Source organism: Peromyscus maniculatus, chromosome 20 (assembly GCF_049852395.1).
Source record: "Peromyscus maniculatus bairdii isolate BWxNUB_F1_BW_parent chromosome 20, HU_Pman_BW_mat_3.1, whole genome shotgun sequence".
Taxonomy (NCBI): Eukaryota; Metazoa; Chordata; class Mammalia; order Rodentia; family Cricetidae; genus Peromyscus; species Peromyscus maniculatus.
Genome location: NC_134871.1, coordinates 25,562,729 through 25,634,422, shown reverse-complemented (window position 1 = coordinate 25,634,422; position 71,694 = coordinate 25,562,729). Strand labels below are relative to the sequence as shown.

At 46.5% G+C, this 71,694-nt stretch overlaps 1 protein-coding gene and 1 long non-coding RNA gene across 5 annotated transcripts; both read right to left on the bottom strand.

Annotated features, from left to right (window-relative positions):
* Positions 1–14,921: 14,921 nt before the first annotated feature.
* On the bottom strand, positions 14,922–24,198 carry Znf706 (zinc finger protein 706). 4 transcript variants are annotated; one of them, XM_006982807.4, is made up of 4 exons: positions 24,056–24,198; positions 19,556–19,692; positions 15,931–16,035; positions 14,922–15,236 (listed from the first exon to the last, which is right to left on the bottom strand). In XM_006982807.4, the coding sequence occupies exons 2-3, from the start codon at positions 19,688–19,690 to the stop codon at positions 15,940–15,942; spliced, it is 231 nt and encodes a 76-aa protein (XP_006982869.1). In that variant the 5' UTR covers positions 19,691–19,692; positions 24,056–24,198; the 3' UTR covers positions 14,922–15,236; positions 15,931–15,939. The 4 variants fall into 4 exon arrangements, with proteins under 4 accessions (XP_006982869.1, XP_076411990.1, XP_076411989.1 ...); XM_076555875.1 differs by lacking the exon at positions 24,056–24,198 and adding an exon at positions 23,705–23,724; XM_076555874.1 differs by lacking the exon at positions 24,056–24,198 and adding an exon at positions 23,202–23,421.
* A 33,747-nt stretch (positions 24,199–57,945) lies between these two features.
* Positions 57,946–61,696, bottom strand: LOC143269738 (uncharacterized). The gene is made up of 2 exons (XR_013046379.1): positions 59,967–61,696; positions 57,946–59,002 (listed from the first exon to the last, which is right to left on the bottom strand). It is a non-coding gene; the product is annotated as an uncharacterized LOC143269738 (long non-coding RNA).
* Positions 61,697–71,694: the final 9,998 nt, after the last annotated feature.

Genomic DNA, 71,694 nt, shown 5'->3' with positions numbered 1-71,694 from the left:
GGTGTCCAAAAGGGAGTCTTGATCTCACAGTTTCCCTGTGGGACTCTGTCATCTTCTGTGGCTCTGCACAGAGCACCACTGTCCACCCACTGATCTGAGAAAGCTGGCAGCATCTTGTTATACTTTCTTTCCTCTACAGAAGCCAACAGCAGGTGGATCCGAAGGATCAATTTCCCACCAGGGTTTCTTTTGCTCGTGGTCATTGGATAGCTCTGAATCTACATCACGACCCTTCCAGTTGGCCCTCTGCGCTGCAGGCCGAGCATTCCTCACCACAGACACCACCTCACTCTCTGCTTAGGTGGTTCTTCTAGACACTTAATGTCTGAGCTCTGGCCCACCACCCCATCTCCACAGTGTCCCCATCCTGGCGCCCGGGTGCTCTCTCTGGCCTCAGAGCCTCTGTGGTGGCCATTCTGGAGGCATGCACAGCCTAGGCTATCTGGCACCAAGGAAGGGATGTGATGAGCAGCCCTGTACCCGGGCCTGCACAGCAGACCTCGATCTCATGGAGGGGTCCCAGGCCAGTGCCTGGGCAACCGGTTCCACCAGTGAGCTAGAGAGGGCCACAGCTGTTTCCGGCCACTCCTGACAGAGACTCAGCACAGCACTGCAGTGCTGGCCCCACGCTGCCCCGCACAGGGCTTCGCTCTCCAGCACCTTCTCCTTGGGGTTCCTCCAGAGCTGTGCTGGGGTCCCGAGGCCTGGAGGAATAGTCTGCCCAGTCTCCCTCCACAGGTGTGGGGAGCACCACACATGAGGGCCACCCCAATCTTCCTGTCCTCTCTCCCTCCACAGGTGTGGGGAGGGCACCACTGCTGGGGGATGGTCTGTATGGCAAATGTGTTGCTCTGACAGGTCAATAAATAAAACCTGACTGGCCAGTAGCCAGGCAGGAAGTATAGGCGGGACTAACAGAGAGGAGAATTGAGAGAACAGGAAGGCAGAGGGAGACACTGCCAGCCACTGCCAGGACAAGCAGCATGTGAAGATGCCAGTAAGCCATGAGCCACCATTTATAGAAATGGATTAATTTAAGATGTAAGAACTAGATAGCTAGAAGCCTGAGCCATTAGGCCAAGCAGTTTAAATAATATAAGCGTCTGTGTGTTTATTTTATAAGTGGGCTGTCAGACTGCCGGGACTTGGCGGGACCTGGAGAGAAAACTCTCCAGCTACACACCACAGCCTGAGGGCCGCCCCAATCTCTCCTGGCCTCTCTCCCTCTGCAGGTGTGGGGAGGGCACCACAGCCTGAGGGCCGCCCCAATCTCTCCTGGCCTCTCTCCCTCTGCAGGTGTGGGGAGGGCACCACAGCATGAGGGCCGCCCCACTCTTTCTGGTCTCTCTCCCTCCATCTTTCTCAGGGTTTCCCCATTACATATCAGTTTTGCTATCAGCTTCCCAGGAGCATTAGAAGCTTGCCTGTTTTTCCTGGGCCTAGAACCCAGGGCCTCAAAAATGCCAGGCAAGCTCTATGCCCTTGGAACTTAGAATACTGGCAATATAAACCACGGTCTGTAAATATATATAAAAAGTCATGTTTAGTTCTCACGCCATCCAGACAAGATCTTCCGCTGACTCGCAGAGAGGCACTTCCTTCCTAGTCAGCTCCAGTCAGAATGTGTTCATTCCTAGGCACATCGGCTCCACAGAGAACTGCTGTCTACATCCACTGCTGAACCCACAGAAGCCAGAGTACTGATCTGCTGATCCACTTATTCCACGGCTGGTGCCTCCCTCACAAGACCTCAAAACAGACCGAAGCCTCCAAACAGTGCTACTAGAACTGTACTAGAACTCAGAAAGACCCTGTGACTCCTCCAAGGTCACTTGGGAGACCCCAGATTCTCAAGGAGCATGCTGCCATGATCAGAAAACTAGGTTCCTTAATTCCAAATGACAAGAAATAATCACTCCCTCCTCCAATGCCTGGAACCCCAAACAGAGCTTCGCCTCCCACACCCAGTAAGAATGCAGCAGAATAAGACCGTAGCACTGATTCGTTTCACCTCCTTTTAAGAAAGGGCTCTTCATCTGCCAACACCTCTGCTGAGGACTGGGGGAACACACTTGAGAAAACAATGGGTAGTATCCCTGGTGCAGCAATGAGGCTAGAGAAGGGATGGCAGGGAGGGTGTCGGGTGGGAGTCAAGCGGACAGGCTTGGCGTCCTGGCACTCTACACCGGGCCTTTTAAATCCCACAACACACTCCTGCACTCGGCGTTAACTGGAGCAAATACCCATGTGTGCTCTGGGCTCCGCAGTGCTGTGCCGTATGGCTGCTGCTGCCCCACACAAGGGCCAACTCAAACTCGGTATTTAACAACCACCAGGCCGGGGTCAGTCAGGAGTCCTTGGTCTCTTCAGGTGTATCTCCAAGCCTTTAAGGACAGAATGATGGAGGCAGCTGGCATCACTTGAAATGGGCAAGGCAGTGTATTTCATGGTCACTGGCAGGGCCACACTAGTAGAGAGCACTAAAAATCAGCTCTGGACATAGAATTCCTGGGTACTCCTTCCAACCTCAGAAGGGCAAACGTTTACCAATGGGCTTTTTCTTTATATCAGATAAACTAATGAGGGACCAGCTCAGAGTGGAGGAGAAGCCTCTATATTTAGACCTAGGCTCAGCGTCACTGTGTTGATGAACTAACTGTTTCTAGTCCATCTTCTCCCTGGAGTCTGACGGACTCACAGCTGTCTCAACAGGTACACTAATGCTCCTCGTCTTCAGGTAGACTTTCAATACTCGGGACTCCGAGCAAAGCCCACTTTATGTAACTGTGTGAGCCAAAATCCCTTATGTAAATGGAGCTGGAGGGCCGACCGTGACATCAGGCAGCAGGGCCTCCCTCCCAGGGAGCTGCCGCGCTACCAGTGGGCCGTGGCATCTCCTTCAAGTGGCAGGCTCTATCTATTATTAGAGCCTTTCATAACACAGCTCAGTTAAACTCTGGCTCTCTCCTAAGCTGGTGAGTGCTGCACTCGGAGCTTTTTGGGTGCTTTAATCACAGGGGCCCAGCAGAGTTCAGCAGCAGCAGCTGCTGTGAGCAGCACGACCATGGTCGCAAGTCTGCCCTCAGAAAGGGACACAGGCTGGGGAAGAAACAGTGGCACTTTGCAACTGAAAATCAAAGCCGAAGCTAATCAACTCATCTATTACAAACACCCCAACTCAAGATGCATCAGACGTGGCAGCCCCCGAAGGCTGAGGTGGTAGGAAAAGCAGCTGTCATCCGCGGTCAGATGAGGTTACAAAGTGAGATGGGGGTCTCAAACCAAACCACACCAAAACTAAACAAGGCCAATGGTTTGGAGAGGGTATTTTTACCATCTGCCATGAAGCATATATTACATTCATAATTAAAGACTATTCTCAGCCAGGCCAGTCAAGAACCAGATACTACAAAGAAACAAACAAACAAAAAACAACCCAGACCACTTAAAAGCTAAACAGACACTGATATGAATTTAAACTATAAAACTCAAACATTTTCAACATTTATACCTAGCCCACCAGATAGCCTGGTCCAGCATCGTATTTTCACAGCCAGTATTCCCAGAGAGAGCTATCTTTACACCGATCCTAAAGTTTACCATGTGTAGTCTTACAGTTAAATGCTCACTCTCAACAAGAGGCATTGTCCTCGTTTCAGGGTTATGACAGTGTGACTCGGGCAACGTGAAGGTACACTTCCTACTCAAGGTCAGACTCTGTTTATTTAATTTTATGTATAAGTGCTCTGCATATATACCTGCACACCAGAAGAGGGTACTAGATCCCATTATAGATGGTTGTGAGCCACCATGTGGTTGCTGGGAATTGAACTCGGGACCTCTGAAAGAGCAGCTAGTGCTTTTAACCTCTGAGCCATCTCTCCTGGTCCCAAGGTCAGACTCTAAATGGCAGTGATGGCTTTGAAACTGAGAGCTGAGAAAGCCTTGGCTACTTCCAAAATATGCTGTGTTTAGCATATTTTCTTGGTCATTCCACATCCGTGTATGAGACAGAGAGATGTGTCTAGAATCAGACATCAAAATTAAATTTTCTTAAACACACACACACACACACACACACACACACACACACACACACACACACACACACACATGGGTGGAGGTCAGAGAATAACTCATGGGACTCTGTTCTTTCCTTCCAACATGCCTTTACCACTGAACCACCTTGCCAGCCGGACATCATATTTTAGACTTACTGGCTGTAACTGAGCCCTTTCTTTCTCTAGAAATTACCCTGAATTACTAGGAAGTAATATACTTAACAGGATAGCCTTCCATGCACTGATAAAATGATCACCAGCTAACAACTGGCTTTCCATTTGGAAGCCACACACCAGCACACAGCACACTACACACTGCCCTCGAGAACCCATGCATCCCTCTCAACAGGCTTCACACGTACAATTTCCTGGTCTGTTGGGTTGGTTGGTTTTTTTGAAACAAGTTTTCACTGTGTCGTCCTGGTCATCCCGGAACTCGCTCTGTAGACCAGAAAGGCCTCAAACTCAGATACCAGCCTGCCTTTGCCAGGATTAAAGGCCTGTGCTACCAGCAAATTTCCCATTCTAACCAAATTCCTCCTCCTGGTCCTGTGAGGTCAGAAAGCGATGGCTTCCCAGCCAAGAGCGAGGCTGAGACGGACGGCAGTCCTGCCAGCCGGAGCTGGCTTCCGAACTGGAACCTCACCACGTCCCCACGCACAACTGGCCAGAGACAGCCACCGTGAAAGCCCCATTTGTACTTTTTATCCAGGAATTTTACTTCCAGGAGCTTCTTCAAGAAAGTAGCTACTACTACTACATTTCTTGGCCCAAAATAAAACGAATTTGAGGGTTTAAACTACTGGTCAAAAAGAATATCACAGGCCAGCTGTATTTCCCCTGCCAAGATCCTGGTTTCTTGCTATCCATTAAAATCTAGTGTATTTTATATATGTGACAATATTTTATAATCAATAATGCATAAAAATGAAATCTATAGATATAATTTCATGTAATGAAAATTATTAAAATATGTATTCAATAAAATAAATAAGTATATAATACTTATAAGTATTATAAAATATTTAAATTTATAAAGTAAAATAAAATATAAGTATATAAAGCATATATAGAAAAGTAATCAAGCCTAAAACACTGAAGAACATAGGTTGAACTACCGTACTTACATACAGCATGACCATTTCTAAAAATTTTTAGTCAACATTTTAGATACAAACTAAGCTCACCACGCTTTAAAAAGTGAGCGGGACACAACACTTCTGCCGGGTTACAGTCAGGGATACAGCCCGCCGCCGAGGGAAGCCACGGTCACTGTCCCATGACTTGCTTCTGAAGCCAGGGGATTACCATCCGCCCTGCCTTGCTCTAGCTCCCATGGTTTTCCTTGAAACCCATCCCCTGACCTCAAAGGAACGCCTGGAGTCCCGAGTGCCGGTACCAAGCGTGGACCAGGAGTCCCGAGTGCCGGTACCAAGCGTGGACCAGGAGTCCCGAGTGCCGGTACCAAGCGTGGACCAGGAGTCTCGAGTGCCGGTACCAAGCATGGACGTTAACCTGCTCCCCTCGCTCTCGTCTGAGAACCCAGAAGGACTCTACTCGACCCTGTCCATCTGACTGCTCTTCTAGCACCTCCAGCTCCTTTTCTACCCCTCGGCCCCAAACAGGGCCTTTCCAAAATTGTTATCTTGGCTTGTTTGTTCTTTTAACAACATATTGCCTTAAAGACGTCATCTGTTTCTAAGATTTCATCTTTATGCATGTTCATGCAAATCTCACTTCAGTCCTGAATTTAAGCTCTAGTGTCATATTCCAAACTACGTGCTAAGTGCTCAGAGAATGCCACCTTGTCCCTCTACAAATGTACGTTTTCAGGGACATCCTGTGCCTTGGAGTTTGACACTGTTTGAGCATGTTTTATACACAACATGAACCCTTATCGTATTTAATTTGCTCCTATGAGTACGTAAAGACCTATGTGATGGTGAGTTGCTAACCACTCTTTAGATTGAAAACCAGATCCCAAGTTCTAGGACAAAGAGTGGCAGTCCCCAAAGCATGCTGTGTACTAAGTGGCACTAAGATGACCCACTGGGACATGTATGTATGTGCAGCACACAAGTGCCTGGTGTCCCTGGAACTGAAGTTCAACAGTAGTGACCAACCCCGGGAGTGCTGGGAACTGAACCCAGGTCCTCTGTAGGAGCAGCCAGTGCTTTTAACCACTGAGCCCTTTCTCCAGCCCTTAAAGAATTTGTGTTTGCTGATGGGAATTTTCAACTTAATTGTTAACTGACCTAGATAACAGTATCACCTATGTATGATATATTTACATTATTACGATACCATTTGCCAGATGATAAGCTTTTTTTCTCAAAAACCTAGTCAGAAGTGTATCTTGAGGTGCACACCTCTGTTGCCCGAGAGCACCTGCAGCCATGTCCGTGAACTGTAGTAATCACACAGGCTCACAGTTGCTCAAGATGCTAGAGTAAGCCAGGGGGTGTGGCTCACGCCTTTAATCCCAGCACTCAGGAGGCAGAGTGAGTTCGAGGCCAGTGTGGTCTGCAAAGGGACTGCCAGGGCTACACAGAGAAACTCTGTCTCTAAAAACAAAACAAGACCCTGAGAATAAATGGCCCAAGTGCTCAGGGAAAAGAGAGTAACAGTCAGGAGATAAGGAGAAGAGCATCCTACCTTCACAGTGCGGGGCGGCCACTGTAGGGGTGACTTCACAGCAAAGGGGGCCTGTCAACCATGGGTCAGGGAGGAGCTGGAGGAGCCCTGAGCCTGCTGGCTAAAGCAAGGCCAGTCGTTATTTTCAGTTACGCACCCAAGGGTGGACACTGACAGTCCTGGTTAAAATCTGTGGTGAAACCAGAGTCACGGGTGTGGGAAAGGGGCATGTAGGGAAAGCTGACAAGGACGGGAGTCAGAGCAACCAGAATGCATCATAAATACAGGTGTGACTGTCAAAAAATAAACTGAATAAAACAGGAACAAAGCATAGCTTAAGTCCAAGTGTGAGCAAGATACCTGGATTCTTAATCTGACTTAATATTCTTCCCATTTCAAAGTATAAGCACAGAAGGAGGAGGACACTAAGAACGAAGTGGTTCTCATTCAGACTAAGTCAGCAGAATAGTTCTCCCTGTGAATGAGAGCGGACTCTACCCGTGGGGCTTCCAGCACTGTGCACTGTCTGGGACCAGCAAAACGCCCAGGGAGGCGCCTGTTTACCTGCCTTTCAAACAAGTACGAAGCCTCGCCGTCTGCACTCTCAGGCAACACCAGGCGACGCTAAAACTCAAGAGAGCCAGGTGCAAGGCCACCACGGCTGGGATCAGGCCCCAGAACAAACGTAACAATGTCCCAAGGCCTCCCTTGTAAGCAGCTCGGTTCACCTTCCCAGACTCTTCCTCTGCTGTGCAAAATCCTGCCAAACAGTCCTTCACTTAAAACAGAGCCATCCAAAAGTAAGCATGGATTCCACAGGCTCGCTGGCCATCCACAGGAAGAATAAAGGTTTGTGTAACATGATTTCACTAACCCATGCTTGCAATTCTCCTTTAAAACAGAGAAGTCATGCTTGATCGCAATGAGCCTCTAAAAACTAACACTGGCTCCCCCAGGAAAGATGCCAAGACAGATTGCTGCCACATTTGGGGCTCATGAAATACAATTTTCTTAAGTCCTAAGTGGATTTACATTTATTTCATTTAACAAGTACTTACTGGTTTTATTTCAGTGTTTCAGCCTACAATCTTCTGACCTAGAATTTCCCTCCATACTTCCTTCCGATTGACCCCAGAAAAGCGGACTGAACTTTGCAACACTTACAAAGGGACTCCTCAAAAGCATGAGGAGGATTTGCTGCAGTTTAGGGATGCTACAGAGTTGCACCCTCACTCACTCACAGCACTCGGCACCAGAAGTAAGAGCACTTCCGTTCCTGGGGGCCTCGAGAGCCATGCACTCAACGAGAGATCAGTTTACTTGGAGCGGCTATGCAGGCTAGGGGACCCCAGTGGACTGAACAGACTAAAGAGGGGCTCATGGGAAAGGGGAGAGCAAAGTAGTCCACCTTGGCGAGAGCGTGGGATGAATGTCACAGAAGGGGCGGGAAGTCCTCACTGTGCTGGACGGAGGAAGGCCTGTCAGTCAGGACCAGGCTGGAATTGTGTCCCAGGAAAAATTGCTCCTTACAAGAAAAACATGGTAGGAAAAGATACAAAAAGTAAAACTACACATAAAAAAATCAAGGTTTATAGCAAAAATACCAAGAGCCAACTGATTCTACAGCCTCCACTACTTTCTGTTTAAAAAGCAACAACTTACATCTCTTTACTCTTCTGGATAGCTTCCTGCTGTTACTACTTTCCTGGGCAGGGGTAAAATTTCACACCACATTCTCTAACTCACACAGCCCTGAGCAGTAACCAACAAAGGCCCTGGGGAACCATGCCTCTCCTCAGGTTTCTTTCTCCTTTAAAGGTTGTATTTATCACAGGGTGGTGGGGGCACGCCTTTAATCCCAGCACTCAGGAGCCAGAGGCAGGGGGATCTCTGTGAGTTCGAAGCCAGCCTGGTCTACAGAGTGAGATCCAGGGCAGGCACCAAAACTACACAGAGAAACCCTGTCTCGAGAAACCAAACCAAACCTAACCAAACCCCACAAGGGAATTAGAAGGCCGAGGCAGCACACCAGCCCCCCTCGACATGGCTGCAGGCTCTTCTCAGCGCTGGGGGCTCTTAGTGCAGCGTCTGGCCTGCTGTGTCCCTGTCCCTAACCTGTACTTTTTAGAGAGCCTTACAGAGCAGGTACATTCCCCCCAGAAGAGCCTGGGCTGTGTGGAGAAGAGCAGTGCGATCCTAAGAAGCACAAGCAGGAACGGGCAGGGTGTGTGTGAATACACACCATGTACCAGCTTCAGCAGATGGGCGGCAGGAAGCTGGAGTTACTCAGCCAGAACTACTACATGTGTGCACACATTTCCTTTATTTGTTCAGACCTGACACATGTCAGTTTCTCCGTCTTCAAAGGTGACTAAAGACTCACTTTTCAATGCAAAGTTTAGGGCCTATGTAGTTACTGTGGAAATCACACACACACACACAGAAAGAGAGAGAGAGAGAGAGAGAGAGAGAGAGAGAGAGAGAGAGAGAGAGAGAGAGAGAGAGAGAGAGAGAGAGAGAGAGAGATAAAAGGCTCTAATAAAAAGCAGACCAGAATTGAGACCTAGGAACCGGAAAGGCTACTTTGTTACTATTACTTTTTTCCTCTTTCCAGCAGGAAGGTATCAACAAGTAAAAACCAACTTTTACTGATTTTGAATAAAATACATGTAAATACTAAATTTACACTCTAGCCATCAGGCAGGTAAGACCTGTAAGCCTAATACTTAGGCTGAGGCAAAAGGGTGCGCCTTGGAGGCCAGCAGGAGTCTACACCACATGACTACAATAAGATGTTATCTACAACCCTGGAGGGAGTCCAGAACACGCCCTGCAGGCGCTGCAGACACAGCCATCTTTTTGCAGGTTGTGGGGGTCACAACCCTTGTTATCTGATCTCCCGGCACCTTGCAGCTCTTCCCAGCTTGCTGTGCACAGCACCAGCGCACTCAGAAATGGACATAAACTATACCTGACCAGCAAATAAAATACAATGTTCTAAGCTTCACTAGACACCAAAGGACTACACCACATTTAAACACCTTGGTGTGACGAGCACTCAAAGGCCGTGCATCTGTCCAGAAAGTCTGCTGTCCAGAAAGCCTGCTGCACGTTACCTGCCCCGCTGGGCCGCTGCTCCCTCACTCGCTGCTTTAAGAAAGCTCTGTGTGTCCCGTCTCATCGTCCGCTTCCCAGTAAGAGCTCTCAGTTTTATGACATGCAATTCTGAATGTGGAAATAAAGCCGTAAGCACAAATGAAAGAAAACCTGAGACTCTACCAGAAAGGGAAATGCTTACCACAAATCTAGTGGATCGCCAACCACAGAACTCCTTACGCCAAGTTTATAACATGAAGCAAACTCATTTGCTATGCTAAACAGCAAAGTGCCATGATAGAAATGACTATAAACACGTGTTAACATATAAAATGTGTGCATGTGTGCCCAAGTGTGAAAGACTATTGTCTGGTTTTTACATTGCTTTAAAAATTCAGTTTTGCGGGCTGCAGAGATGGCTCAGTGGTTAAGAGCACTGACTGTTCTTTCAGAGGACTCAGGTTCAATTCCCAGCACCCACATGGCAGCTCACAATTGTCTGTAACTCCAAGATCTGACATCTGACACCTCACACAGATGTACATGCAGGTAAAATACCAATGTACATAAGATAAATTTTGAAAAACAAAATTCAGTTTTGCTGAATCTATATATAGATTACATAGCTACATATACATTAAAGTGTTTTTCAAATGTGTTTCTTTTTAATCAAATAGATGACAAACACCATGTACAGATCCACACATCTGGGATCTCTCGGTACAGAGGGAAACGGCAGCATCAGTGCACGAAGCAGAGCAAAATTCCTTCTGTGGAGCCCAGGCTGGCCTCGAACTCACAGATCCACCTGCCTGCCTCCCAAGTGCTGGGATCAAAGACGTACGCCACCACCGCCTGTAACAGGCACAGAGGGTATACAACGGTGGGGACGCAGTACTTCCCCAGTGACAGAATCTCCCTGGCGGCTACATCACGTCCCCACTGTCAAACAACGTCACAGTGCACACAGTGCACACCCTGGCCCCGTTGTAAGGGCCGCTCCCCACCCGCAACCATGGGCTCAAAGGCTCCCCTTCATCAACCGAAGCTCTGACTAGCCCACACTCGTCAGACACAGCATGCTTTGCTCACCCAGCCACCCCCACCCAGCTTGCCCTACTGGTTCCCATCCTCCCCAAAGCCCTGGCCAACTCCTGTCCCTCTAGGCATGACTGACCTCTTCAACTGACCTCTTCCTCTCTCCCAGAGGAGCCACTCAGAACACACTAAGCACTGATATCTACCTTAAATTTTTATCAGTTAAAATATGTCCTTTCTCTAGACTAAATTATAACTTGTAGAGAACAGAGGCTTTGTACACTTCTCTACATAATGCAGCTTTCCTGTGCTGCTTTCGAGCTAACACAGGAGTCTCCAAGTACATCAGCAGTTTAGGTTTGGCGCTGGAGAAGCAGCTCAGGGTCTGCCCAGCATGTGTAGGCCCTGGGTTCAGTCTCCCCTCAGAGAGGGCAGGGTGGGGGCATCAGCAGGAATATGAAGAAGAGCCAGCCAGAAAACTTGTCTCGCAAACATGTGGACAAGGGGATTCTTCCTCCCAAGAATGTTCACCATTTCCTAATTTTAAAAAAACAAAAAACAAAAAAAACCTTTCCCCCAAAACAACACCCAGCATACAGATCTAGATTTCTAATTATTCTCCCAAAGGAACCAGTGGAGAAATGCTCATTCTAGGAATATACAAAATAAGCCTGGGGCTTCTTAAAGTCTTACAAATAAGAAAATTCTCAAAAACCAAAACAAGATGGGGCATCGAATGGGATGTTGGAGTCAATCAGAAAGCCGCTGACAGCCAAAGCTAAAATGATTTCAACAAGACAGGTCATAGTCCTGGCACGAGAACCCATATGGATACACGTGACTGAACAGATGGGAAGAAACATAATCTCCGTAGACCTCCAGGGTAACATGCAGACCACCTCTCAGTGGCCAGACCTTAGAGGAAGCAGTAATAAAAGCAGGGTACTTGCAGTCCACAAGACGAAAACAATTAGAAATCGAGATGCAGAGCCAGGGATGGTGGTACATACCTGTAATCCAAGCACTTGAAGATGGAGGCAGGAGGGTCAGAGAACAGGCCGGACTATATGAGACAGTATCTCAAAAACAAAAACAAAAAACCCAGAAATAACTATGTAATGATGCTGCAAATATACAAATTTATATATATAAAAAAAATACAAGTATATGACTAACATCATCAACAGTGAAGATTATACCCACAAACAAAGAGCATGTGACTGAAGTCTACCTCTGTAGGAAACATTTCAAACTTGGATCTACACTATACAAAGAAAAGGTAAGGAACTACTGCAGAAGCTGAAACTCAGCTAATCAAAACAGCACTTAAATGTTGCACTTATCTTTTTAAAAAAATGTACACTGTAACTAAGGACAATGAATGTTGTTAATAAAACAGTCTTTCAGTCGAGCAGAGCTTTATTATACCTCTACACTGACAGCTCACCCCGTCTTTCTAAGTCACACATCAAATGAAGCTAGTCTAACTACTTCACTATGCACAGTGACAGCAAATATAACCCTGCCTGTTGACTGACCACGGCCATACACCCTAAACAAAACTCCCAGACTAGGAAACCAGGACAGATGAATTCATTCAGACTCAAGTTGTTTAAATAACGGTATTTTATAGTTTAGACAATGCTTGATCAATGTATTATAGAAAAAGCAAAGTCCCAGCAAGCGGGAGGCAGGGGCAGGCAGATCTCTCTGAGTTGGAGGCCAGCTTGGGTTCCACAAAGAAATCCTGTCTCAAAAAAAAAAAAAAAAAAAAAAACAATGCTACATTAGCCATGATTTAAAACAGGCAGCGTACTATATATGCAAATAATGAAGAAAAACAAAGGTTGCGGCTTTGGAGGGTAACTTAGTAACTATTACTTTAGGCTGTATCTCAAATTGGAATCATGCTGTCATATCTATGAAATATTTGTGACATAAATCCCAAAATCACTGTGGTGGCCCATGCCTTTAATCCCAGCACTTGGAAGGCAGAGGCAGGCAGATCTCTGAGTTCAAGGGGCTACAAAGACAAATTCTGTCTCAAAAAAGCAAAACAAGATAAAACAACAACAACAACAAAAAAAACCAAGTCTTATCTCAAGTCTTGGTGTCAATAAGGGCTGAACCATCCTAGTCCAGTAACTGGCCCAAGTATGTTTTGTTGTTTTAGCATTTTAACGTTAACTCGTTCCTTCTAGTATCTTGTATATTGCATAGAGCAAGATTTCAGAATGACAAACATTTTGTTCATTCATAGGAAATATTTTATGGTCAAATACAGGGAAAACAATGAAAAATGAAGGAATTTACTTGCCATTCTCTGAACTACCAAACTATACTGAAGAGAAAATTCTAAAATCAGAAAGGCAGGAAAGAGGCAATATGAAAACCTCTTAAAATGTACAAGAAATTAGACTGGTTTTGTTTTCTTTAACATCTTCTTTAATAAGACATTACAGCACACGGGAGGTCCCCAAGTGTGTCGGCTAACATGAGGATGAGGGCGGAAACACATGTAAAGTGAACCCCATTCCTTTTGACAGCTAACATAAATACAGCATACAAACAGATCAATTCCTTCTCGCTACTTTATATCACCTTTGAAGACACCGTAATGGTTTTTAAACAAAGCTATCTGTTAAAGAATCTCCAAATTAAGTTACAAAAAGGTTTAAGTTGTCATTTTCTCCTTACAGCAAATTTAACTGAAACACAAAAGAGGACCATGCTGACAATCCCCATGCTAAGAATGAAGATCCATCAACCATTCCCTATCACTGAGATACAGAGTGAAATATGGTGCCGTTAGCTGCTTACAAACAGTTAAATACAAGATCGAAAAGGTTTTATTCTGAATTACAGACATTGAAACAAATGGAAAGAATTAAACTGAAACTTGCCAACAGGCTCTGAATATTCAGTTTGTTACTGAAAAGAAACGTCCATCTGTAGAAAGCACTAAACCTGTCACTTAACTGCATTTCTGTGAGAGCTACAGGAATCAGGGAAAACTCTAACTCTAGTCAGCAATACTTTAGGACACAATGGACACCGAGTCTGAAAGGCAGGAAATTAACTGAGTAACACAATGACTGGACTTAGTGAGGCTGGGGACGGCACTGAGGCTCTTCCTAGAGATACCTTCCTTCAAACTCAGTGCCACAAGCCAGGTGGCCAGAGTGCTACGCTGCCACCAAATGCAATGGCTACAGCAGCATGAGAGGATTCATCTGTCAGCCACAGGTCACACAGCTCTCAGCAGCTGTCAGCACTTATCTTAATGTCCTTCCGATTACATCAGGTTTAAACTGAATTATTACAGCAGGTTTTCATGAACACCAGCCAACAGGAGAAAACTAGAACACCAGAGCTAGTCTTCCTTAAGCAGCCTAAACAAATGTGAACACTGGCCCATTTTTACATTTTGCTGCTTCAGGTAGAAGTCAAACCAGACAGTCTGACCTCAGGAGCCAGTGCTAAGTTCCTAAAATTATGTTTTACTTAAAAGACAAAGAAGGTTCTGGGAATTAACCTGGCACAAATCATTCCAGTCTTTCTGTTAAATGCAAAAATCCATTCATAAAATTAGCTAAATAACTTTTAAAATCTCTCTCAAAAATTATGGTTCATACTCAAATTAAAGAATTGTAACAATTTGCAAAATACCCATTATAAGACGTAAGTCCTTAACAGTTCATGCTTGTTCCATCATACTTTGTCCAAATAGGCCATTTCATTCTGGCATATACTTCGGGACACAATTATTCAGAAGGGCTCACTGGCGATCCGACCAATTTTATGAATTGAATCTGTTACACCCACAATGCACTCCTAGCTGGCAAGTGGAGCCACCTTCCAACAGGAAGTGATCAGAAGTGGGGTGACATGGAACCGCAAACACCCTGAAGCAGCAGCAGCAGCAGTCAGCCACTCTTTAACTGTGCACAGTGTCATGAATGCGGCTGCTCTAGTTTAACAAAGCTGCCACTGAGCTGCGGAAGGGAGAGGACTGCCTTGCAACACTAGCTCATCAATTCATTTTTATAATAAGGCAAATAATAAGGAGTTAGAACAGAATTTCTAGAACCATTTATCTTGTGATGTTGTAAAATCAAAGCACTACTTTATTAAATGAGTTATTTTACACAATATGAACATCAATATAATTACAATTGTAAAAAAATTTTATAACAAGAATGGACTGATTTTCCAGATTTCCAAATCCGAGTCAACTGTACATTTACACAGAATTGTCTTTGCATGAAGCCCAGAGGGAACAGCATAAACACGAGTGTTTCTGTAGCCCCTTTATTTTGCTGATCAACAGTTTGTTTAAAAAAGCAGCTGCAGGTTTGTTACCTAAGGTCTGAGACAGTAGAAGAGTCAACGGTGTCATGAATTCACCTGTGAGTCAAAAGGAAAAGCTTCCGTAAATATAACGATGGCAAGCATTTCAAGTATCTAAAAGGAAAAACTATCAAGATGTCAGAGTGGTGGATTTGTCAACTGGATAGTAAAGACAGAAATAACTCTCAACCACATGCATATGTACCACTACCTCGGAGGGCAAGAAACCCAACCACACATAAAGTGTAAACTGGTAACTTTAAAGGACTTTCTACAGAGTTTTTTACTCTATAATTTAACACAGAGATGCTCTGCCTAGCACTATAAATAAGTAAAAGAAACATAAAAACGTACTCAGTAAATTGTTCTGAACTTCTGGGAGAAGACCCTTGTGCCTTTGAAATGACTCTTTCTTTACAGCTGACAAGTCTTTCATTCCTGGCTCAAAGTTGGCAGAATCACTCATCCCCTCTGTCTCTGGCTAGAGCTGTAAAAACTTGAGTGTTTCAAAGGCATGAAAAAGAAAGGGTCCAGGGAAAAGGGCTTTTACCAATCGTAAAGTGTTTTACTAGAATACCTTACCATTTATACTAAATACGATTTTTAAGCTCTGGTACAAAAGTTAAACACTAAGAGTAAAGGCACATGTCTCTGCTAGAGGGAGAAATCCATTCCATACCTGAGGAGATGTAGTTTGGCTCCTAGAATTCTAAACCAAAACTGACACACCAGGAGGGAGATCAGCAGTTACCTGTAAACTTTACGCCTGAACATCAGCCAATTCTGGAGGAAGTGGAGTCTTAGGGTGTTTGCTCTCAAAGTGCTGCTTGAAGGTCTTGGGGTCTGGCATTTGTGTCTAAGTGGGAAAGTGTACAAAAGAGAAGAACCAGACTTTACGGAGGAAAGAAATACATGTGACCTGTTAAAACTCTGAACTTGCTGTGCTAGACAATGACTGCCAAATGCTTTTAAATTCCTACTTGTGACTGGCATATGAAAAAGTATCTTACAAAAAAGAAACTCCTAGAGGAACAGCACATAAAATAGAGTATTTTACGTCCTTAACAGCAAACAGAAGGCATTTGCTCATTGAGCACAGAATCTGAATTCCCACAAAACCTGGACAGTCAGCTTTAGCTTCCACTATGATGCTCATTTTACAGGCCAGAGAGACCAACACGGAGCAGACTGCCTGAGAGCTATGTTTCAACCCAGTTCTGGGTCTCCTAGTCTCCTGTAACGGAGAAGACAGTAAGGACTTCCCTTGGCAAGTACCTTTGTTTATTCATTATCCAAAATGCTCTACTACATAAATAAAGAGTTCGTTTTTAAGATTTTAAAGTGTGTTTTTTAGGGCTGGAGAGACGGTTCAGCACTTACAGTGCCTGCTACACAAGAGGATCTGGATTTGGTACCTATCTAATGGCCAGGCATGGCACACGTGTTATAACCCTTGAGCTGTTGGGACAGAAACAGGGCGATCCCCACAACTTGTGGATCAGCCAATCTAGCCAAATGGTGAGCTGTAGGTTCAGGGAGACCTCTATTTAAAATGGTCAAGTGGGGATCGACAGTACACCGGATGTGCCCACGTGTCTGCACACGTATGCACCTGCACATGACACTAGTTCACGCACACACACACACATCCGACAAAATATACCTTTATAGGTCCAGGTATGTCTTTCTTATTAACCTAATGAAACTTAATTTCACCTTGCCTCTGTCGAAAACAAATCAGAAGCCGTTCAATTTCATCACCGTTCTCAAGGTTCAACATGATCATGACACTGTCAGATTCCCCCTCTCAATGAGAAGCTTCATGTAGTTACGAACTTCTATTTGTAAAGACTCAACAGGTGATTAACTTCAGTCTAACAATCACGTCTTATCAAGATCCCTTCCCGTCTACACCACCCATCTTACTCAAGTACAGGCTTAAAAACACTGCGTCTGTACAGCAGACCCCGACTGTGTCGTTTCCCCGACATTTCATTAGCCCGAGGGCAGTGAACTCACAGACAGACAGGCTAGACTTTACAGCTAGACTGCCCAGACTCGGGTCCTCGCGCTTCTTACTCTGGATACCTGCACCAATTACGCAATTTGTGTGTGGATTAAATATATGAGTGTGCGGGTCAAACACCTGGCTCCACCCTTACACGTGGCGAGCACCCCACGATTTTTTAACCACGTTAACTCTCCTAAGAGCTTAACTGTGGAGCTGGGAGCTGGAGGGGAAGACAACTGTATCGCCGGCACTGCATGCACTAGCACCTTATGAAGTTTAGCCTCACCCACGTAAGATCGCAGTGGGGACTTTCTTACAACACCCAAAGTTCTGAGCTCTATAAGCTATAACAACGTTCTATTAGGCTATATGAATGCACCTTATCCACACAAGGGCAGAACTTTGTTTTATCCTGGCTAGCACTTAGAGAAACATGCATGGCCACAGAAACCACATAAAAAATGTGTCTTGAATGTGTGACTGCAGACGGATTACTGAAATCTCTGCAGTCTCTCAAATCTACTAGTTCAAATAAACCATCTGTTTTGTTGTGTGTGGGGGGGGAGGGGGATACTTAAGCTACACATATTTACAGGGTAAGAACTGCCTACAGGAAAGCACTGTCTGTGGGGTGTTCACCCTACAGACTGTGCAGGTGTGTATTGGGGAAGACAGTGTTGTCTGGGGTGCTCACCCTACAGACTGTGCAGGTGTGTATTGAGGAGGACAGTGTTGTCTGGGGTGCTCACCCTACAGACTGTGCAGGTGTGTATTGGGGAAGACAGTGTTGTCTGGGGTGCTCACCTACAGACTGTGCAGGTGTGTATTGGGGAGGACAGTGTTGTCTGTGGGGTGCTCATCCTACAGACTGTGCAGGTGTGTATTGAGGAGGACAGTGTTGTCTGTGGGGTGCTCACCCTACAGACTGTGCAGGTGTGTATTGAGGAGGACAGTGTTGTCTGTGGGGTGCTCACCCTACAGACTGTGCAGGTGTGTATTGAGGAGGACAGTGTTGTCTGTGGGGTGTTCACCCTACAGACTGTGCAGGTGTGTATTGAGGAGGACAGTGTTGTCTGGGGTGCTCACCCTACAGACTGCGCAGGTGTGTATTGGGGAGGACAGTGTTGTCTGGGGTGTTCACCCTACAGACTGTGCAGGTGTGTATTGAGGACAGTGTTGTCTGTGTGGTGCTCACCCTACAGACTGTGCAGGTGTGTATTGGGGAAGACAGTGTTGTCTGGGGTGCTCACCCTACAGACTGTGCAGGTGTGTATTGAGGAGGACAGTGTTGTCTGTGGGGTGCTCACCCTACAGACTGTGCAGGTGTGTATTGAGGAGGACAGTGTTGTCTGTGGGGTGCTCACCCTACAGACTGCGCAGGTGTGTATTGAGGAGGACAGTGTTGTCTGTGGTGTGTTCACCCTACAGACTGTGCAGGTGTGTATTGAGGAGGACAGTGTTGTCTGGGGTGCTCACCCTACAGACTGCGCAGGTGTGTATTGAGGAGGACAGTGTTGTCTGGGGTGCTCACCCTACAGACTGCGCAGGTGTGTATTGAGGACAGTGTTGTCTGTGGTGTGCTCACCCTACAGACTGCGCAGGTGTGTATTGAGGAGGACAGTGTTGTCTGTGGGGTGCTCACCCTACAGACTGCGCAGGTGTGTATTGAGGAGGACAGTGTTGTCTGTGGTGTGCTCACCCTACAGACTGTGCAGGTGTGTATTGAGGAGGACAGTGTTGTCTGGGGTGCTTACCCTACAGACTGTGCAGGTGTGTATTGAGGAGGACAGTGTTGTCTGTGGGGTGCTCACCCTAAAGACTGTGCAGGTGTGTATTGAGGAGGACAGTGTTGTCTGGGGTGTTCACCCTACAGACTGTGCAGGTGTGTATTGAGGAGGACAGTGTTGTCTGGGGTGTGCTCACCCTACAGACTGTGCAGGTGTGTATTGAGGACAGTGTTGTCTGGTGTGCTCACCCTACAGACTGCGCAGGTGTGTATTGAGGACAGTGTTGTCTGTGGTGTGCTCACCCTACAGACTGTGCAGGTGTGTATTGAGGAGGACAGTGTTGTCTGGGGTGCTTACCCTACAGACTGTGCAGGTGTGTATTGAGGAGGACAGTGTTGTCTGTGGGGTGCTCACCCTAAAGACTGTGCAGGTGTGTATTGAGGAGGACAGTGTTGTCTGGGGTGTTCACCCTACAGACTGTGCAGGTGTGTATTGAGGAGGACAGTGTTGTCTGTGGGGTGCTCACCCTACAGACTGTGCAGGTGTGTATTGGGGAGGACAGTGTTGTCTGTGGTGTGCTCACCCTACAGACTGTGCAGGTGTGTATTGAGGAGGACAGTGTTGTCTGGGGTGCTCACCCTACAGACTGTGCAGGTGTATATCAAGGCAGCTTTGGCAGCAGCCTTTTGGTCATGTCCTTGTTTCTTCTTTTGTCCAGCCTGCTTTTTGGCATTCTTCTGCTGAGACTGAATCTTCTGCTGTCCACGAGCCATATCTAAAAACAAAAGAGTAGGCATCAGATTGCTTTCTTCATTCTAACACAGAGCAATTCAAGCTTTTCCTAAGTTTCTAGTGGTTTTCTTTAAGTAATTTAGTAACAGTCTCAGAGTTGACTACTTAAATTTTGTTTTTTTTTAAAATAATTTATTTATTTTTATTTCCTGTACAATTGTGTTTTACCTGTATGTATGTCTGTGTGAAGGTGTCAGATCCCCTGAACCTGGAGTTACAGGCAATAATGAGCTGCCATGTGGGCGCTGGGAATTGAACCTGGGTCCTCTACAAGAGCAACCAGTGCTCTTAACTGCTGAGCCATCTCTCTAGTCCTGACTCCTGACACACGTTCAACAGAATCAAATGTATGTACACCAAGGTGTATACAAAGAAGTTCATAGTGCTTGCTCTAAAATGAGAGATGGTTCAAAAATCAATCAGTTGTAAAAATAGGTAGCACACAGAGGAATGCCAGGCACCATTCAGAAATAATCATTTCTAGCCAGGCGTGGTGGCACATGTATTTAATCCCAGCACTTGGGGCAGAAGCAGGCAGGAAGATCCCTTGTGAGTCTGGGGTTAGCCTGGTCTACATAGAGTTCCAGGCCAGCCAGGGCTACAAAATGAGGCCCTGTCTCAAAAAATAAACAGAAACTATTTCTATAAGTTTGTATCTCAATGTCAAGGAAAGAAGGCAGTTAGAAAGAAACCATGTACAAAGTTCAGAACAGGCCAAGTCAAAGTTAAAGAGGTCACTTTGCTATTTATGGAGTGATGACTGGGAGATGACAGGAGGCATTCAGAGGGCGCTGGAGTGCTCTGTACCTTAACCCAGGTAATGACGATCATAAGGTACGTGTATCTGTTTTTAAAAATTCCATGAACAGAGCTGGGAATGGAGCCCAAAGCCCCCCTCTCAGCAACTGGGAGGCAGAGGGAGGAAGGCCTCATGCTCTGGCCAACCTGACCTACAAAGCAAGACCACATCCCACCCCCCAACGACTCCTAAGTTTATTGAGCTGTATGCATTCCTAAATTTTTTTTTCACTTTACTGATGTAGTGCTCCAAAGTTTAGTCTTCCTTTATTATTATTTGATTATAAAGGTAATGGTAAAGGTACTCTCCCTCCTAGCATCCGCTACTGTGACTTACAATTGTACAACTTTTGTTAGTAAGTGCTGCCAGCTAATCCTCTAAAAGTCACAGGGACACAGCAACTGTTCCTTTCAGTACTTAGACCTATCACACTATCCCGAATTTTTTTTTTTTTTTTAAACAGAGCTGAGGACCAAACCCAGGGCCTCTAGCAAGCGCTCTACCACTGAGCTAAATCCCCAACCCCTATCCCGAATTTTTTAAAGAGTTCTTCTTTCCTGCATGGAAACACAAATAATTACACTTCTTTGTGTACATGTAGAAACACAGGGGCTGGCCTTGGATCATTTGTGGAGGTCAGTGGACAACTTCTGGAATCCATTCTATCCACTGTGTGGGTTCTGGAGATCCAATTCAGACCCTCAGGCTTGACAGCAAGCACCTTCATCTGCTCAGTCACTTTGCTGGCCCAGCCACATAAATTACAGAGATAAATGAGTCCCCTGGTACAAGGGCACCTTTTACAAAGCTGAAAATTTCTTTCTACTCTTTGCTACGTTAAAACAACTGTCACTTAAAAGAGTCCTGTTAAAAGCAGACTTCTGGCTAGACAGCACAAATTAAGCCTGTCCACACAGGATCTACAAGACTAGTGCTTCTGAGGCATATTAAAGTTAGATCCTGTGTCATTTTGAATAGCACTGTAATTACATTTTAAACTTTGAAATCACTAAAAGACATGAACATCCAAGGAACCTCACTAGAAGAGGGCTGGCCTTTTCTGACTGGAACCCTCATTAGCCACCGGATATAAGGTCAAACGTGTTACCGTCAAGTTCTTTCCTCCTACCTCCTACCCCAGTGGAAACTGAACAAATATACACTTAGTGGACACATTCCCACTGGTATTACACCATGAACTGAAAGTCTGACAAAGTGGGCAGGAGAATTAATGCTTCTCTATACAGCCTGTCCAGTCTTTCACCAACTACAAGAATGTTTAATACTAGCTTAATCTAAGAACTCCATTCCCACCCACGGCAAATATCAGCTGTTTGTCTTAAAGATTACACTTCATTATCAATTCTAAATCCAACGGCACAGTTGGGGAGGGGGGGTTGTTTTGGGTTTTTTTTTTTTTGAGACAGGGTCTCACTCTGTAGCTCCAGCAGTCCTGGAACTCTGTAGACCAGGCTGGCCTCGAACTCGATCTATCTGCCTCTTCCTCCTGAGTGCTAGGATTAAAGGAATGTGCCCTTACGCCCAATGGCATATTTAAAAGTACACTGTGATGGTGGGTCTTCAATCTATGTACACCAACACTGTGAAAGCATTCTTAATGTCTCTCTGTCTTAGTATCAGACCCTGGCTAAAATATTCTGGTTGTCTCATACTTCTTAACTTTTCCATACAATATGGTTACGTATGTGAAGACATTACTTTGGTGGACAGTCCTTAAGGATTTTATATTTGCTCTTTTAAGTTACAAAACTGCACATCATTAATTCCAGAACTTTCTGTGCAATCTAGAAGTTAAAACAGTTATTTTGATAACCTTTTCATGTACTGTACTCTAAAAACAATCTGTCACCAAATGAGTAAAAACCATTTTTAACTTTTGAATGTGGGGCTTCTCCTAAAACAAGACAGAACACCTAAGATTTAACCCAGTTTCATTATCACCTAACAACAGTAACGAAAATGGGCTTTAGTAAAAGGTGGCGACCGTTTCTTCTTTCGGAAGACACAACCTAACACTAGGCAGGAGATCTGCTCTAACAGGCTAGCTGCGTGCGGCAGGCCCTAACTTCTGACAGCAAACTGGCACGGATTTCCTTTCCGAAAGCAGAAGTAAGAGCGAACGCACCAACCACCTGCTTTCGGACAGCTCAACTTACGATCCGCTCTTGCCCAGCCCATCGAGTTTTCGACAAAATCTTATGTATAAACTGCCCCCTGATTAAGTGCGACCAATTGAAAGGCAATAAATCGTTTGCAAACAGTCACCCGCTGATTTTTAATGAAACTTTAGTTTTCCCTGGAGACTGCAAATGAGCTAAGAACCAGGAAGAATTCTTGGAAAACCGAGGCGCTTGAGGAGGAGGCAACAAGTAAAGCCCGGCCACGAGGGGCCTCTTAGAGCGAAACAACTTACTCTGAGGCTGGGTGGCCAGGAAATGGGCTCGTACTCTGCAACCAGCCAGAGGAAGAGGCCCAGGCCGGCTCCACAGCCCGACCCCGGCTTTGAACCCCCGATCGCGGGCAGGCTCCACCCCGCCGCTGCAGCCCGGCCCGCCCGAGGCCTCGGCGGCCCGCAGCCCCGCGCCTACTCCGCAGAGAGTCCGCCGCCCGCCCCGGCCGCCCGCCGCCGCGTGCCTCCCACCCCGGCTCCCGCGTCCTGCGGCGCCGCTCACCCGGGCCGGGCCGGTCTGGCGTCCGAGAGACTGCGCAGCACGAGAGGAGCTGGGCAGGACGAGCAGGGAAAGGAAGGGACGCGCCCCGCACCGCTTGGGGCCTCCGCCACCCGCCGAGGAGGGACCGAGCACAGCCGGGAGCACAACAGCCCGCGACCGCACACCCGCCGCAGCGCGCGCCCGCCGCGCCTGAGCCCGAGGCAGGCCCGTCGCTCGTGCCCGCGCACGCCGCGCCGCACTCCCAGTGGCCTCAGCGCCGCCTGCCCGCCCGCACGGCCCCGCCCCTCGGCTTCCTGCGGCGGCCCCGCCCCCGCCCCTCTCGCATGCCCGCGCCCTTCCGGTCATGCCGGCCAATGGCCGCGCTCCCCTGTTACATAAGCGCGGGGGGCGGGGCCTAAGGCGGGCCTTCGCGCCGCGTCCTTCCGCCGCCGTGCGTGACCTCGGGCCTGCGGGCCGCGGGCGGCCGGGTGGCGCGCCGGGGCCTCGCTCCGTCGCCTGCTCACCGGGCCTCGCGCCGCCGCCGCCGCCGCCGCCCTCGTGCTTCCCTGGCCGGCCGGGCGCCCGCTGAGGCGCTAGCGGGGCCGGCGTGGGGCACCCCGGGGGCTCAGCGAGGCCGCCGCTCGGCCGTGACCCCTTGGCGGGCTGGCGGCCATTGTTCTCTCACGGGTTCCGTGCTCAGGGCATTTTTGACCTACCCGGGGCTTGCGCTTAGTTGGAGACCTGATCATCTGGTTAAATACCACCGGGCCCGCTTGGCCCGTGCAGGCTGGCTGCTGGGTTGCTAATATTTGAGAAAAAAGGTCACCCCCCGCCCGTCATCACTTGATTTAGACGACGCAGTAAACGTTAGATACCTAATTAAGAGCGATTGCAGTTCTAACAACGAGACTGTTTACCGATGCTTCATCTGCATTCGCTATCCTCCTGCCTCCAACATGCTGGTTTCCAATTAGATCTCATTCGGTATACTGCGTTTACTGGACGATGTAGACTTAGATAGAACTCTGATCCTCCCGGCTTCGGGAGCTACATGGCTGTCACCACGCCCAGCCGAATCTCTCAGATTTGCCTGGCTGTGCCCAGGCAATATTAGTTAATGTGAGAACAGTGTCATTTACCCGGGCTATGATGGCTTTGTCCCAAGACTGTTAGCCAGAAAGAAGACAGCTTGCTCCGTCCTGCACATGGTGCAGTGCCACTGGGCAGTGATTGGCATGTGCCTACCTGTGATTCATTCGGCTTTACACTCACATGCCGTTGCTAAAATTTGGTTACGTGTTTAAGGCTTGTTACTATTGTTGATGGTAGGGTGTAAGCTCACGTTTATTACTGTTTGCCAGTGACTAACAGTGTGCTGAAAAAAACATTGAAAAAAATGTGTATTGAACAGAAAGTGCCTAAGGAGAATGGGGTTTGAAAGTGGCATATCATGAAGCTATAACGTTAATAGCTTAAAAGTTAATAGTTGTCACATTTATGATTACATTAATCTGCCTTATGGAATAAGATACTTGAAGGATCTAGAGATGGGAAATACAAAGAACTGTTTGTCTAGCCGTGAATGACAATGGGCAGTAAAAGGGACCATGGAATCTGTGGGACACAGATGGGGTGGGTCTGGCGACTTCTGTTATGAAAGTAGACTTGGCATGTTGCTCTCTTCCCCTGTGACCTAGGGGAAATATTCATAAAAGCCAGTGTTCCTTGAGTTTTCTACTCATACCTCGTTTGAGAATTTGATAAAAGCGGTAGATAGAGTACTCCATCTCAGACAGTGCTTTGTTAGTCAGGATGTGTCTGGGGAATTGCTAGGTGTTGAGTGACAGCCCTGCCTGATGCCATCAGTGCCCATTTTCAGTTGTGGTAACTAAGAATGTTTGAAGAAGCCGGGTGTAGTGGTCCACGCCTTTAATCCCAGCACTGGAGAAGCAGGCAGAGGCAGGCCAATCTCTGTGAGTTCCAGGCCAGCCTGGTCTACAAATCGAGTTCCAGGACAGCCAGGGCTGTAAGTTGGGGAGAAAAAAATGTTTGAAGATATTTACAGATGTTCCCTGCGGAATCAGAGTTTATGGCAGTAAACTTGGAAACGTTTCCTCTGCTGCCTCCTCTTTACCTGCACCATGTCTGCCTGAGGTTTTCTGAGACTGCCACCCAGGCCCTCTGGCCTCCTCTGTGCTTCTTATCCTTGACGGCGCCTCATTCACCCCCGTGTTTAAGCACCATTGCCTAGAGAATGTGGAATCATGGTAACTGTGATGACTAGGACATTTGAAATACAAAGGAGAAAGGCTGACGGCGGAGTGGAGAAGACTGAGCATGTGTAGGACAGTTGGTGAGAGGCGGTGTCTTCGCTGTGCTACCAGCTGGTGTCTTGCTTCTGTTACAGCAATGTGACAGCAAACGAGATGTGAACTCCTTAGGATTTCTGCACATTCCTAGTTTTAATTTTAAAAACTACAGTGCTTCTGGTAATATTCTTCTTTTTCTGCTTATAGACAATTTCTCTAAGATACTATGCAGTAAGAACTTGCTGAGTTTCTTATCCAAATCCACAGTGGAATGAAAATGCTTCTCTGGGGATGGAAGAGGTTTATTGATCTGTTTGTATGCACATTGGGATTCCTGGGGTGAAGGAATTCTCAACAGATAGATTATCTGAAGGACTTTTTCAATTTATCTGTGGTGGTTAACTTGATACCTAAATTAATAAAGTGGCAACAGGGTTTATTAGAAAACAAAAGAGGCATGGTCCAGGTTGGGCGTGGAAGCTCACACCTGTAATCCCAGGACCCAGGAGAGTGAGGCAGGAGAATAGCCTTTTGAGAGGCTCTGTAGTGAGTTCAAGGACAGCCTGAGCTCCACCACTACCAATGACCCAAAACAAATCAACAGAGGTTCCTGTCTCTGGGGCGCTTTCCCTGGAGATGATGGCCATGAAAATAGCAGCAGCAAGCTCAGAAGTGTTTCCTCTGCTGCCCCTCTTTACCTGTACAGTGTCTGCTTGAGGTTTTCTGAGACTGCCACCAAGGGCGCTTTTCATCCTTGAAGGAGTCTCATTCACTCTGGCTCTGAATGTCGTGCTTCAGATGACCCCTGCATTTCCAGCTCTCATTCCAGCTTCTGTTCTGAGTTCACACAGACGTCCCAGCTGCCCATTGCTCACCTTTGCCTTGATGTTCCAAAGACAACGTTGTGTCAGACTGCATTGACTCTATGAAGCCATTGATTGTAAGTAACGTTTGTATCCAGCAAGATTTTAAAGTATGCTACCAATTGAACTATGATTTTAATGCTAACATACTCTTGATTATAAGGTAAATCTTGATTTCAGCAAGATAAAAAGAAGTTTAAGTAATAATGTGGGCTGTTAGAACAGCATCAAAAAGAGTCAAGTACTTAGGCATGACCTTACCAAGAGAGACTCAGAGCCTGTGTTCTGAATACCAAGCACCATTGTTGGAAGACATTGATGGAGAGCTGAGTAAATGGAAAGGCACCTTAACTTTGTAAGTCAGGAGATTCTGAATTATACCAGGTCAGTAGTCTCTGCATTGATCTGCAGGTTCAGTATAGTCCCTAATGAAATCCCACTGACATCTTTGCATATGTTAAAAACTCTATCTGAATTATTGGAGCCAAGAATAGCCAAAACAGTCTCAAAAAGAACAACGCTGGAAGACACACACTTCCCAATTTCAAAACTCTGTATAAAACTGTCATCATTAGTCCAGTATGGTAGAGGCAGAATAAGGACTCTCCACGTCAGTGGACGGAATTGAGTCTTGGGATGGCCTTCTCGTCTACGTTATGTTCCGTCACTTCTTCTTTCATTCCTGTGACAAGTGCCAGACAAGGGCTTGTCTGAGCTCCCAGGGGAGAGTGCAGCCTGTCGTGAGGTGAAGGTGTGTAGGTAGGAGGCTAAGGCAGTGGTCACATGGTTTCTGGAGTGATGAATGCTATTGTGCAGCTCATTTTCTCCTTTTTGTTCAGTTTGAGACCCCAGACTATAGAATGGTGCTTCCCCCATTTAGCCTTCTCACCTCAAATAGCAGTCTAGAAAAATCCCTCACAGACATAGCCAGAGGCTTGCCTCCCAGGTGATCTTGTCAAGTTGACAGTAACCGTCAGAGCAGTCAAGGAATGGCCAACACTAGTATCAAAAACACTTCAGCAGGGTAAGGAAAAGTCAATAAATAAATGGTCCTGTGGCAGCTGGATGTGGGGGAGCGAGGTTAGACTAAAGCACAGAATAACGAGTCTGCCCAACCTAACAAGTCCTGCTGTCATGTGGGGAAGCTTAGGTGTTTCTGTGTGTGTTCATTTCATTCCATGTATCCAGCATTCACCATCATTTGGCATGATGTGGACACCCAGGACATGTTTATGGAATGAATGTATGTCTGGATGATCCCTTCAAACCAGGTTGGGAGGCCTCCGGGGCACCTCAGCCTGCATTCCACAGACGGCAGCCGTTGCCTCCCTTGGTTCTGGCCGGTTTGTCTGGCTGCACCCACACAGGCTTCAAGCTCCCTGCAGTCCTTTAGTGGCCAGCACATGGGCAGCACCTGGCACATAGTAGGGGATCAGTACATGTGGGTAGATGTGTGAATGGATGAATTACAGATAGTGGGTTATGAAAGAAATTAGAAATATCAATGACACTTGGTGTAACCAATGTTTGTAAATGAGTGCCCTCTCTCTTGGGACCCTACTAAGTGCAATGGGAAAGAAGTTTAGAACATAAGCCACTAAGACAGAATACAGAAGGAAAGACCTTTGTCACAAAAGAGAGGAGAGGGTTTCCATACTGGAGAGTAGATAGCAAGCCTAAATAAAACTGAGCAATCCAAGGCTGAAGACTGGGATGGAGTGAAGGTTTAAGCTGACTATGGAAGCCCTTCCCCTTCTCCTTCCCTTTCCCAGCTGGGCCTTGGAGCAGACAATCTCCACCTCCAGCCTAAGACGGGGAGAATTTTCTTGAGGATTAGGAATTCTCTCAACCCAATAGAAATACCTGAAGACACTGGGAACTGCAGTTCTCCCAGATCTCTTTGCATTGGACCCATTTGAAACATGCTAGCTCCCTGAACAGAACTTCCAGTCAGCCCAGAGCTTGCTCTAGTGTGCCATCTAACACCAAGGACAACCAGCAGCAACTAGAGCAGAAAGCAACTTGAGAAGTAGACTGTTGAGGGAGAAAACTCGAGAGACCCACAGGAGAGACGCTGGCCTTGAGAAGACATGTGTTTTAGAATAAAGGAACACTGGAGAACAGCAAAACCAATTTTAATGTTGCTCCAGCTATCTGCCAGGAGCAGTGCTGGCTCAGGAGAAAGGCTGAGGGAGAAAACGGAAACAATTCTGGAAGAAGCGTAAGAGAGCAAAGGAGCTGTGTGATGGTCTGTGTTTAGTCAGTACTTAGGAGGCAGAGGCAGGCAGATCCACAGTGAGCCCCAGGCCGGTCGGAGCTACATAGTGAGGCCCTGTCTCAGACAGACAAGCAGAGAGAGAAAATATGAGAGGAAAAGGCAACCAAGGAATGACTTCAGTACCCCCAACATGCACCTGAGGATTCCAGAAAAGGAGGCCAGAGAAGAAGGAATCATAAAAATCTACTTATGAAAACTACCACACTGATTTGTTAGCTGAAAGTCTCCATGAGGAGGATAAAACACACCACGGGACAACTGTGACATTTTAGGACACTGGGGACAGAAAGCTTAACCTATGTATTTCTGAAGAGGAAAAATGAGTTAGTTTCATCAAAGAAACTGGTTTAATATTCTCTATTAAACAGAATATGGAGAAAGACATAAAATGTATTGAAACTTTTCTTTGTGTTATTCTTGCTAAGCTTATTGGAAGATGGGCTCCACTAACGTAAGGGAGCAAACGGGGTGGTGGTGGTGGTGTGGGTTCCAGGACAAAGGGATCTAACCCAAGAGTAATGAAGGAAATATGGAAGAGGAGGCTGGGGAGGCCAACATGGCAGCTGGCAGACCAGTCAGGGTAGTTCGGTGCAGAAATTTCAGGAATTGATTATTTCATAAGTATGAGCTTGGGGGGAGATTATGTAACTTGGATTTAATTGGTAATAAGGACATTGGGGAGGAAAAAAGTCAAGAATAAGCAAAACAAGCCTCAGCTATTGGGAAGATTAAAAGTTACACAAGGCAAGTTGATTATCCCTCATCCTGTGGCTCAGCAGCAAGTAGCATTTACATAATGATGATGGTGTGCATATGGATCAGCGGTGTGGGGTGTGTGGGAGGGTGTACATGGGGAGCTCAGGGGACAGCTGGAGTCAGTTTTCTTCAACCTGTGTGTGCTCCCGGGATCAAAGCCTGGTCGATGTGTTCTCAGGCCCTTACCCACTGAGCCGTCCCACCCCCCTCTCACAAACACAATTCTAACCACAAACTTAAGTTCCTTGAGAAGACCGAGGAATGGACAATCACGAGTGGCAGTCCTAGTGGGGAGAAGACCTAGAAAAGAGCCACAGTGTTGTCTACCATTGTGGGAGGTCCACAAGAGGGGAAATCCCAAGAAATAGTCAATAAGTGGTCGCAAGACTAAACTACTTCTAAGGAGCTGCTGCTGATAAGAGGGTAGGCAGTGGTTGGAATCAGCATTTTCCATAACTACTGTTGTAGGACAAGTTAGGTTTCTTTCTTTTCTTTTTTTTTCTTTTCGAGATAGGGTTTCTCTGTGTAACCACCCTGGCTGTCCTGAACTCAATCCAAACCAGACTGGCCTCAAACTCACAGAAATCCTTCTGCCTCTGCCTCTTGAGAGTGCTGGGATTAAAGGAAGTTGGACTTCTTTAATGTGTTCATTTTCACTGAAATAAAACAAAAACTAAACAAAATGAAGCCTGGCTTGTGGTATACATCTGAATTCTCAGCGCTCTGGAGGTAGAGGCAGGAGGGCCAGGAGTTCAAGGCTATTGTTGACTGCGTAGTAAGTTTGAGACCAGCCTGGAATACATGAGACCTTGTCTAAAAAACAAACAGGAAAACAACCCCCAAGCAGAATAAAGAAATAAAATTAATTTGTCAACAAAATGACCTTAATTTCTAAGAGTTCAACCATGTTTTGTTCTGGGCTTCAGGAAGGTATACATGTCTAGATACTATGCTAAGGTTCCGGCATCTCCCTGCAATTACAGTTCCTTCTTGTCATTCCAGGGGAGGGCGGGCTTCACCTTCCACCACTGGATTTTTCTAGTGCTTTCCATACCATTCTTATCATTAGACTAGAAGCTGACTAGACAGAGGACGCAATGTTCGGGGTGCTGTGGCCATCCTTACCTTCTTCTGTTGCTGTTAGGCAGTGGGGCGGGAACCAAACAAGCTCTCTGGGCAGGGCTTCCACACTGGCTGGTGGGTTGAAGCCTCGCCCTGGGTTTGAATCCTTACAGCCGTCTCAGTCAGATGGATGGTGTTGATTTGTCTGAGGTCTGTTGACTGGGTGACAACAGGATGATACCGTATAGAGAAATCCATCCTAAGAATGCCTCTGTAGGTCTCTAACTTCCAGTGGTTTGGGAAGACATTAAAACAACAAAGCAAAGCCAACCGCTTGGTTTGAGTGGTAACTGGAGGAGAAGACAATCAGAATGTTAGTAACACCCCAGTATGTAAGTGCTGTTTGGATGCCCGTGGCTACCACTGCCCTTGACTACATGCTCTGCTTTGACTTCAGTGTCAGTCCAGCCATGCAGGACTATCTGCCGAGGAACATCTGGTGACTGCTTCCCCAGAGAGAAAATGCAGAGCTGGACTGAGGGAGTCCAAGGCCCTTGCCCTTGAACATCTCTGACTTGTTTCCTCAGGAATTTCGGTGGTGGTGGAGTTTAATGAATTTTACTGAAAAGACAGCAAAAATCACCCCAGATTTCATTTGTATGAAAACTTGAAAGGGAAGACCACTATTACTAATATATAAAGCAGAAATGGTTTCTATATTCCATGGAGGTAGATCACATGGTTGAGGGATGGACAGAAAATAATGTGAACTAAGGAAAACTACTTGTTGAAATTTCTGGGGCTATATTAATAATATTTATTCTTTTCCATATTTTAGGTCTTAAGACAGTTTAGAAGACTTACAAACCTGGAGAGAGACTGCCCCTTCTCAGGGTTTATTAATTCCTAAGGTTAATACAATTTGCCTAGGAATGCACCTTCATATGCAAACCAGTCAATTCCAAGTCTTTGTTCACAACCACTTCCTTTTTCTAATGCTTTCATGCTATGTTGGTTTCCTTTCTGCCTGATCATTCCAGGCCAACTACCAGGCAGTGTAGCCCACCCTAACAGCCCAAAGCCCTGCTGAAGTTATCCAAGTCAACTTACTTTCTCTTGCTTTCTGGGAGGTTCCAATAAAGACCCTAGCCTCAATCTTCTCTTCTCCCCCTTTTTTACCTCTAACCAAACCCTGGTGTTCCTCACATAGCCCTGTGGTGCTTTTGTGGGCCTCCTCTCAAGCAGTGCAGGTAATAAATTCTCTTCCCATGGCACTGACCTCTTTATGTCCTCACTCAGTCACTAAAGAGTCTGCCTGCTTCCATCCTAGGCTGAAAAGACAAACGAGGTCAATTCCTGTTTATGATTAAACCCCTGTTTCTTAAGGATTGGACTAGGACCCACCTGTAACCTTAACTACAAATGTGTCTGTGCTGCCTGTTCTAGGAAACATCAACCTTGTCTTTGCTTCAGAAAGTATAACAACCATCTTGGCAACCCTACCTTTGTTTCAAAAGTTTATTTTGACCTCCAATGACTACCTTGTTATGACTACCTGTTGTTATGACTACCTTATTGTGTCCACCTTGCAACCATGTCTTTGTTTCAGGAGGTTGTTATGACTAACTTGTTATGCTATGTTCTGTGCCTGTAATCCCACCTATTTTGCTCACCAAATCCCCATTTAGAACCCTCCTCCCCTGAGCTATAAAAACCTTTTCTTCTTCACATGCAATGCTGACCTCTCAAGCCCCGCCATAGGGGGAGGCAGCCAGTGTATACAAATAAAAAAGCTTGCTGTAATTAATTTTGTCATGAGGATTTGGGTCTGTGATCTTTCTCTTCCCATCTTTGGGATTAACATCACCTCCACACAGGAAACCCAGTGTGTGCAATGAGACAAAGACTTGCATTCAGCTGTTGTCTGTATCAACAATACTCTACTTTCTGTGACCCTTACAGATAAAGTGAATTGGTTCTTCTGCAAAGAGCATATTCTATAACCGATGCCTGATCTTATGGCCAGTCCCTGTGGGAGTCACAGCTTTCCAGTACTTCATGACACTACATCAGACCTGTTGGAATGGATAGACAACAGTGCAGCCCTTATTTACTCCATAGGCACAGAGTGTGCTGTACCACACTTGGGTCCCTTGTGTGCTCTTCCTATGTAAAAATCAATTTATTACTACCTAAAGCTTCTTGAAGATGATAGTAAAGGCTACAATTTATCCAGCTCTCCCTTCCCCTCACACAAAAGCTTCAGAACAGGTCTGATGAGCCATCACATAGTGGTAAAGAAACAGACACCATGAGATTTCTCTCATCACTCAGCTGTAAGACAAAGAGCTGGTAAGTAAAGGAGCCAGGATTGAGAATTCAAATTGACCTAATCCCAAATCCTAATTTCTAACCCCTAAGCCATGCTGCGGTGGGAATGAGTGCTTTTCCTCTTCCAGCAGAAATACTGTGTGTTTTGTGTGTTGCACTTAAAATGGCCAGAGCTGGGAGCCAAGTGTGTTCCCTGGCCACTCTTCTGGGTTACAGGGAGATATTATTTCTTGTTTCTCAACCTGAAAAAATGAGAGATTAGGAATATTCCTTTCATGCTAATGATTTAAATTCTTGAAATACAATTATAACTTTACTATGATGCATTTATGCCATTATTTCCGGAGATAATTCTGAATATCCAAATACCCATGTGTTTATTTTATTTAACTGACATTTTAACTAATTTTTAAATATAATTTCAGAAAGTTGTTAAAATATGAACCTTAAAGAGAGCTATCATTATTGTCTTAGAATTTTAAAGTCTGAAAAAAATAAATACATCTTTAATAAATTATTTGGGGTAGATGAAACACTATGTGGCTTCATCCACAGCCAACAGATCCTCAGCACGTGGGGTGTCGCTGTGATTGCTAAGGTGAGCGTATGTGTACAGGTTAGCCTTAGTCATTGGTTTGCCACCGGTGGGCCTCAGCTGGGCTTTGTTCACACTTACTCTTCTGTCAGTGGAGAGGAGGCACGCACACAGACTTTTCTGCCACCAGTTCCATGTCTTAATTGATGTCTAACAGAGGCCGGATGATTATTTCACTAGAATCTGAGCAGAACGGTGCATAGTCCCTGTCCCTTGTCCCATTATCCCTCGAGTCAGCTCAGGACTGTGAACAAGGCCTTCCTGCCTTGTTCTTTTTCAGTGTTTGTCCTTGGAGGTCACCCAAGTCACTGGCTGAGTGAGTCTCTAGGAGACTGCCGTAATAGTTAACTTGCTTCTAAAATAGCCCACTGAGCAGAGAGGAGGACAGTACACAGTTTAAGACTATGCTGTTGACTAAAAGCAAATCAGAATTAGGTGAAAAATTGTCTGTTCGATAAAAACATTTTGAGTTTGGGTGACCAATATGGCAGAGAGAAGAAAAAACATTGGGGAAATGGAACGAGATTTCTTTTTCCTGGTTCTGAGTCAAAAGGTTTGTGGGAGTGTACATCCTTTACCCTGATTTTACTTTGGCAGAATGCACATTTATTATACTACCGGGGTCCTGAATTCCTTACTTCTCAGGGGATGACCTTTTGCAGGGTTATTATCACTGCAGTGATGAGCTGTCCCAGCTGCCTCAGCAACTCCTTTCACAAGCTGCAGAAAGCTTTTTCCAGGATGGAATCATGAAGCAGCAGAATTAAAATACCAGATCATAATAGGTATTGAAATGTGAATGAAGTTAGCAGGTCCAAATTATTGGAAATGCAGCTGAATAAGCATTCGAGGAGGGTGTGCTCCTAAATGGCACCAATACATCTGGTTGCTGCCCAGTTAGGAAACAGGTGAGTCAGCTTGCTAGACAAGTCCAACAGAGACTGAACCAGAGCCTGAGACTGTGAGAGCACTCTCCTAGCCTGTTCCCATAGATGATATGCTGGGTCAAAAATGAAGAAGAAAAGAGCTGCCAAGGAACTCACCAACACGGGCAGAGTGGGTCACAGGGACATTCCTGCTGAGTGGCTTGGTGTCATCACTTCGGTTGGCATTGGGAGCAGGTGGCTGCTATAGGGTTGGATACCTTGCTGCTCTACATGCCTTACACTGGAAATCCCTAGAGTGCCCCAGGAGTGTGATCAGCGTGAAGAAGAACCGCATGGACAGGCATTTTGAAGTTTTCATTACCATCTTTTTATACATAGATGCCCTCATATTGCCCCTTCCTGCCACTTCCTCTATTCTCCCCTAAATTGGTTTCATTTCTCCCCACAAATAATCCCCTTCTGGCTTTAATCACACACACACACACACACACACACACACACACACACACACACACACCTAGATTATCCATGAGGGAAAGCATGCAATATTTGCATTTCTAAGTCTGGCTTATTTTGCTTAACATGGTGTTCTCTAGTTCAGCCATTTCCCTGCAAATGATATAATTTCATACTTTAAAGTGAATGGCTAAGTAGGTTCCACTGTGTGTGTGAGAGAGAGATCTCACATTTTCTTCATCCATCTGTAATGGAAAGCAACCCAGTTTTAAAGGTAAATGACCTGACCAAGGAAGATGTGGCATTTAGGCTGGCCCCCTGTCTGGCTGAGGTTAACAGCACATTAATGAGTATAGATGTGCATATGTCTCAGATGTGCGGACTGGGCATGCATTTTCAGTGACCCAAAAATACTTTCATCTTCATTTTCCTCATCCTAGACAAAAAGCAAATCAGACATTTTCTCAAATCACAGCTTAGTGCCATCACACACATAGAGGAGAGGATGGAAGAGGAACTGGCTTAATGGAGGAATCACTACTGAAACCTATAGAAGATAATCAAAGGCTGCTCGAGCAGAATAATCATGAGCTTGGGCTTGTGTATAAACATGTTGATTTCTGTGAATAAATCACATATGTCTGCTCTGCTCACTTATTAGCCTCTTGAAGATTACATTTTAGGGATATTTTTTTCTTTACATCATTTTCTTAATTGCTACTTTGAAATCCTCATAGTAGCAATTTGCTCACTGTAAGAGAAAGGGTGCTGTGTATCTGTGGACAGTAGGAAGTACTTTGGCCAGGAGCATGGCGTCTGGTCCCTGCAGTATCAGGGGAGCTCACTGGAGACCAGCAGGGGTGATGCATGCATCTAGTCCATCACTTGTTAGTGAGAAGCCCTTATGTGGCCACTTCTACACATAGATAAAAATGGTCTCCACACAGTGCAAATGAGCACAGTAAACCATCCCCCACCTCATTTTCTACCTGAGTGAGTATCCCCAGGTTCACTCCACACAAAAGTACTTAGCTGTGACCTGTTGTGAATTTAGTCTTACAAGTCTGTCAGTTTCTCCCACCATTATTCATTTGGATTAGAAAGGTGCCCATCTGTGCCTCCTTTTCTCTGCCACCCTGTGGATTTTACTTACTACTGCAGTTAATGTGGGACAGGTCAGCTGATGATCACATTGTTGAGAGTTATTTCATTTGAATTTTACTAAAAGATTAACATAATGTTTTAAAACTTTTTGAAATCTACAATAGACTAATCATAAATATCCCAAGGACATCTAGGTCTAAGACTTTCTCAAGACTTTATTTTTTATTTACTTTTTACTTTTGTGTATGTCCACGGGTGTTTCTGTGGGCATACTTAATGTCCATTTCTATCTTTGGGCAAGAATTTTTGGTCAAGACCTTTGTTTTCTAGGGATTTTTAAAAGCACATCATGTGTCTACTACCAAGACTGGCCTTCAACACTTAGCTTTACTTGCTGTGTGTGTGTGTGTGTGTGTGTGTGTGTGTGTGTGTAGACCACCGGCTGGTGGAGGCTGTCTTCATCAATTGCTCTCCACCTTACTTGATGAGCCACAGGGTCTCTCACCTGAGCTCTCTGATGGGGTTAGGTTGGCTGGCCAATGAGCTCTATCGAACTGCATGTCTCCACCACTTCATCCCCCAGCCTGGGGTTCCAGACACCAGCCACTGCCCCTGGCTTTGACATAGGTGCTTGGGATCTGAACTCTGGTCCTCATTGCTTGTGCAGCAAGTACTTTACTGACTGTCTTTTCTCAGCAGCCCCCATCTTTATTTTTTGATGACTTTTAAACTATATTATAGACTTCAGTATGCTTTCTTCTAAATGCTATCAATGACAATATTTGTTTGTACCTACTTTTCTTTTTTTGAGCTAAAACTTTCTTGGAGTGAAACATATAAATCTTTAGTACAATTTGATGAAATCTGATCCCTTTTAGTCCCCTGTAGTCTATATAATGTTGGGCTGGCAAGATGGCTCAGCAGTTAAAAGTATTTGCCAAGCAAGCCTAACCACCTGAATTTGACCCCTGAGTGCTGCCCTCTGACCTCCTTGTGTGCCTTGGCATGCACGCATCTGCACACTGGTGCAAGAATACACAACCATTTCAAAACGTCTATTAGACTGTAGCATGGTGACATTCTAAAGCCTCCCCTTTCTTGTCACACTTAAACCCCCATCCCACTCCACCAGGTGTAGCCACCACTCATTTTCTCCACCACAGATTGTCTTTGTCTCTTCTTGGATTTGAGCTCTTTGGATGTTTTTCATAATGAAACAGACATTTTTATTGCATGGTGTCTTCTGTAAGCACTAGTCACTTTCAGCCTCTTGCCAGTTGTAATCTCTTCTTTGAAGGGAGTAAATGTTCCACATTCATCTTCTCATGGAGTGCTTTCAAATATGCAAGTTAAGAATGACAAATATGGGCTGGAGAGATGGCTCGGTGGTTTAGAGCATGCACTGATCTTCCAGAGGTGCTGAGTTCAATTCCCAACACCCACATCAGGCAGCTACCTCTAACTCCAGCTCCAAGGGATCTGATGATGTTGGCCTACATGAGCACCTGTACACACTTACACATATACATAATTTAAAAATAATAAAACTATCTTTTTAAAGAAAAAGGAAAAAATAACAAATACAGATGATCTAGATGTAAAAATTTAAATGCAAAAATAAAATCCTATCTTTGCACATTGGATTTTCCCTCCACTGTGCCCAGGGCATCATGGAAGCTGTATGTTGAGTCTGGATACGAATCTGAGTGCCTCAACTCCAGCATGCTCTGAAATTTCCCCATTATTTTTCCCTCTCCTGGGTTTGTCAGCGTATGTTTGAGATTCATGCAGGCTTGTGTCTGCCACTGTCTCCCCATCTTATGGAGATGTGCACTTCATGTGCTCATGCTCCCATTATGGAAGTCACACCTTTTCTGGCTTTGAATTGTTACAGTAATGCTGCTATCAACGTCTACAGGCAAGACCTTTCCTGAATGAGTCTGGCTTTTGTTGTTTTCTTATCGCTGTGCAGACAAGCTGGCCTCAAAGTTGGAACCCTCCTGCCTCAGCCTCCCAAATGAATGTGGGTTTTTTTTTTATTTATCTTTAAAAAACATATATTGATCTCGAGTGAGTTGGGAAGAAATAGCTAGCTCATGGGACATACTGATGGTTTTTAGTGGTGCTCTTACCCTTCGAGGAAACTCACGAAACAGGACAGAACCCACTAGCAAGAGCTTTATTGAATAAGGGAGAAAGGATAGCTGTGTCAGGCCTGCTAAAAGGACACGAGAGAGAAGGGGGCGGGCGGGGGGTGGGGGGAGGAGACATGGGGCCCACCTTTTAAGGACCACTCCACGAATGTGCATAGATCACGTGGTCACGCCGATTGCAATTTATGTGACTGTGAAGTACATGGGTTACATAGGAGTATGACCCGGAAATGACTAGGTATCCCGCAGGGGCATGCGCGATCCTGGGGGCATGGCTGGAATTCCTATCACATACTATGTTCAATTTTGCAACCAGCCTTTTGTCCACAGTGGCCAACCATTTACATCACTGACAGCCAGATGAGAGCTGCAGTCCCTCCATGTCTGATGCTATCCAGGCCTCCCATCTGAATCCAGGGAAGCCAACTTTGTTTTCCTCTTAGAGAACCGTTCAGCACATCAGTTTCTCCATCATAAGCCCAAGGCGAAGAGCTTCCAGGTTCTTTTCAGAACATGTAACATGAACTTCCCTTTTACTCTGTGTGTACTGGCTAGTCTTATGTCAACTCCACACAAGCTAAAGTCATCGGAGAGGAGGAAACCTCAATTAGGAAAATGCTTCCATAAGATCAGGCTGTAGGCAAGACTGGAGGACACTTTCTTTTTCTCTTCTTTTTTTCTTTTCTTTTCTTTCTTTTTAAGACAAGTTTCTTTGTGTAGACCATGCTGGCCTCAAACTCACAGAGATCCACGTGCCTTTGCCTCCAGAGTGCTGGGTTAAAGGCATGTGTCACCACCGCTACCAGGCAGACATTTTCTTAATTAGTGATTGATGGGGGAGGGCCCATTGTAAGTGGTGCCATCCCTGGGCTGGTAACTTTCTATAAGAAAGCAAGCTGAGCAAGCCATAGGGAGCAAGCCAGTAAGCAGCACCCCTCCATGGCTTCTGCATCATCTCCTGGCTCCAGATTCTTGCTGTGGTTGAGTTCCTGTCCTGACTTCTTTTGATAATGAACTGTGAGGTAGAAGTGTAACAAAATAAACCTTTCCTCCCCAAGTTGCTTTGATCCTGGTAATTCATCCCAGCAGCAGTAACCCTAACTAAGACACTATTCTTGTCAAAAAAAAAAAAAAAAAAGTTACTGGGATGAAGAGATGGCTTAGCCCTTAAAGGCCAGGCTCACAACCAAAAAAAAAAAAAAAATGTTACCCAACTGGGCATGATATACACCTATAAACCCAGCACTCAGGAGGCAAGATGGAAAGATTCTGAGTTAGAGGAAAGCCCTGACAATATGGCAAGACCCAGTCTTAAAGATGTAAAGGACTTCTTTCTTTTATAAAATGTATTTGTTTATTTTGCATGTTTGTGAAGAACACACACATGCATGGTATATGTATGGTGTCAGAGAACAACTTTTTCTTTCTCTCTGTGCGTTGTTGTGGGGCTCAACCTCAGGTAGTCAGCCTGCCTTTTAACAACTGAGCTGTCTCACAGGCCCATTGTTTCTTGGGTTTGGTTATATAAAGTATTTAAGAAATCATCCTTCAGAATGTGTGGTTCGGGATGTGGAATTCACTTCTGTTGGAGCTGAGTTCCATCACTGCGGCTGAGAACCATCTGGGGCCTTTTCCCTAACCACATGCTCTCTGAACTGTGCTTCCTGAACTGTGTGTGTTGCCCCCCTCCCTGAGGGCATCCCTGTCAGTAGTCATGGAGCCACAGTTTGTAAGCCAGCGAGAGAGTTGTGCGACACAATCTAGTCCATCAAGTGTTCTCCCTGGTCCCCCGGTTGTTTAGTGCTGGGATCACCTGTGCTTACTTTGATGGGTTACTTGAGTCTTTGTTTGTCTGCTCGGTTCCCCATGGAGCCTGTAGCATATGGCAGCTCCTCGCGCTTTGCTTGGTCAACAGTTAGTGTTGATCACAGAAATTGTGACCTTCATGTCAGATGGACACCAAGTCCTTGACGACTCTGCACCTGTGTGGTCCTCTGGCCTTGTCTTATGCTGCTGTGCCTGGCTGGCTGTTCCGTCCCCTCTCCACGCCAATAACTCCTCAAATAATTACCAAACTGAGGCTGGTTCATAAATAAATTTAGGCTAGTTTGGTATGCAGTTTAAGGCATTAATTTGGAGAGGATGTGGCAAATTGGTAATGTTTAAGGCAGAGAAGAGATGAATCATAACAGGTTAAATGCCATTCTTTTATAATTAGGGTAATTAGAATTGTCATTAGTTACTAATTGTCATTGACATTAGTCACAGGATCCAAATTAAAGCAATCTAAGTATCCATCAGTAGATGAATGGATAAACAAATTTCAGCATATACCCATAATCAGTCATAAAAAGGAGTGAAATACAGATACATTAATAAATGTATATTAAATAACATGGCTGAATATTAAAAACATTATACTTAGAATAAGCCAGATCCTAAAAGAGATATTGTATGCTGTGGGATGTTCTGTATGCTGTGAATGTGTTGCTCTGATTGATTGATAAATAAAACACTGATTGGCCAGCAGCCAGGCAGGAAGTATAGTGTAGACAGGATAAGGAGAGAGGAGAATGCTGGGAAGTGGAGGGCTGAGTCAGGAGACACTGCCAGCCGCCGCCATGAGAAGCAAGATGTGAAGGCAGAACTGGGAAAAGGTGCCAAGCCACGTGGCTAAACATAAATAAGAATCGTGGGTTAATTTAAGTGTAAGAGCTAGTCAGTGGTAGGCCTGAGCTAATGGCCGAGCAGTTTTAATTAATATAAACCTCTGAGTGATTATTTTATAAGTGGCTGCAGGGTCCGTGGGCCTGGGCAGGACTGGAAAGATCTTTAGCTACACCTTGCCCCTGCTTCTCACTCATTTCTGTCACCAGCAAGCCTCATGGATGGAAACCTCCATAACTGCATGCCAAGTGAAACTTTATTCTCCGTAAATCACCTCAGGTATTTGTCACAATGATGAAAGGTTGACTAACACACGAACTGAATTTTCAACAGGAACAGAGGTGGTTTCAGTCAGTCCCTCCTCCCCATGCCTCCCCCCATACCTCTGTCAACCCGTTGAGATTTAGGATGACCTCCAGGTGTGTGTATCTGAGGTGAATGAACTTCTCAGAGAAGTTCAGCTGAGAAGGAACAATCCACCCTGAAGACGACGCATGGCGTCATCTCTCGAGCTGAGTAAAAGAGAAAGGCCGAGCTCTGGCATTCTGCTCTCTCTGCTTCCCGACTCTGGATGTGGCCAGGTGCCTTCTCCACCATGAGGAACTGTGCCCTCAAAGGATGGACCAAATAAATTTTTCCTTTCTTAAGTGTCTGGGTCAGGTATTGGGTCCCAGCAGCGAGGAAAGCAATGAATACATTTCTTCTGTCCAGAACAGTTGTGAGCTCTGAGGGGACCTGGGCAATAATAAGGACGGCTCTCTCTGTAGACAAGACGGCCTTAGTCAATGAGACAATGACTTGACCCAGGACCACACAGAGATCCACCATTACGTCTTTCTGGGTTGCTTGTGATACCGACAGACACGTTTCTTCCAGTCTCTTTATAGAAACATTTCTACCATCAACAAATGAGTTTCAAAGCAGTGAGTTGTGGGTACCTTTTGTCTTTTAGAGCTGAATAGCACAGTTTATCAAATGCCACACCTCACTCAAGCTCAGTGCTGATGAGGGACTCTGAACTTTGCTCCCCGTGGAGAACAGCTGTGGTATTGCAGTTTTTGGGGTCTTCCGGCCCCACTCTGAGGTCTCCTTGTAGATGCTGCTTTGATTGGTCAGACATGAACCTTGCTTCTGCTCTGCACGTCGAGGCTCAGAGCCCCTGATGGGATGATGTAGCTGTAGAACCTCATGCACAGTCAGACTTGGTTCAGGATAAAAATGATTTCCCAGAAATGTAAAAACATGAATCTTAAAATGTGCAGATCGCAGACCGTTTTCTTTTTTTTTGTTTTTTGTTTTTTTGAGACAGGGTTTCTCTGTGTAGCTTTGAGACCCTTTTAAAAGAAAGGGTTCAACAATACATGTACACTGCCATGCTTCAGCTCCCCAGATGGAATGGGACATGGCTTTGTCTTCTGATTTAATTTTGGGTTCGTATTAGACACTTTTTATAGCATACTAAGCCACAGAGGGATCTTCACCTTTCTTTCCTATGAATTCCCCTAGACTGACCAGCAGATAACCATTTTTCTTCCTGCTCCCATTTCCTAGAGTTAATATTCTTACCTTTATACCAGCCTCCTTTTAGTATGCTCTCCTGAACCCCAGATATTCATAGAATGAGTAATTTTAGACCTGGAAGGAAATCGGAGCCTCTACAGTCTTTGATTGTCAGCCAGGGCAGAACTTTGGGTTACCAAGGAAACCGAATAACCCAATATTGTGTGTAATGTGGACCCAGAATTGCTCCCTGTGCATCTGGAGGAACAGGGTAGTTAGACTTTGCCTCAGCTGTCATTGCAGAGTTCCAGAGTCCTTCTTGTTTACATCTTATAGAATGCTCTGTTCATCTGGAACTAAACACAGAGCGAGAGTTACTCCTGCCCCCCGGTGTATTTCTATCTACCCCTTAGTGTTTGGGACTGCCAGTGTGTCCATTTCACGTCATTTGATGAGTCGGTGTTTGACTAGCCACATAGAACCTGAGGAGGATCAGAGGAGCATGAATGATCTGGGTCAAGGGTCTGGTAGCCCCAAAGGAGAGCAAAAGGAGTCCACATTTGCTGGGTATTCCAGTGTTAAAACTGACAGGTTCTGGTTTCCAGAACTGAGCAGCGATGAAGAAATGGACTCCCCGGAGCGCTGGCTTGTGACACAGCACTTGGGCAGTGACACCAGTCAAGGTCCAGAGCTCAAGGGAGAGCTTAAAAATGCAGGCAGTGGGTTCGGTTCCTAGGTGTATCCAAGCAACTGAGGTGATCTTCCGAAAAACAGTTTCCCTGCCCTCACAGACGTCTAGATTTCAGCTGCCCTGACAGATACCTCCTGGATGCCACGGCCACGAACACTGAGTGACAGACGGCGGCTCATGAACAGGTTGATGCCGATAGGCCTTGAGAGGTTCTGTTTTCTTTTCAAAATTAAAAAATCACAGAGCTTGTAAGGGTGGGTCAGCTTTCTTCTGCTTTTCCCCCCGACGTGGGTACGATGTCTACTGGCTCCTCACTTTCCCTTCTGTCTTCCACTGAGTGAGCACACAGCAAGAAGAAGCCTGCCGGAGGTCGGCACCTGGGCTTGGGGCCTCCAGAATTTTGAGAAGTGAGTTTCTATTCTATCATTGTTTTGTTTGTTTATTTGTTTTTTGCAGTTGTTGTTTTTTTGTTGAGATGGGCTCTTGAATATCCCAGGCTGGCCTAAAACTCACTATGTAGTTGAAGATAACTTTGAACTTCTGACCTTCTCACCTCTGCCTCACACGTGCTGGGATTACCAGTTTATGTGGTGCCGGTGATCGAACCCAAGACTTTGTGCAAGGCAAGCATTCTGCAAAGTGAATTATGTCTGCAGCCCCTGAATGTCTATTCTTAGTAAATTACCCCTCCATGGTATTTTGCTCTAACAACACAGTGGCTGCCTGGTTAGACATCCCCCAGGTATCCATCTTACTGCAACACTGTAGACATGGAATACTCTCTGAGCCATGACTGTACTTCCATGCCCATCCAGATGGCCCAAGTACCAGGCTAAGAGCAGTCCTTAGGACTGGGCACAGCCTGGTACTTACCACCATCTTTCCCCCACTAGGTCTGTGCTTATGATTTCCCAAGCATCCTTCAGACTGAAGGCCGACGATTACAGCAGGGAAAGAATCGTATCTATTTTATTCACATTTTGATTGTTGAAAAGAACACAGGACTCAGAATAAGAGTGCCTGAACACAAAGCTCCGAACGGCAACCTCCTGCGTGGCCTTGAGCATCTCATTCAACGTCTCCTGAACTCGGTTTCCTTGTTTGCAGAATGGGAATTGCCATTACCCCGGCTTTATTTACCTCTCGGAGAGATCAAGCTAACGAATGCCATGACAGCTCAGCCGCTCCCACCTGAGTCTCTCAGGATCTGGGTCTGCTTTTATCTGCCTTCCAAGTGTAGGCATAGCACCTGGTCTACAGTCAGCAGAGGCATTGGTTGGGTTAATCCACTTTGAGGGAGACAGTCCAGAGCTAGAACAGAGAAGAGGGGGAGGAGCAGACGTGGGAGCATGTGGCCTCAGCATGTTGTGATCTTGTTCTCTGGCTGCTCTTTTAGGGCTTTTTATACTGGACTGAATTTTTACTACCCTGAAAATCTGGAATGTTCTCTCCCTCCCCTGGTTGCTATTGAGACCGGAACTGCCTGCCTGCAAGAGCAGCTGAGCAATCCATCAGGCCCTGCAACTTGGCTGGAGATGTGAGCCCACTCCAAATGAGCCTTTCAGTGGCACCAGGTTCCGGCGGGGGTGTTATAACTTCGTGGCTACACATTACAGGCATTGTTCTAAGCTTGCACAAAAGCATTTGCTCAACCCAGCTGCCCCGAGTTCTGCACCAACCAGCTGGGCAAACTGCCCATCCCTCTGCCACACTCTTTCCAGACCAAGTTTGCTGAGTAATCATCCCAGGGTTTTCTGGCAAGGGGCTAGCTACAGACAGAAGCATCTGAGGCGGGGATACCTGTAGACATCTGGGGAGTGGTACCTGTAGACATCTGAGGAGGGGTACCTGTAGACATCTGAGGAGGGGTACCTGTAGACATCTGGGGAGGGGTACCTGTAGACATCTGGGGAGGGGTACCTGTAGACATCTGGGGAGGGGTACCTGTAGACATCTGGGGAGGGGTACCTGTAGACAGAGGCATCTGGGGAGGGGTACCTGTAGACATCTGGGGAGGAGTACCTGTAGTGGGTAGCCATTCCAGCTTGGATCTGGAATTTCTCCAATAGGTACCTGTAGACAGAGGCATCTGGGGAGGGGTACCTATAGACAGAGACATCTGGGGAGGAGTACCTATAGACAGAGACATCTGGGGAGGGGTACCTGTAGACAGAGGCATCCGGGGAGGAGTACCTATAGACAGAGACATCTGGGGAGGGGTGCCTATAGACAGAGACATCTGGGGAGGGGTACCTGTAGACAGAGGCATCTGGGGAGGGGTACCTGTAGACAGAGGCATCTGGGGAGGGCTACCTGTAGACAGAGACATCTGGGGAGGGGTACCTGTAGACAGAGACATCTGGGGAGGGCTACCTGTAAACAGAGGCATCCGGGGAGGAGTACCTGTAGACATCTGGGGAGGGGTACCTGTAGACAGAGACATCTGGGGAGGGGTACCTGTAGACAGAGACATCTGGGGAGGGGTACCTGTAGACAGAGACATCTGGGGAGGACTACCTGTAGACAGAGGCATCTGGGGAGGGGTACCTGTAGACAGAGACATCTGGTGAGGGGTACCTGTAGACAGAGGCATCTGGGGAGGGGTACCTGTAGACAGAGACATCTGGGGAGGGGCACCTGTAGACAGAGACATCTGGGGAGGGCTACCTGTAGACAGAGACATCTGGGGAGGGCTACCTGTAGACAGAGGCATCCGGGGTGGGGTACCTGTAGACAGAGGCATCTGGGGAGGGGTACCTGTAGACAGAGGCATCCGGGGTAGGGCTACCTGTAGACAGAGACATCTGGGGAGGGCTACCTGTAGACAGAGGCATCCGGGGTGGGGTACCTGTAGACAGAGACATCTGATAAAAACCAGAAGGATTTTGTTATTGCTAAATAAAACTTGGTTTTCTTTGATATAAAATTCTTCTAGGTGTATATTCTTCTAGGTGTTAAGTGTGACTCCCCAGTCAGGACATAGAACCCTTCTATCACCCCACAAACTTACCCTCTGTCTCTTCCCGTGTGTGTGTGTGTGTGTGTGTGTGTGTGTGTGTGTGTGTGTGTGTGTGTGCACGTACACCAGTATCTATGGCTGTCAGAAGGGGGTCATTGGATCCCTTGGAGCTGGAGTTTTAGGTGTTTGTGATATGCTTCACGTGTGTTCTGGGACCTGAACAGTAAACATTCTGAACAGTTAAGCCATATCTCCAGGTTCTGTATCTGAGTTCTTGTTTTTGTTTTTGTTATTGCATAGATAATTAGTGCATTATTTTATTTTTGAATTGCTGAGTAATTTCCCATTGCACAAAATATATCAACTTATTTCTGTGGCTGAAGGAGACATTCAAGTTCTTTTTCTTTATTTTATTTTTCATCTATCGTAAGCAGGGTTGCTGTAAGGACTTATGTAAAAATTTATGAAGGCATGTTTTACCTAGCATTGCTGACTCATGTGGCAGGAAATGGTTAACTCCGTAAGGAACTGTCAGGCCCCATTGTCCCCAGCCGTATCATCTTACATTTCCACCAGCAGTGTGTGAAGCTCCAATTGTTCCACAGCCTCACCACACCTGCCTGTCTTCCCGCCATCTCAGTGGGAATGACACATTGGTCTCTCATGGGGTCTGTGGAACCTTCCCGGAATATCTGTTTGCTACACGGAACTCTAGGTGAGAGAGGAGAGCAATGGGGGACTTTGGTAGCACTGAGGAGTTCTGGCACTACAGCCTCTACATCCCCTACTCTGTTCTCTGTCCTTCACCAAGTTCTGCTGATTTTCCATTTTCAGAATTATCGCTATCGTTAATGTTCTGGCAGTTTCTATTTTGGAATTGAATCCCTGAATCTGGGACAAAGTTAAGCTCCTGTTCCCAGAGCAAGAAGGTCCTTGAGAGCAAACAGTATCAAGTGCCTCCTTCTCTGCCCCCCTCAGGCCCGCGGGCCTCCCTAGAAACGATTTTACTCGCAGCTTCATTTATTTATATTTTTTAAGATTTATTTTTATTTTATGTGCATTTGTGTCTCTCCTGAATGTACGTCTGTGTGAGGCTGTTGGAGCCCTTGGAACTGGAGTTATAGACAGTTGTGAGCTGCCATGTGGGGTCTGGGAATTGAACCCAGGTCCTCTGGAAGAGTAGCCAGTGCTCTTAACCACTGAGCCATCTCTCTTTGATCAGACACCGAATCTTTTCATCATTTGGAACAGACAGCACTTTGGGTAATGAAGAAGATGCCCCAGAATCATAGAACATGAGTCACTGCCCACCACCCTGGTAAGGATGTCGGTTAAGTTGTGGGGACTGAATGGTGCCCTTAACTTTAATCTTCAATCTAGGCTCCTGGGAGCTCTCCAGGGTTCTGGATCTCTGCCTCGAAGTATCTGCCACCAGACACTAGTGTTTCAGCCTGCACCCCCAACGTCATCTCTGCGTGGTGAGCACCGTTCTTCTTAGTCGAGCTTATAGCTCCAACCCAAACCCAGATATCCGTGACTGTCTTCATGGTAGCCGCTTAGGGTCAAACTGCCATGGCCTCCCCATTTGAGTGCATCTTAAACATGGGATGAGTCTCCCGAGGGCCTCCTTGCAGTGCAGATTCTCAATCTAGGTTTGAGAGGGCCACAGCCCTGCATTTTACACAGCTCCCGAGTGAGCGTGATGCCACCAGTCTGTGCACCACGCTGACCCGTGGCTCTAACTCCCTTTCCCACTTCCACCCTTGTCCATCAGCAGCCCCAGGGGTGTCTTTTTAAACCGTCATTTCAGTGTTTGCTATGCTGTGGGATTCTGTGCACTGTAAATATGAGTTGCTCTCTTTGGTTGATAAATAAAGCTGCTTTGGCCTATGGCAAGGCAGGTTAGAGCCAGGTGGGAAATCTAAGCAAAGATACAGGGAGGGGAAAGGTAGAGTCGGAGAGACACCAGCCTGCCACCCAAGGAACAAGATGCCAGCAAACTGATAATGCCACAGCCATGTGGCAAAACATAGATGAATAGAAATTGATTAATTTAAGATATCAGAGCTAGCTAGCAATAAGTCTAAGCCACAGAACAAACAGTTTGTAATTAATCTTAAGCCTCTGACTGGTTATTTGGGAACAGGAGGGCTGGAGAGATTTGTCCATCTCCATTTCTCGGTACATTTAGGGTAAGAGCTAGACTCCTTATTGTGGTAGGGAAGCCCTGCCCCCCGCATGGCTATCTGCCCCCTGCTCTCTCCTCTTCAGCCACCTGACTTCTGACCACTTCAGAGACCCTCATCATTACCAGCCCCAAGGCCTGGTGCACGCCATGGCTTTTGCCTGGACCCCCTTTTTCTCAGTAGAGATGACTCCTAGTTCTTCGGGGCTCCACTGAACTGTTCCCTTCTTAGAAATGCCCACCTGTAAGATAAACTCTTGGACTGAGTTTATTCTCTTCACCCTTGTGATGCACACCCATTAACTATTTGTATGAACGAGTGTAGCTTACTCATGAGTGTAAAACATAGGTTACCCAAAGTGTTCTTGACTGACATAATTTTTGCCAGGTTCCAAACAGACGGCTGGGTTTTCTTGCTGGTAGATCGCTTCCTAATTCCATTACATTCCCAAGCATTGGCCTATGGCTTTCCAACTGCTTTCTCGCTGAGATTTCCTGTTACACACACCAGCCCATCTTGAATGCTTTTGTTAAGCATTGTACAACAATAATTCTCATTCCCCATTACTTTTGAATGGTGCTCAAGCACTTAGCCCGGCTGAATGCATTCATAATCCCAATTAATAGCCTTGCTCTATCCTTGCCCATTGCAGTGAAAATTCTTGAGATCTCCCATCAAGAGTTTCACTTCTACATCCAGGAAATGTGGGTGAGTCTTGCAACTTGCTTTGGCCAACAGAATGCACTGGATTGACAGGATGCCCATTCAGATCTAAACTTCCAGAGGCCTGGTAGTCCCCACTGTTTCAGAACTGTTCCCTGAGAAAGTCATACTAGATTGCCTGTGGAGAGGGAGGGACCACATGCAGAGGTGCCTTCTTGCCCATGGAGTCAGTCTTTGAGCTGCCTTGTTTGGGATTAGCTAGAGGAGGGAGACCTGGCCATGTACATCTGGTGACACACTAGAAGGATTTTCACGTCTCAGGAACTACACTCATGGCCATGGCTTAGTATAAGGACAGGAGGAGTGGGGGGGGGGGGGTCTGTAAGCATTGCAGCTCGGATGGAAAGGGATCCTGGCGGTCCCGAGTCAAGGAATACCACAAAGTCACCTGAAGTGTAGCAGCTTTCAGCCCTGCTCCAGGGAAAGGTTTCCACAATGTAACAGCTCTGCTCCAGGAGGAGAAGGTTTCCTCAGAGAAAGTGTAACAGATCTGCTCCGCTCTTCTCCACTCTGGTTCATGCTGTTGTTTCTCTGCTGCGCTCCCCTCTGGCGAAAAAAGGTCTCTTCCAAAGAGATTTATTTAGAGGGAAGAACCCAGGAGGGTGGCTGTTCCTGCCAGGGTGGAAAAAGGCAGCTCCCAACTAAACAGGTACAGGGTCTCATATAGGGCTTCTTAGGGGCAGAATTTTTCCAGGGTGGAGATTTTCAGGTTGGGAATTGGTCCGGTTTCAATCCCTGAGTTTGGATAAACTCCGAGATTAGCTGGATTTTGTGCTCAGGGATTGGTTGGTTTTCCTGCTCAGGAATTGGTTGTTTTTTGTGCTGAGTTGGACAGGGGCAGAGTGTGTTTCTTTGGCTCTGGTCTCAGGGTCAGGGTGTGTTTCCTTGGCTCTGGCTCTGATCTGGGTGTGTTTCTGTGGCTGGCCCTTTTACAGGGTCACCAAGGGAAAAGGATATGTCAAGCAGAGATGGAGGAGTCTGGAATGCAGGCCTGCTGAGTTTCCCTCCAGGGCAGCTGGAGAGTTTCTCCAACAGTGACACTCGACAACACATGCCAGAGTTTCTGTCTGGGGCCTCTCACAGGGGCCTGGTCACACAAGCAGGAAGCACAGGCTTATGCGACCAGTTGCAGCTACTCATGTTCCAGGCCACTGTACATCGATCGCAGTGTTAGCCCAGGCTGGGCAGGCTGCTGCAGCAGGCTTCAGCACCCCGTGTATGCAGAGCAGCCTTGCCAGAATGCTAGACCCCCTGAAAGCGTCCAAATCCTGGTACCTTCCAGAACAAAAGGGATGCTGCATGTGTGATTAAACTGGAGATTTTGAAAGATTATATAGGGAAAGAGAGAGAGACAGAGAGACAGAGACAGAGAGACAGACAGAGAGAGAGACAGAGACAGAGAGAGAGACATACACAGAGAAAGAGAGGGAGACAGGGAGGGAGGGAGAGATGAAATTCTATGTTTCCGGTTTTAGATAGAGGGTCAAGAGTCAAGAAACGCAGGCCTGCCTCTTCAGGTTTACAAAAGCAAAGTCACAGATTTTCCTATAGAGCCTTAAGAAGAAATCCAGTCCTTCTGACCCGTTTTAGATTTTTGATGCCCAGCAATGTAAGATAATGCATTTGTGCTGATCTTAGTTCATGGCCATCTGTTACATCAGCAAACAAGAACGAACAGAACTGGTGACATTGGAAAAGTTCCAGAAGTCAAGTTCATAGTGGCCAGTCCAGGGTCAGCTCTACAAGCAAGTCCTTGTGAAGGGGCCACCAGGCCTGTGCTGTTAACGCCTCATAGCCCTAAAGTCATCCAGGCAACAGACAGGTGAAAGGGCGCTGCCCAGTTGGCACAGATGCCCACCCAGAAGAATAATAACATCTTCGTGGGCAATGCTATTATCGTGGGTTTGCCATGATTTGAAATGACAATCACTGCTTTGTGGAGTCCGGAGCCTTCAAGCAGGGGCTGGGATGCAGCCCGAGGGTAGAACACCAGCTTAGCACACAGGAAGCCCGAAGTTTGATCCCTAACACCACCAAAGATAATTTTAAAAGGGCAAAGACAAAACACAAAGCCTTCGATAGGAGTTTGGGGCCTTTCCCGTCCGTTTTGTCTTCCTCGTTTCCACGTGCTGCTTTCCCCAGGCCGACCTGTTCAGTGTCACCCACGCAGGCCTTGCTGTCTGCCCAGCTGCAGAGCCTCCCTGTATCTGCGATGTCTTTTCCATGCACAGCTTTGCCTCCTATTCAGACTGTAACTGACAGGCCTCTGGCACACGTTTCTGTGAGCATCCTCTTTTCCAACTCCAGTCCGCTGACGCTATTTGGAATTGGTTAGGATCATGCAGTGTGTTACTAGAATTAAACAGGCGTGGAAGTCATTGCCATCTGTAAGCTCTCAAAAGAACAAATACTTAAAAACACTTTCCTCTTCGAAGGGAAAGAAGTTGTGAGAGGCACCCAAGATATTATAATGACAATTTCCGGTGAGAGGAGGTTTATTGATTGTCTATGAAAGCTTACTTCCTCAGTCGCAGGGCTGGGCTGGGCGGAGTCCTCACCGGCACACTGACTACTCCTGTCTTATAAATGCTCAGAGCGAATCTGGACCAAAGTTAGAAAGCTTGTTGTATTTCATTTTTGCCTAAGAGGCAGCTATAAAACCAGCGGTATTCCGAGAGAAAATGGCAAATCTTACACAAAATGGCACTGGAAAGTGCTTCCATGGGGTTATTAAAAAAAAAAACAAAAACAAAAAAAAAAACAAAAAAGCCACAAACCAACATCTATGGAGTGCTTGCTGTGTCCTAAGCGTGGGGCTCAGTCACGGGAACGCACAACAATGTAGAGCAATGAGACTTTAATCTATGGAACTTATAACACACCGTAACCTAAAAATGATAATAATTAAAGTCCAGAGTAAAGGAATTTCTCTAGTTCTGCAATGATATAGAAAGACATTTGAAGCTTAAAAAAAACCTGGCATGGCACCCCAAGAATTTCCCAGTATCCTTTGAATACTGTAGCCTGTTTATTTCCAGTTTTGTGCTAATATTCCACAATAATTCTAGTCAATGATCGGTTACTGAGTGTTGCATGAGTTCCTTCTTCGTGGCTGTGACAGAATCCTGATAAATCAGCTTATGGAAGGAAGGGCCTGATTGACTCACGGTCTGGGCGGGGAGTCAGTGACAGGCGCCCGCCTGGAGCATCTGGTCACGTGGCTTCCGGGGATGAGAAGAATGTTCCAGGGGGAGAGGAAGGCTGGGCTGGGCTCTTCTGTTTATCCAGTCTAGAATTCCAGCTCCCGGTCTAGAATTCCAGCTCCTGGACTGGTGAGGCTCACATTTAAGGTGGTTCTTCCTACCACAATAACCCAGTCTAGAAACTCCCTCACAGATATGCTCATGATTTGTCTACTAGGTGATTCTAATTTTGTCAAGTTAATAATCTGTATTAACCATAGCTAATTACTCTACCCTAGACACTTGACACCAAGGAAAATATGAAAAAACAATGAATTTAAAATTCCATGAGTTACCTGCCCTTTTGACTCATACATTATTATAGACCCAATAAATAGAGAAAAGCATAACAGATCTATTTAATCAATATTTTACATGACACTGGAGTCCTCAGAATGAAAAACAAAGATCTAGGGAAGATTGTTCGTTTTTATGCTTAGACTCAATGAAGAATGGACAGCTGTTCCCAACTGTAATTAGACAGGGATGAGCTAGTGTGACAGGCCGAGGGGGAACCTAGCCAGGTCTGTGGGTCAAGATTCTTCCTCATCTTTCTGTACAGCATTCCTTCCTCCCAGATGTAGGGCAGGATACTTCTGGAATGGCTTATCAGATAAGGAAGGCCAGAGAATTTCTTCTTGCCCAGACAGGAAGGGGAGGGGGAGGGTAGCCACATTCTTCAGCTTGGGCCTTGCTTAAGAGAAAAGGAGGGCCAGAGAGGCGGATCAGTGGTTAAAGGCCCTGGCTGCTCTTGCAGGGGACCTGAGTTCGATTCCCAGCACCCACATGGTGGCTTACAACACTGTAACTCCAACTCCAGGTGAGCCAACATGTTCCTCTGACTTCTGTGAGCACATGGTACACATACCAATCACATACATAAACTAAATTTTAAAAAGAAGAGCAGATCATTAATAACTGAGAGAGAGCAGGAGGAGGAGAAGGAGGAGGAGGAGGAGAAGGTTCTAGTTTCTATGACTCAGCATGGGACAGAGGAATTCTGCTTTCTGACCCCTTGGGGGAGGACTAAGGAGCAGGATGGCACTTGAGAGGGCTTTCCAGTGTCCTTAAGCTAAAAGTACTCAGGGAGCCAAGGTACCATCTTGGGAGAGTGTCTTCTGAGCCCCAGTATTCCTCTATTAAAACAGGTCTTTTACGTTGATGCTGTGATCTATTCTTTCCGTATAATTATTATTTACATTCTCAGAGTTCAATGTCATTGAGGAAGAGCAGCTCTCTGGGTGTAGGAATGCCCTGTAAGACTTAAGATCACTGGCATGGCTGTCAACATGAGCAGCAGGGCACATCCGTACACCCTTAGTGCCACGTCTGTATTTGGGGCACAGGGTGGGGCCTCGGCCCTCCTGCACCACTGCTTGTGAGAGGAGCTTTTGCCGTAGTTTCAGGAAGAACTGCCTGCTTTGCTTCCCTGTGTCAGCCTTGGGTGGCAGGGGTGTGCGGTCCTATAACCCTGCACCCACAGACCCGAGGGCTGGACGTAGGCTTGGAGTTGCCCTTCACATTTATCTGCTGTCGAGTGTGGCCTTTCCTGCCCTGTCGGCCAAGGCTCCTCCAGAGATGCCAGCTTTGCCGCTCGGTTACCCGAAACAGCACAGGGCGGATATGAAGGTTTTGACTGCTTGGAGACATAAGGAAGAATCAAGGGAGGAAAAAAGCAAACTATACTACTGTTAAAATCCCCCAAGCAAATACAGATGCTTTAAGAATTTCAGTGTAAGGATGGGAGGTGAACCACCAGATTGCCTTTTGTTTGTGTGTGCGTGTGCGCACGTGCATGCGTGTGCTCACAAACGTGAGTGCACATGTCCGTGCAGACATGGGTGCACGGCCAGCCTGGGGGGCCCTCCTCAATTACTCTCACCTCTCACACGTCCTGGAACCTGGAGTTGGTCTGGCCAGCCCACTTGCTCCAGGGAATCTCCGTCTCTGCCTTCCCCGAATAGGGATTAAGGGGCCAATGCCACCCCCAGATCACAGCTCTGGGGAGCCAGACCCAGAGGTAAGGGCTCTACCCACCGAGTCAGCTCAGCCTTCAACCCTCGATTGCGTAAGGAATCCTGTGTGCAAAGCCCTTGACAGCCCGAACTGATGACTTACTTCTGAAACCCTAAAGGAAGGGTCAACAACATACTCCCGAGACCATCCGGGCACTGATAATTATGAAGAAGTGCTCGTGCAGCTGCCCCTGGATTTACAGCTCTTAGCCATCCGGCCTCTCTCTCTCCGATGTCTTAGGCTTTCTTCTCTCTCCACCCAACCCCAGTCATTATTTAAAGAATCCACTTCCTGTGTTTACAGAAGGTGCATTTGGGTCACCCCGGTTGAATACCTCTTTCCACATCTCAGGGCAAGTGTTGAATCCAACTGTGCTGTGGCCTGTGGCCCAGCTGATGGCAGACCCTCAGCCTCTGTCTGTCAGCTGCTGCCTGGGACATGCAGGCACTTTAAATATCGCCCTGATGGGACACAGTGGCAAAGCACTTCGTCGGAGGGGAGCTAAGCAGGCCCCAAAGCGGTGAGAGGCGGTGCTAACCCTGACCTGAGATAGACCTGGGTGTGCACAACAGCTCAGCCGTCTGAATTTTTTCCATAGTTAACCCCATGGCCTCTGTTTTTTCGTCTCAGAAATGGGCATTGGAATTCCACTTACATCATAGTGGTGTTATTAGGATTACATGGGCAAAGACACCGGAAGTTCGTCTTTGGATATGCGTGGTACAGAGTTCACAGGTGTAGGTGTGGCAGTCATAATTCACAGTGTCATCTTAGGAGAGCTTAACCGTGACCTACAGCTGTTCACGAAGGCATGTTGGGGTTAAGGACAAGCGATACTGCAGGGCTGCTAGGTATAGTCACACAGCACATGACATTAGGTCCGTGGTGGACCACACATACCGCTGTGGGTTCCGCAGACTCTGACGGAGGTGAGGAGCTCCTAGCATCTAGTGTCTACGATGGCGTCCTAACACAACACATAACTCACATGTGGTGGCGACACCGCATAAACAGACCCTCTATCGCTACATGGTGTAGTGACACTGTTCATGCAAACCTGCCTACGGACAGTCGTATAAAATTATGCGCAGTGCCGAGCACTCGACGATCGTAATGGAGAACTCTGTTGCTGCCTTATCTATTTACTGTGCCGTACTTGGGGGTGTATGACTAGTAAAGGTCATTGTTACTGGTGCGTGGCCGCTGTCCCACACCTTTTCTCGGTCTCAAATGTGCGCTTTTCAGTGAGTTCCCTCTCCAACAGAATGCGGTGTGACGCTGGCAGCAGCCCCAGCTTGTGCCCAGGGTTCCTCCTGATTGCAACAGGGGCGTGGGGGAGCGCCAAGCTCGCCTGGTCAGAGTGTGTAAATGCAGCCAGACAACGCATCACGAGGAAACTGCCCAAGCTGTATTCCTCAGCATAGCTGCCTCGCCTCAAGTCATGCATGACTAACTAACAGCAGGAGCACTGGACAGGTCAGGGGAGGGAGCAAGCCCCAGAACCCCGCGAGGGGAGTAGCTGCCAGCAGCTAGTCTGACAGGAGCTGTGGCCTTCTTGGAAGAATGCTGACAGCCCACGACCATCTGCCAGAGAGGCTGAATGCTGCTCCTCCACTCTCCTCCTCCGGCTCTCTCCCAGCTTCTTCTAGCATCTCCTTGCACGTGATACTGGCTGGACAGAGACTGTTTTCACAATCCCGTGTGAGTCAGCCCTCTGAGCCTCAAAGTGCCGTGAGAGAGGCAGAAACTCCGAGTAGAGCTGGGGAGATGCTCGGTGAGTCGGAGCACTTGCTGAGTAAGCATGGCGCTGTGAGTTCAAATCCTCAGCACCAACCAGCTAAAAGTCAGGCATGGCCACATGTGCCTGGAACCCCTGGAGACAGACAGACAGGCAGGCAGATCCCGGATCTTTAGGTTCAGTGAGAGACCCTGTCTCAAGGGACTAAGGTGAGAGTGATGGGATAGGAAAGGTGACATCCTCCTCTGGACACACACACACACACACACACACACACACACACACACACACTCACACACTCACACTCCCTGGTCTAATAACCAGTCAAGTGGTCTAAGTGTGAAGTCAGAGCTCTAGATTAAGCAGAAGACACACAGCTTGACTGTTTCCACACAGACAGCACCTGGAACAAGGTGGGGGATGGGGGGGGATAAGGAGGGTGGGTGTGGGGGGAGGGGGGAGGGGGGAGGGGGGAGGGGGGAGGGGGGAGGGGAGGTTCCCTCAGGAAGTAAGTAACCAGTTCTAACCAGCACCTAAAGGGTTTGGAAACCGAGTGAGAGCTGCCGGTTTGTTCTCTTCGGCAGTTGATGCTTTCTCTGGTATTATTTACTCAACAAACAAAAAGAGGATACAGTGGCAACATTGGCTTTGCACTCCTCTGACACATTGTCATTCTTGATCCACTGAATCTCAATGGTGCAATTAAATAGAAAGTCTGGGTTTTTTGTTGTTGTTTTTGGGGTTTGTTTTGGAGGGGTTTTTTTTTGTTTGTGTTTTGATGCATGTCCAAGAGTCTATCAAATTATTTGGGATATTTAAATTTGTTTGTTTTCATTTGCTAGGATACTGTGACAAAGTACACAAATAGAATGTTTTTTTTAAAAAAGTGTATTCTTGCCGGGCGTTGGTGGCGCATGCCTTTAATCCCGGCACTCGGGAGGCAGAGGCAGGCGGATCTCTGTGAGTTCGAGGCCAACCTGGGCTACCAAGTGAGCTCCAGGAAAGGCGCAAAGCTACACAGAGAAACCCTGTCTCGAAAAAAAAAAAAAAAAAAAGTGTATTCTCCCATGGTTCAGGAGACCAGAAGTCCAAGATCAAGAGGAGGGCTGCCCCTTCCTGTCCAGCAGCGTGGAAGATGGTGAACTCTGCTCTCTCTGGCTTGTGGTGACTCCCCTGGTCTTGGGGCAGGGTGGCTCTGTCTCTGCATAGCTCTGGCTGTGTGCATGTCTATCTCTGTCTTTGATAGGTTCACCAGCCATAATGGATTAGGGCCTGTGATGGCTAATTGATGGACGAAGTCATCATGTTACAAGGTCAAAAGAAGTTCATTCCTATTTTCTGTAAAACTTGGATTTGACCAGGTCTTGATCCATTTTCTGGGATTTTATATGCTCCACACCTTACACCACAACCTCCACCTTGATACAATAAGATGTTCTGACAAATAACGTTTGAGATGATCTGCTAGGCTCCTACGTAACCAAAACTCCTTGGGAACTCCCTAGCCTTGCAGGTTTTTATTTATATTTATTTATTTATTTATTTATTTATTTATTTATTTATTTAGACTATCTCAGCCCCACGTTTTCCTATATTCGATGCTATTTTTTTTTCCAAACTCTGCTTTAAGGAGCCAGCCCTGTCTGACAGAAGATAAAGCTTTCTTAATTTGACCAAAGAGTTTAGGTGATGCTCTTTAGGTCTCATTGGGTAGGATTAACACAATCTTGGTTGTCAGCTTGAGACAAGAAGAGGCCTATCTGCTGTCCTTTCCTTGCATGTTGCAAAGGTAACCTTTTCTGGCATTTGTACTCACCACAGCTTGTATGTGATTTCTTCAAACCTGCATCAGACAGAGCAGTGTGGAGTTTTTGTTTGTTTGCTTGCTCTGTTTTGTTTTTGAGACAGGGTCTCTCTACAGAGCTCTGGTTGTCCTGGAAGTCACTTTGTGACCAGGCTGGCCTTGAACCCACAGAGCTCTTCCTGCTCTGCCTCCCGAGTACGGGGATTAAAGGTGTGCGCCACCACCGCCCATCACGATGTATTTTTAAACAACTTGTCGGCCAAGTGTGTGGCATGCGGCCATCATTCTAGACCTCAGCAGGCAGAGGATGGAAGATCACTGCCTGTTCCAGGCCAGCCAGGGCTGCACAATAAGACCTTGTCTCACCACAACACCCACCCTCCTCACACATACACACCCCAAGACAATAACGACCACAGCAAAACAAAACGACGCTCTGACACAGTGAAGGTTTGCTGACTATTCAGGTAACATGGACTTCCTACCAGGGAGGATGTGTGCATCTTGTTTGTCATCGCATTTCCTTGTTTGTCATCACATTTCCTTGTTTGTCATCACATTTCCTTGTTTGTCACCGCATTTCCTTGTTTGTCATCACATTTCCTTGTTTGTCATCACATTTCCTTGTTTGTCATCACATTTCCTTGTTCGTCACCGCATTTCCTTGTTTGTTGTCATCACATTTCCTTGTTTGTTGTCATCGCATTTCCTTGTTTGTCATCACATTTCCTTGTTTGTTGTCATCACATTTCCTTGTTTGTTGTCATCACATTTCCTTGTTTGTCACCACATTTCCTTGTTTGTTGTCATCACATTTCCTTGTTTGTTGTCATCACATTTCCTTGTTTGTCATCACATTTCCTTGTTTGTTGTCATCACATTTCCTTGTTTGTTATCACATTTCCTTGTTTGTCATTGCATTTCCTTGTTTGTTGTCATCACATTTCCTTGTTTGTCACCGCATTTTCTTGTTTGTTGTCATCACATTTCCTTGTTTGTCATCACATTTCCTTGTTTGTCACCGCATTTCCTTGTTTGTCACTGCATTTCCTTGTTTGTTGTCATTGCATTTCCTTGTTTGTCATCACATTTCCTTGTTTGTCACCGCATTTCCTTGTTTGTCATCACATTTCCTTGTTTGTCACCGCATTTCCTTGTTTGTCACTGCATTTCCTTGTTTGTTGTCATTGCATTTCCTTGTTTGTCATCACATTTCCTTGTTTGTCATCACATTTCCTTGTTTGTCATCACATTTCCTTGTTTGTCATCGCATTTCCTTGTTTGTCATTGCATTTCCTTGTTTGTCATTGTATTTCCTTGTTTGTCATCACATTTCCTTGTTTGTCATCACATTTCCTTGTTTGTCATCGCATTTCCTTGTTTGTCATTGCATTTCCTTGTTTGTCATAGCATTTCCTTGTTTGTCATTGCATTTCCTTGTTTGTCATTGCATTTCCTTGTTTGTCATTGTATTTCCTTGTTTGTTGTCACGCACCACAGCTCTGTAATGGAGCCAAAGCACCTGAGATTTACACAAGGGTCATCAAAGGATGCTATTTAGTGTTCTAGACTTGAATAATTAGAAACTAAATTATACATTTAAGCTTGTTCCTAAGTTACAATTAAATGGCTGTGTCACCTCTCTGCAGTTACGTCACCTCAGGCTCAGACTGGCTGAGTGACTTAGTTCAGGCAGAAGAGCGAGTCCTGTGCCCAGGCTCTGCCTCCCCTCTCCTCAGGAGACCACAGAGCTTCCTTCTGGTCCTCACACAAATACCATCAATTGGCCACTGAGTTGGTTGATTTCTTCATTTGATTTGATAGGGATTGGCTTGGGATTGTCTAAGTGTTGGGGAGACAAGCTACTCAGAGGCCATACTCCAACTCTGGGGTGATTAGTCCCACTTGGAGAGGCAGAGGAGACTTTCCATAAGTGTGGAGTGAGTCCTGCCCTTCCTGACTTAAGTCACTACATCTGAGTTGGCTGTGAGCTATGGTATTGTAACTCACACGGCAGAGTCTTCTTACACACTAGCCAAACACACCACTATTTAACCAGGGCTGGCAGCAAAGCTCACTGTCAGAGCACTTGCCTAGCATGCTTAAGGAAGGCCCTGGGGTCCATGCCCAACACAGGGGGAAAATGAAACAAGAATATACCAACCAATCATATATTGTTGGACGTTAAGATATCTGTAATTTCAAAATGTTAAGAAGATTATGATGAATTTCTTGCACATACATCATTGTGTACATGTCCTACAGGGTCAAAGGTTATGTCATTGGCTCCCATTACCATATTCCCTTCCAGAAAGATTTATCAAATATTCTCTTTGTGTATACAGTGTTCATGGATGTGTGTGTATGTGTGAATGTACATGCAACTGTGTGTGTGTGTGTGTGTGTGTGTGTGTGTGTGTGTGTGTGTGTGTGAGTAGAGGCCAGAGTCTAACATCAGTGTCCTACCCAAGTGCTCTCCACCTTGCTTTTTGAGGCAGCGGCTGTCATTGAATCTGGGAGTCACCGAAGGATCCTCCTGTCTCCGTCTCTCCAGGGGTGGGATTACAAGCTTTCAGGCGGGTGCTGGAGAGCTGACTCTGTCCTCACGCCTGCACAGCAAACATTTTAGTGACTCTCTCATTCCGCCATCTTTGTGGTAAAAGAATAATCTGACTGCTGGATTGGTGTTAGGATTAAGATAATAGGCACCAAATGGCTGGACAATATTGCTGGCCTCTTTCCCACTGGAAAGCAAGTTTCCCATTGGAAGGGAGAAATTATTTGAGGTCTTGGGCATTTTGCTTAGAGTTTGTGTGTGTTGTACAGATAAACTTCACAGTAACTCTGTCAATTTTGTGGACGGGAAAGCTGAGGCTTGTGTGGCTTAAACAATGAATGTAGGTCATCACTCAAGGTCAGCATCTGGACCCGGGTCAGTGTCATTTCAGATCCTCACTTTAGCCTCCGTAGATTAAATCAACTCATGGCAGTGTGTACAGTGCACACACACAGTTAGATGATTAGCAGTTAGGTGGCTGGGTCTGTCCGTTACGTAAACATGTGCCCTTCCAGGATGACTGGGTCCCAGCTCCCTGATGGCAGTTGAAAAGAAAGAAATGCATGATCTGGATGTCCGAGTTTCCACAGTCCCGTCTCCTCCATTTTTCTCCACGTGTAGACATGCCCCAGCAGCGGAGCACTCCCGCCGTCGGCAAGGCTGGGGAGGGGCCAGGTGTCTTCTATCCTGTCCCTGTGAAGACCCTGGTTCATGGAAACTTTCACAGCATTGACATTTCTGCCTGGCCTGTCAGTCACAGATTATCACATGACTGCTTGTCCCCTCAGTTTTCCCCCTTTCCTCTTTTTTTGTTTTTTTTTTGTCTTTGTTTTTTGTCCAAACATAAAACACATGGCCGTGGCAAAAGCGAGGTATTTCCATGTTGATGAAAACTCAGAACGGGAAGCTTGATGGGAAGACTCAGTGGGTGGAAAGTTTTCCATACAAGCCTAACAGTCTGAGTTTGATTCCCAGATGCCACAGTTGGAAGAGCGAACCAGCTCCTGAAAGTTGTTCTCTGACCTCCACATGCTCAATGTGACATGTGTGCTTTCGCTCAGACACATCACACATACATTATCAATAATAATAATGATGATGATGATAATAATAATAAATTTTAAAACTCTCAATACAATTTGATCCTAGGCTGGGGGGAAAATAAGTAAAAACTCAAAATTTGAGCTGAACAGATATTATTCATCCCTCACAGCATCCACAGGATATTAGGATACTGTGAAAACAGCTCACAAGTGACACCAAGCCAGCTTCCAGGGTCCTTCAGACCAGAGCACAGGTGTCCAGGCTGCAAGCTACGGCCACCACTTAATGAAACTTCAACCTTCTTGGACTTCAAGGCATTGGGTACACCTGCCACATTCCCATGTCATCCTCTGCGACTGTGGGCCCAAGGCACACCTGCTACACTCCCACATCGTCCTTCTGGGACAAAGTGGAGTAAGCTGGCAAGATGCCACCGAGATGATGTGAGACCTGGTTGCTTACTGGTGACAGGGTGTGGGAACTCACGCAGCTTGCCCGACTTGTGGCCTTGGGTTAGCTTTAGGTCCCTCATCTGGAACTGGTAAGGGCTGTGGTGGTTTAGATGTGAAATATCTCCAAAGAGTCCTGTGTTAAAGGCTTCGTGCCAACTAGTGGGTTTGGGGAAATGACTAGATCATAAGGGCTCTGACTTAATCCACTGATGCAGTCACAATCCCATGGCATCATTGTGAGGCTCTGGAATGCGAGGGGTGGGGCCTACTCGGAGGAGGTAGACCCCTGGAGTGTGAATCTGTCCCTGGCTGTGAACCCTTGGCTATTCTGTCTGCTTCTTGGCTGTCCTGAAGTGAGCAGCCTCAGGAAGGGCTTTGCCTCAGGCCAAAGCCATTTTGGACTGAATCTTTGCAAACCATGAACCTGAATAAACACTTTCTTGATTTCAGGCATTTTGTCACAGTGTCTGACTCAATGAGGTCTGATTATAGCAAACTCTTAGCTCCGTGCTAGGCACGGATAGTGTTCAGAGCATGCTCATCAAGAGCCGGGAACAGGGGCTGACGATACGGCTCAGTGACTAAGGGCACTGGCCTTGGAAGTGCCAGAGAATTCCCTCCTTTTGTGGCCTATGTCAGGAAGTTAAGAGGCCAGGAACTGCAAGTTTTGGAGACCAAGTGGCACACACACAGAGTTCTTCTGGCTTGGCCACCTGTCACGGAAGGTGTAAAAATCATGCGCCCTAAAAAGAGTGGGTCACTGCTAGGCTTGCAGGTGCAGGCATGAGGTCTCAGGTCCACAACTTCCTGTCCAGCAGACAAAGTGGCCACTTCCCTACAACTCCCTGTAGTGGTCACGCTGAAGCTCTTGGTTATCATTGGTGCAATCACTGGACAATATGGAAGTCTCAACAGACTCAGGTCTGCGTCACATGTTCCATCACTCTACTCAGGAAGCAAAGGTGAGGAGAAAATCAATACTCTATTTAGTTATTGGAAGCATCCACTTGTGCCACTGGCTGCTGCTGGTGCAAATGAGAAGTGTCCTCCATGCCAGATGGGAAAGGTCATTTAGCACAGACAATGAGAGTGAGGTCTGCAGCTGGGCACCCTGTGCTAACTCCTGAGTGACAGGTCCTGTAATGTCGAGTGCCTCCATTTTCTCTCCTGACACGTGGAGACAGGGTGTTCACTTACTCCTGAACTTCTGCACACACACACCATGGAGATTGTGCCCAGCAGGGGCTGCATTCTGTCTTGATATCATCTGCTTCCCAGGGGACACCTGGACTCCAAGACACCCCTCGGATAAGCTCACATGCTTTTCTGGATGTGTTCTTCTGCCTTCAAAATTATGAAGCTGGTTCACGGGAGCAACTGTGAACCAGAAAATGTCAATAGAAAGCTGTGTTTTTCCAGCACTGGGGAGCAGAGGCAGGAGAATTGCTCTAAGTTCAAGGCCGGCATTGCTACATAGTACATAGTGGGTTCCATGCCCTCAGCCCAGGCTACAGAGTGGGCCCTGTGGAGTCATTCTTGTTCAAACCGCCACACACAGGTCCATGGAGAGTAACTAAAAGGGGCATGCCTGGGGTGCTTGTGAGGACTTCTGTGTGTGGCCTGCTAGAGCAGGCGTGATAGTGTTGGAGAATATTTGACCACATTGTGAACCCCAACCTTGTGTTACTTACTGGAAAAGCCTGTTTCCACTTGTGGCATGGCTTAGCCCTAGCACACACCTTTAATCCAAGAGCTTTCAGCTTGATCATTGTAAACAGGATTAAATAAAGTCAACCATAGGTCCAGAGGCAGAGCAAGCAACCAGTTGACAGGAAAAAACAGAGAATAAGAAGGAGTCAGGAGGATGGATAGAGAGACCTAAAGGAAGGGAGGGACATCCAGTTAGAGGAGTTTTTGTTTGAGACCATGTAGGAGAAAACTCTTTCTGGGACAATGGTGGAGGAGGAAACAGCTAGGCGCTTTCTCTGCCTCTCTGAGCTAGCAGGTTCTCACCCCAGCATCTGACTCCCAGGTCTTTATTGGTAAAATTCAACAATTGCGATTTTGTTAAAACCAGCACTACAGTCTAGAATGGAGGCAGGTCCCACAGACCTCTGATGTTTGATACAGTAAAAATTCTTGTTACCTTGGGAGCTATGGGGACTATAAACAAAACCCTTGGACTGTCAACAAGAGAAACCCACTGAAGCTGGCAAATTAAAGGGGATGTTTATTGCAAGTCTTTGGGATCTGAAAAACTCTGTATCAAGTATCCCTCTTCCTACCCATCAGGCTTCTCCCCCACCCTCTGCCCCAGCACTCTGTGCATTCTGGCCCCTCTGCATAGTGATTGACATCTTAGTGCTGTGACACCATTAGGACCCGGACAAGAGCAGCTTAGACTTGCTTGTTGAAAAGCTCAGATGTACCCATGTAGTAATGGTGAACGCCTTTAATCTCAGCACTCGGGAGGCAGAGACAGGTAGATCTCTGAGTTCAAGGCCATCCTGGTCTACAGAGGAAGTTCCAGGACAGCCAGGACTACACAGAGAAACCCTGTCTTGAAACAAAGCAAAAAATGAAACAAAGAAAAGCTCAGATGTGGTCATTATGTTTCCAATTCCATGTTTCATTTTCAGCCTCGTTGAGAACATGTGGAAGGAATCCCCTTGGGGCCCAGAAGAGAGTAACAGGCCTCTCTTGTTTAGAACCTTTGTCTCCTATTCAGTCTTTAAAGTATTATAAATCCTTCAGCTTTACCTTCCAACCATACACAGTGGAACCAGGCTGAAACACACAAGGCATTGGTGGGAATTTTGTGGCCGGGATTACCTTTCGGATTCCCTCCTGTTTGCTCGAATGCCAGCAGTATTGCGACCCCAGTTTTCTCTCCCTAGCAGCTGTGACCCCAATCCCACCCTCCTCACCCACCCCCCAGCACTCCTCCTTCATCCTCCTTGCCTGTCTTGTACCCCTCGAGAATTGCACAACAGGATTAGTAATTCCATAGTGACATAAGAGTGTCCCATTGTCCTGCAGCTTTCTCAGTGAAGACCTTGGACAGGCAGACCACCTAAGAGGCTCCCCTCCCTCCTCTGGTTTCCTCCTGCTGGCTGCAGAGCCTGTGGGTAGCTCTGTTGGGCTCTCCCACGCCCACCTCTGTCCTGTTGCCTTAGCGACAAGACTGAGAAAGTTGGGTTTCCTGGTATCCAAGGTTACGGTGTGTTCAGACAGCTGCTACATGCTACTCGTACATATGGATGGAGTGGGTTGAACCGGAGGTTTTAATTGTATACAGGTGGCATGCTGAATCGGGGTCTGCACACGAAACTCCTTTATTAGTGTAAGTAGAGTTCAGGGTGCAAAGGGATGTGGGGCTCCCTTTTCCGTGTCCCGTGCAACCTCCTGGAATCGATGCAAGCAGAGGAAGGGAAATGGGCTATGGAAGAAGGGGAGGGAGAGGGTGGCAGAAAGGGAGGGCGGATGCTGTGTTTCTCTGCTTAGATGGATTTACAAAGCAAGACAGGGGGCCTCCTCCACCTTTTATAGCGTATAGACCTGCGTGGTCCTCTCTGGCTGTCAGCTCTCAGCCCAGCTTAGTCACACAGGTTTGTTTATCAGGCCAGGAATGTTTTCTGCAAAAATCGCTCAGGTATCTCATGTGATCCCAAGAAACAACGAGAGATAGAAAGTTGTTAAGAGCCCACTCGTCATAGTGAGCCAACAGGCACTTTGGACAGACTTCCTGTGGGCTTGGCCTAAGAATCCAGTAACCTTGGGAACGTGGCCTTGCCCAAGGCAAGTGACCTCTCACTAGAAGGGGGCTTTCAGATCTTTTCCCTTGGGTTTGCTCAGGAAATTAAAATGATCCCATTGGCTCCAAACCAGTTTTCAGAGAAAGGTTCAAAGTTATTGTCACACTACTTTCCAAACTAAAAAACAAGTGGTCTGATCAAAGACTCTAAAAAACAAACGAACAAGAAGTCTTCAGTCAATGAGTTTCTCCTTTTATTACACTTATTTATGGAGTGCTGGGCAGGGCGTGGGGCGGGATTTGGCATGCTACAGGGCATTCTGGGAAATAGAGGACGGCTTACTGGAATCAGTTCTTTCCTTACAGTGTGGTGGCAAGCGCCTTGACCCACTGAACCATCTTGCTGTCCCCTCAAGATTCTTTCTAATATTGAAATTTGATTTTATGAGAAATAAATATCACAAAGCAACCCCTTCCTCAGTCTTAATTTAACCAATTGTCATCAGCAAGAAAAATAGTTACTTAAATGTGACCCAGATTCTCCCTGGAAGTTTAGCATGTGAGTGATACCGTGGGGTAGACACTCATTTTTATTCACATGCTCTTTTCTTTAAAGAAAAAAAGTGATTTTCTTTTAGTAATCCCTTTGTGAATATTGATACCAACGTCAATAGAATTTGATCATAAATCTGACAGAATGAAAATTAAGAGTTCTAATTATTACATTCAGATTAGTAAATTGGTAAAGCCAATGCTTCCAACTTCAAAAAGAAATGTGATCTTTGATTTGTAAGTCATGACCATTAAAAATTTAGATTGATTTATTTTATGTGTATGAGTGTTTTCTCTGAGTGTATGCTTCTTCACCATGTGTGTGCAGTGCCCTTAGAAGCCAGGAGAGGGCATCAGATTACTTGGAACTTGAGTTATCCAGCACCGTGATGGCTCACAACTGTCCACAACTCCTGTTTCAGGGAACCTGACACTTCCTCTGGCCTGTAAGAGCATTAGACATTCGTGAGGGTCCTGGGAACTAATCTTGGGGTCCTCTGGAAGAGCAGCAAACACATTTATCCACTGAGCCATCTCTCCAGACACCGTGATCTACATTTCCTTTCAAGGACATTTCAGAAGGGTTTAATAAACATTTGGGTCAGGCAAATTCTAGAATTTTTAAGAATGAGACTAAGAATTCTCTGTACTACAGCTATCTTAGGAAGAAATGTGAAGTCAATGTGCCCATTGTTTTAGGAGAATCAGAAATGGTGAAATTTTAGTAGTAATTTGATTAAGCTGCACTTTGAAAATTTGGGCAGCATGGCAGCTGTACCATTCCTGTAGGCTTTCAAGTTAATAAAATTTAATTGTATAATTTGCATTTTATACTGCTTGTAAAGTTATAATTGTGCAAATACGAGAATACACTTCTGTTACTCACGTTGTCTCGTTTTGTGGAGACAAGGGCTCCTCAGACACCAAGCCCTCTCAGTTGCTTATTTCACAACGGTAACAAAATTCCCACCGCCGCCCCCTGCTTTGTAGAAGAGAAAATCAGATGTAGCTGTGCACATGTGGAATGCTGGCACCTGGGATCTGGAGGCAGGAAAAGCAAGAGGTCAAGGTCATCCTCAGCTGACATTCAAGGCCAGCCTGGGCTACATGGAACTTTGTTTCTAAAAACCAAAGGGAAAGGAGAAAAGGAGACAAAAACAACATGCTTCAAGAAAACACTCTGAACACTGGATTAGATGCTGTGTAGACTGTCGTGTACAGAGCTGGGTCAGGCGTGGCCACTCAAACCTGGGATCCTGACACTTGGAGTGCTGAGGCGCGAGGATCGTGTCGAGTTCCAGGCCAACCTGGGCTATGGAGTAAAATTCTGTCTCAACAAAAACAAAAATTTAAAACAAACAGACACGTGCTGTGCCTGTTCAGAAGGGGTTTGCACACTCTTGCTTCTCCAGATTGTATGAATCTTTCACCGTCTAAAATGGATTTGTGCTGTTTCTATTGTTTTTTAAAACAAGTGAAAACTTGTGACCATCAGAAATGTTTCAGGAATTTAAACCCTCACAACGCCCATACCACCTTAAAGCGTATTTTCATTACACTTCACAGTTGTATTGGTTAGATGGGTGTGCCATGGTCCATATGTGGACATCAAAGGACAAGAGTTGGTTCTTTCTCTTCACCAGACGAACCCGGGGATTGAACTCAGGTCCTCAGACTTGCTGGAAAGCACATTTATCTGCTGAACCTTCTCACTAGCTCTGCAGACTTTTACTTAACTTTTAAACTATAGCACTGGGATGTAGCTCAGCATTTGCCTAGTGAGCATGAAAGCCTGAGTCTGATCTTTAACACGGCAAATATGCACCCATCTCTGTGTGTGTGTGTGTGTGTGTGTGTGTGTGTGTGTGTCTGTGTGTGTGTGTGTGTGTGTGTGTGTGTGTGTGTGTGACACACACACATATATCCAAGTATTCCAGGCTCTAGGATCTCAAGTATCTTCCCACATTTATCTCTATCAATACTTGGAAGCTCGTGGAGCAAATGGACATTTCTGTCCTCCTCTGCCTCTGACAGGTGTTAGATCTGAGCACTGAAACCATCTTCTCTGGAGTTCAGAGTCTCCGTAATTAAACCCAGAAAGCTACATAGTGTGGGACCTGGTGGGACGTAACCAGGATGAACTGGACTCCAGAACCAGCCACCAGACTTTGTCTAGGTTCAATTCTATCGCATTCTCCACCCACCACCACAGTGAAAATGGGTCAGAGGCACAGCTGCCTTACAGAGGTCAGCAGATTTGGGGCACTGTAGCCGGGGAGCCTCTTTCTCATCCTTGTTTTGTCTTTGGGCAGATGACCCCACACAGCTGGACCTCTGCTCTGCTGTCCAGCAAAGGCAGCAGGGTTCCTATTTTTGAATTCTTCCTCCACCAACATAACAGCAGCCCTCCTCCTGGCTCCTAACTCAAGACACGCAGCGGGCAGCAGGCTTTGCTTGCAGAATTTCACCTTGAAGGGTGAAGGAGAGGACAGAAACGAGTTGCTTTCCTGGGCTTAACTAAAATCAACCCTGGGTGAAGTTAACAACTCGCACATCATGGTTCTGGCCTCCTTTTCCTGGACTCTCATCTCACACTCTGCTGGGACACCAAGTGTCTTGATATACTACTAGAGCTTTAGTTAGCTTCCTTTTGTTTTAAAGATTATTATTATTATTATTATTATTATTATTAGATTTTAGAGGTTTCTCTCTGTAATAGTCCTTGGCTGTCCTGGAACTCACTCTGTAGACCAGGCTGGCCTCAAACTCACAGAGAACCACCTGCCTCTGACTCCTGAGGGCTGGGATTAAACGCATGCACCACCACTGCTTGTCAAAGATTAATTTTTATAATTTTAATCATGTGTACCTGCACATTTCTGTGTGGGAGTATGGGCACGCGAGTGCAGGTGTCAGAGGAGGTCAGAGGCATTGGGTCCCCCGGATCTGGAGTTACAGTCAATTGTGAGCTGCCCAGCACACATACTGGGAACTGAACCCGGGTCCTCTGCAAGAGCCGTAAGTGCCCTTAGCTACTGAGGCATCTTTCCAGTCCTTTGCTCTTGTTTTTTGTTGTTTTCAGGGTGTTTTGTTTTGTTTGCTTTGTTTGTTGACAGAGTCTAGCCATGTAGTCCAGACTGGCATCAAATTCCACATCCTCCTGCGTCTGCCTCCCAAGTGTTGGGACTTCAGGTGTGTGCCACCACACTGTAGTGCCAGCTAGCTTCTCTGCTGCTGCTGTTTGTCTTCAGGACAAGGTCTCATGGATCTCAGGCTGGTCTCGAACATGTTACTCAACTGAAGATGACCTCGACCTCCAGATCCTCCTGCCACCACCTCCTAAGTGTGATAGTATAGGTATGTGCTGCCAAACCCGGGCCTTTGTGCATGCCAGGCAAGCCCTCTACCAACCAAACAAAATCCTTAGCCCCTAGCTGGGAACTTGACTGAGGCTTTGTGCAGCTCTACTTCTTCCCATCTGTACTTTTGGGCTTGGTCAATCGTTGACGCATCAACTCAACAAATTTGGTTTTGGCCAGGCATTGTGTGAAGGACACAAAGATCCATTTATTCAATCAGTCAGTCAATCAGCAACAAAATTTCAAATATTTTCAGCGGCTTTGATCGGGGAGAAACTCATGAGGCTCCACCTCCTGGAGATCTATCAGCAGTTAACGGTTGTTGGAAGAAGGGGAGAGATTTTCTTAAGTGGCATAACCATTGGTGATGTGTCCGTAATATCTCCTCCCTCTTCTTCTCCCCTCCTCCTCCTCCTTCTCCCCCCTCCTCCTCCCCCTCCTCTCCTCCTCCCTTCCTCCCTCTCCTCCTCCTCCCCCCTCCTCCTCTCCTCCTCCCCTCGTCCCTTTCCCCCTCCTCCTCCTCTCCTTCTCCTCCGCCTCCTTCCCCCTCCTCCTCCCCCTCCTCATCCTCCTCCTCATCCTTTCCCCCTCCTCATACTCTTGCCCTCCACCTCCTCATTCTTTTTGAGATAGAGTTTCTCTGTGTAGCTCTGACTGTCCTGGATCTCACTCTGTAGACCAGGCTGGCCTCAAACTCACAGAAATCCGACTGCCTCTGCCTCCTGAGTGCTGGGATTAAAGGTGAGTGCCACCACCGCCCAGCCTCCTACCTGTTCTTTAAGTATCCCCAGTGAAACTCATTGGCACACATATGCAAAGACATGAGAGTAGAAATTACACACAGTAGAAGGCACACACACACACACACACATGTAGATGCGTACATACACAGAAAGAGAGAGATGAGAGAGTACAAGGAAGAGGAAGAAGGCTATCAACAGGGGTGGAAGGGCGTGAGGGAAATGGGGCTGAATATGAAACACATTATGTATGGGTATGAAAATGTCATAGTCAGCCAGGTGGTGGCGCACACCTTAACCCCAGCACTGGGGAGGCAGAGGCAGGCAGAAGCCAGCCTGGTCTATAGAGTGAGTGCAGGATAGCCAGGGCTACACTGAGAAATCCTGTCTGAAAAGAAAGAAAAAAAGAAAGGAAGAATGGAAGGAAGGAAGGGTCAAAGAAAATGTCCCAATGAAACCCGTTACTGCGTGTAATTAGTACACGCTAACAAAATATTTTCTTTAATTTAAGCAACTATTGGGTATTCTAAGTGTTAGCTATACAGCAAAGAACAAACCAGCCTTCATGAAGTTCATAATCCATGGGAAGGGAAATGGAGACAAATAAGTTATGTATGTAAAGGATGCACTAGGTCATATTGGTGCCGTTCTTCAAGGCAAGTGCTATAGACATGGCAACTTGAGGTTGGACAGTTGGGGATGACCAGAAGACAGGGGTAGGGCCTGGATAAGGTGAGGGAGAGAGCACACCATTTGATGCCTGGCTATGATGACCAGGTTTATGCTTCAACTTGGCTGAGCTAAGGGATGCTCGGATAACTGATAAAACCTTGTTTCTAAGTGCTTCTGTGCATCATCCAGAAGATAATGTCATTGTAATCAGTTGACTGTGAAAAGAAAATCCACACTTCACACATGGCCAAACATCATCTGATCCCCATGGGACAAAAGGTCGAAGAAGTGCGAAGAAGGAGGTTGTCTTCCAGGCTGGGACATCTGTCTCCTTGTGAGCTATGGCATCGCTCCCCTGGTTCTCAGCCTTCAGACTTGGACCAGATTATGCCATCAGGCCTCTGGGTCTCTAGCTTGCTGTTGGCAGATGCTGGACCGCTCAGCCAACATGATCAGGTGGGCCCAATCTTGTAATCGATTTCCTCTTCTAGAGCTATGTGCTGTTGGTTCTGAACCATGACCAATTCCTGTGGGTGCCGCTGCCCTGGAGGCGGGACTGTGCACTGTGAGATCTAAGATCAGCAGGGAGGCCTGCAGGGGAGCGTGGTGAAGGGGAGATGGGAGGGGAGGATGGGACAGACACATTGGGCCTTCTGGATGAGACAAGGACTTTGGCTTCAGCTCTAGAGGAAACGAGGCCACTTGAGGGTTTGGGTTTGGGGGTGAGGTGATCACTGACGACGCCAGCAGAAGTGGGTGGATGAAGTGAGAACGTCGGTTAAGCAGCCGCTGAGGGGCTGTGGAGGCATGGGGAAGCAGAGCCATGGGGACCGTGAGACATCAGGATCTATTCTGAAGTCGGAGGTGACAGGGCTCACTGCATGTGGCAAGCTTCTCCTCATTGGCCTGGCACCCCAATGAAAGGCGTGCTTCTCTCTGCTTGGAGCACACAACTGTTATGGTGACCAGCTTGTGGCTTTAAGGGGGTGAACCCATGTGCTAAGGAGGGAGGGGCTAGAAAGCATCGGTAGGGAGAGCAAGCCATGGCCCTAGGTGAGGGCCTA

Bases quoted from the DNA above. Each gene is read 5' to 3' on its own strand.
- Znf706 (XM_006982807.4), bottom strand. From the start codon at position 19,690: ATGGCTCGTGGACAGCAGAAGATTCAGTCTCAGCAGAAGAATGCCAAA. The intron at 16,036-19,555 runs GTGAGCACCCCA...TTTCCCACTTAG, and splicing joins ACACCTGCACAGTCTGTAGG to ACACAAATGCCAGACCCCAA.